Here is a 72089-nt window from a genome sequence, read left to right on the forward strand (position 1 = left end):
AGCCACATGGACACATGGCCAGTACCAAAATTGGCACTGGAAACTATTGCTCAAGGGTCTCTCAACTAGAAAATGTCCCAGAACAGCAATGGTACATTATGGACAGTGAATAAATATGTATCATGTGAAATAAATATTTATTTTTAATGATTTTTCCTGTAAAAGTAACAAACAATAAAAGATTTTGAGAGATGGCAAGTGAATAAAATACTCAGTTGCTAGCTGGGAGTCCTCCTCTAAAAGTCTTGTGAGTGGTAAATACAGAAGCAAAACTATGAGTATCTAACCTAAAATAAAAGTTGCAATAATGAGAACTATTGCTATTTTTCCCTACTTCATACTTAAGTTGCCAACACAGGGCCTGGAAGACAATGAGCACTCAATAGACAGCAGATAACCATTGTCAGTTTTTTAGATATGTGTGTGCATGTTTGTGTGCGTGTGTGTAGCATGTATGTGCCATCACGTATGTGTGGAGGGCATAAAGCAACCTTAGGGTGTCCATCCTCTTTATCCATCTGCTTTGAGACAGGGGCTCCCTTGCTATTTTGTTGCTGTCTGCACCAGATGCCTTGGACTGTGCTGTCACGACCTTCCAGATTTTTCTAGTCCCATTTCCATAGGCAAATCAGGATTACAGGGGCACATGCCACTTTGCACCCAGCTTTATGTGGGGCAGGGAAGAATTCAACTCCAAAGCAGGCTTGCAAGTAAGTGCTTTTAACTGCTGAGCAATCTTCCAGCCCTACTACTTTAAAACTGTGTTGGAAACGGTCTATGGGTCAGGACTCAAGACACAGTGAGAACACAGCAAATGCTATCAAGTGCATGAAAGAATAACAGAGCACAAATTTCACCGCAACTCCACACCAACATGCTCAGATTCTTTCTCTTGATTCAGCTGCAAGGTGTACAAGTGGGCACAGGGGAGCCCGTCTCTCAAGAAAGTGACGTAAGCAACCTGAAGGGCTCCAGAGACCTTACTAAGGTCGTATGTGCAGCTCTATGTTGAGCTCATACTGGAGCCACCTCAGCCAAGCTCTGGACCTATTTGACAGCTAGCTGCTTCCCAGACTGTAAAGTCCAAACTGAAGATCTCAGCAAAAAAAACATTCTGTGGTTAGGGGAAGGATAGAATAGAGGGGTGGAAGGGGCTTAAGGGGGCAGGGGATAGGAAGGGTGGGGAGGGAATTACACCAAAAGTTGAGATAATATGAACCAGCTCAATGAAACCACTCGTTTTGGCCAGGCTTGGTGGTGCATGCCTTTAATCCCAGCACTTGGGAGGCAGAGATAGGATCACTGTGAGTTTGAGGCTACTCTGAGACCACATAGTGAATTTCAGGTCAGCCTATGCTAGAGTAAGACCCTACCTTGAAAACTAACCCCTCAGTTTGGCTAGCATTTTATAAGATATAAACACCAATAAAGGGTGTACGGGGACAGTCTGGACAAAAGGTGGAGTAAGTTTACCTTTAAAACCATGGACTCTGGCCAGTAAATCTCACACCTAGAATTGGGCTGCCCTCCACAGTGAGATGCTGCCTAGGGTGACTGATGATGTCTCCAAAACAGTATGTACCATTGACGAAATACTTGATCACTCACCAGAGCTGAAGATACAACAGGCTATGGTCACAGAACATAGGAATATCATGCTGGAACCCCAAGGGAAGCTAGCTCCCTGCTGGCTAGCCCTCATACTGCTGGAAAGCCCCATGGGATCTGCTACAGGACAACAGTCACCAACAGCATGAATAAGCAGGGGGCCCTTCAGAATATGAAAGAGTATCAACCAACTGGACAAAAAGTACACACTTGTGCAATAGTGGCCAACAGTTACTGGGGAGTAACCAACTGTTCTCTGACTGGACATGGGGCCTGCTCAGTGAGAGAGAACTCATATCTGGTCTGCGAAACCAAGTCAGAATCCATGGTCAGGAAACTCTGACCTCAGAAAGAAGTCTCCACTGCTCTCTGGAGAATAAGCATATGCTTACACACCAAAAAGAAAAAAGAAAAGAAAGAAAGAAAGAAAGAAAGATCTCTCAAATAACTATGCATACCCCTTTAACTCAAGCCGTTCTCACTCTTGGTTGTAGAATCTGTTTTGTTTTACAGCAGGCAGAGAAAACAGAGGAGAACCAAGATTCATTGATAAGATAAGAAGATAGCTGACTGCCCACCACAAGACATGTCACCTCTACCATTTCTGCCAGGCCCCTGGAAAGATTGCAGAGGAAGCAGTGACATGAGTACTGCTCTCACTGCTAGCCTGACAACCAGGTCCAGGGCATGATAACAGACATGGTGATCAATCAAAACCCATCAAAGAAGAAATACAGAGGCCACAGAAAACTCAACACTAAATCAGACTACCAACAGGCCTGTCATAGCTCAGAGAACATTGTGGAAGAGGGAACAGAAAGATTGTAAGAATACAGAAAGGGTAGGAATACCCTGAGGCACAGTCCCTCTACTCCACTATAAGAAGTGACTATGGTCTTCATGACACCACAGCGAAAACTGAGGAAGACCCCCAAGGAAATGGGAGCAGGAACAAGGGTATAAACAGAATAACCTGTCAATATATTTATACATGTGTGTGCATAATTAAATTTAACAAAATACTGTGTGCCTGCAGAACCCATCAAAAATGCTTTCCATAGGAAAGGAACTGATTTTTTGTATGCCTGAAACCTGCTCCTACCCCTTCTGCCAGGCTGCTCGGTGACAATGCCACCCAGAGCGCAGAGAAACTCTCAGGTACCCAGATTTCCATACATGCAAATGAGGAGTAAAAATTGTGTCCTTGATGCACACCTTCTTTCCCTCCTTGCTCTCTCTCACTACTTCTGGGGTCCTCGGTGTCAGGCATCTCCTCTATAAAGAGGTCATGACATGAAACTTGGCAAACACCAAACCACCAACACCAAAAGGAGGTGAAATTTTTTTTATGTTGGCTCAAAATCCATATAATAACATCACAAAACATACTTTATTAGCTAACTTTTAGATGGAGAAACTAAAGCTAAAGAAATTAATAGACAATGGAATTCAAATCTGAACCCAAATTAATTTGGTTCCAAAGACTAGGTTCTTCTAAATGCTATTACTTCCAATGGCAGGAGAGGGATCCCCAGATAGCCCACACTTTGCCACCATAGACTGAATGGAGTTTTGGTTTCTGGATGTGTGCTTATCAGGAGATGGCAGGTTTGCCCCTCCTTCCTCTGTCATCCTTTCCATCTCACAAACTATTCACCTGACTTTGTCATAGAAACATTTTGATCAACCTCCTTGCAGGACTTTGGCTTTTTTATAGCCTCTCTTTTGTAATTCTCTTTCCTGCCCCTGGAAACAGGACAGAAGTCAATTAAAACTGCAAAGAGGCTGGAGAGATAGCTCAAACAGTAATGTGCTAGCCTTGCAGGCACGAGGTATGTAAAAATGTAAAAATACCAGGCATGATAGTGTACACTTGTAATCCCAGCACTGGGGAGGCAGAGGCAGAAGAACCCATGGGGCAGGTCAACCTCATAGGTGAGCTACAGGTCAATGAGAGATTCTGTCTTTTAAAAGGTGGACATGATAGGAATACCCTAGGACCAGAGGTGGAAACCTCTGAGTCAGTTATTGCTCAGGGCAGTCCTTAAGACCCTCAAAACAATCCAGGCTATTGTTAGTGCTCTTAGTTGCCACAAAAACTAGATGGTAAGACCAAATTGCAGAAGACACATGCATTGGTGTAGGACATTGAGAAATTAAACTGGAACTGAGCTAGAAGCTTCTTCACTGATTGCTATCTGTAATAGTTCTAAAAATGCTATGTGGGCATTGACAGAAAAAAAAAAAAAAAGTCATCAATAGTCTTAACCAGCAGTATATCTGCAAGCTATATAACCAGTTAGCCAGGTAAGATGTACCCACTGGTATAAGAGAGGCGTGACTGTTATAGGGGTAACCAACTACTCTCAGATTGGATTTGAGACCCACTCTAAGAGAAGGAGTCCATATGTGCTACTGAAAACCTAGTCAAAAGCCCATGACTAGAAAGGTCATAGGCAGAGAGTAGGTATTGCTCTCTAAATATTTAAGCTTATGCCCATAGATTAATGCTTTGGTCAAAGAAGCTTCTTTTTGCACTTGATAGTGGGTAAATCCTAGGGAGATTCAAAACTTATAAAAGTGCTGAAGAGAAGTAGCTATTGACAGGTGTGGTGGCGCATGCCTTTAATCCTAGCACTCAGGAGGCAGAGGTAGGAGGATCACTATGAGTTTGAGGCCAGCCTGAGACTACTTGTGAATTCCAGGTCAACCTGTGCTAGAGTGAGACCCTACTTCAAAAAAAATATGGGGGGGGGGGTTAGAGAGTTGACTTAGTGGTTAAAGTGATTGCCTACAAAGCCTAATTACCTGAGTTCAGTTCCCCAGTACCCACATAAGGCCAGATGCACAAAGTGGTATATGCATCTGGAGTTCCTTTGTAGTGGCTAGAGGTCCTGGCATGCCCATTCTCTCTCTTTCTCTCTCTCTCATCTTCTCTCTATTACCCTCTGCTTGAAAATAAATAAATGAATAAATAAATAAATCTATTTAGTGTTCCACACTAAAGGAACATGTATATCACCCTCTATTGCAGTCAGGTTCACATTGTTGATAGAAATCACCCAACCAAGAGAAGCTTATGGGAAACAGAGGTCTATTTTGGCTTAGAGGCTTGAGGAGAAGCTTCACGATGGCAGGGGATAACAATGGACATCAGCCCCTGGCCTACATAAAGTAGACAATAGCAACAGGAGAGTGTGCCAAACACTGTCAAGGAGAAACTGGCTATAACACCTATAAGCCCACCCCCAACAATACACTGCCTCCAGGAGGCATTAATTCCCAAATCTCCATCAGCTGGGAATCTAGCATTCAGAACACCTAAGTTTAGGGGAGACATCTGAATGAAACCATGACATTCTGCCTCTGGCCCCCATAAACTGATAACCATCCATGATGTAAAATGCAATGCATTTAGTCCAACTTTAAAAGTTCCCATTTTTTTTTTATCAATTCCAATGATGTTCATACATCCCCATAATCCAAAGTCTTTTAACTGAGCCATAATACCAAAAAATAACCTGAAAAAGCCCATAATGGCACAGAATAAACATTCACACTGCAAAAGATGACACTGAGCATAGTAAAGAAATATTCAACCAATACAAGATTTAAAACAACCAGGGAAAACATCAAACTCTGTATCTTCAAGTCCAAAACCTCTAGCTAGTGACGAATCTCCAAGTTCGATAATTCAACCAGAAACAAGTCTCTGAAGTTCCAATTCCACCCCTCCAGCTAGGCTACTCATGGTGCTAGAAAACTTCATTGGGGCCAGCAGCTCTCCTTAGCAGCCATCTCATGATCCCAGTATCTCCATTGGTTCTCCGCTGCAAAAAATCCACGGTTCATCCTCATGGCCCCATGGGGTCTCCATGCAGGCATCCATCAAACTTGTTTCACACTGTCCATGGTCATTTCCAAAACACAAGACTGTGTTGCAAACTCAATGATCCTCTCTTTCCTGCAATTCTTACACTCCACAATACCAGGTAGGGTGTCAATTTGTTAATCCAGAGGGGAGAAATAAAGCGGCCTTTGATTTGAAGAACGGGACACTTGTTGAGCACTCAGCCCCCTTCAAAAGAGTCTATACCAATAACTGGGGGCTAACTCCACAATGCATGACCCATTTTCATTAACAAGGAGGGTCTAATGGGAAGGGGTAGATCACAGATGAGACTAAATAATGGCACCAAACTGCCTGTATTTACTGAAAAGAAAACTAATAAATTAAATTAAAAAAAAAAGAGTCTATATTCTTCCTGCTACCCCAATGCAGGTCAGCTGGCCCAATCTCAAAGGTTGTACTCTCTCAATTGCAGCTTAACAGGCAGCAGTTTCGGCCTAAACATTTCTTTCCATGCCATAACCCTCTGCTCACACCAGTCTGTTTCTATGCAAAACAACCCTGCACAGTTTCTCAGGACACAAGCATAACAGCAAGCTTTTCACACAAACTGCTAACCCAGTCCAAGCAAAGCTCTTTCTCACCCTCATAAGCCAAACCTCACAGTCCATAGTTCTCACTACATTCAGGTCTTTTAACTCTGACCAGAATAATACATCAAGCTGTACTTGTAGCACTGCAAGATACCTCTTAGGACATGGTTTCAAATCCTTCCACATCCCTATTGAAAATCATCTCCAAAAGACCAAAGCCACACAGTCTAGCAGCAATCCCACTCCTCGGTACCACTTTACTGTTACAGCCAGGTTCACATTGCTGGTAGAAATCACCCACCAAAAGCAGCTTGTGGGAAAAAGAGGTTTATTTTGACTTACAGGCTTGAAGGAAAGCTCCACAATGGCAGGGGAAAATGATCACATGAGCATGGACATCACCCCCAGCCAACATCAGGTGGACAAAAGCAACAGGAGAGTGTGCCAAACACTGGTAAGGGGAAACTGGCTATAACATCCATAAGCCCGCCCCCAATAATACACTGCCTTCAGGAGGTGTTAATTCCCAAATCTCCATCATCTGGAAACCTAGCATTCAGAACACCTAAGTTTATGGGGGACACCTGAATCAAACCAACATACCCTCTCCAAGGTTCAGGAGACATTACTCAAGAAGGGGCAGAAAAAATGTAAGAGTCAGAGGAAGGGGCGAAGTGCTTTAGAATGCTATCTTCTGGGGCCTGGAGAGATGGCTCAGCAGTTAAAGGCACTTCTTTGCAAAGCCTAATAGCCAGGATCTGATTCCCTAGTGCTCTCATAAAGCCAAATCCACAAAGTGGTGCACATATCTGAAGTTTGTTTTGTAGCAAGAGACCCTGGCATGTCCATGTCCATTCTCATACATTCTGTCTCTCTCTCCCCCACCTTGCAAATATTTACTTTTTTTTTTTTTTTGAAAGAATGCTATCTTCTGGACACAATGTGGCCATTACATTCATGACCTCACAGTAACTCTCATTACTTCCACAAGACCCTCAATAGTCCACCATGGATGATGAAGAAGGCCAAAACTTAGTCATCGAAGTGGAAGAGAAACTAGGTGGAAAGAAGAAGCGGTTGCAGTGGAAGAGGATCAGGGGAGCGACATGGGAAAGTAATGGGACAGGATTGTGATGAAAATAAATTGTGAAGCTTTTTGAAAAATATTAATAAAAGATATTTTTAGAAAAAAAGTGGCAGAGCTATGTAAACCTAACACTAGAGTTTTGATACCCCAACCCCACATGAAACAGGACTCAAATAGCACTCATATTTGTAATCCCAAATCATTCATGGCAATAGGAGGCAGAGTCGGGAGTGTCCTAAGCTTGCAGGCCAGCTAGCCTGGAATTAGCAATGGTACAAACAACAACCGAGACCCTATCTCACATAAAGTTGATAAAGAGGACCGATGCCCCAAGATTGCCGTAAGGCCTCCACACATAGACATGATACCCATACACACACACAAGGTAAGCAGTGTCTGAGGAACAATATCCAAGGTTGTCCTCTAGCACATATATACATACATAATACATACATACATACATACATACATACATAGACTCACACACCTGTACACATGCATACACATGTTCATGTTAAAAAAATGCTAAGAACATCAGTTCAAACTCCGGCTCTAGCCCTTAAAACTTTATGAACTTGAAAAAAATATTATCACCTCTGTAATTCCTGATCTTCTGTTAAGCAAGGACTAAGTGATTCTGCTTCTTCAGAGCTTCCACGTTAATTATTTAACCTCCCACACTCTGAAGCTGAGTCTGAGGATAGTACCTGACCACTTTCCTAAGATACTGAGTATGTATGACTGGCTTTCCCTGACTGAGATGGAGCTCAGGTCTTGATCCACTTTGCTCACATTACCAACCACTGCTTTTTCCTAAATGCATTTCAGCATGCCTTTTCTTTGAAGTGGAGCTCATTCCAAAACCTGGTGAGTTCAAAGAGGCCTGGAGCCATGGAGGAACCTAGGCACCACCGAGATCCCAGAAACCCAAGCTTTCCACACACTGGTGTCATTGCATTGATTCTTCCAGGATCTGCCTTCATATCCAAGGCCCTCTGAAGGTCAATGGCAGCCCAAGTCAAGTACAACTCCACCATCCTCACACTACAGGGACAAGCTGAGGCCCAGCATCCCTCCCTGTCCTCACAGCAGAAAATGAAAAGGCATGAACTATGAGATCAGAAAATCCTGGTGGTGGATCCTGTCTCCCCTCCAGCTATCTTGCAATGGGAACTTAGGCTAATTATTTATCATCACTGGTTTATAATTTTGGTGTTTGGTTTATATGTATGAAAAACAACTGTCCCATAATATGTATTAGATATATTTATTTTCCTTCTTATACCTTCATCTTTCTTTTAAGATTATTGTGTATGATCCACATTCTATATAGCAAAATGAAACCAAGATAAAACATGTTAAATAAGAAACATAATTCAGAAATGTCTAGCATATAATAGGAGCTCAGGAAGCATCAGTTGTCAGTGATGTTATGATATAACCCTCATTCTCAGCATCACATACATTTATGAGGCCTATTACACACAGAGAGACCTGTAAAGGCACTTAATAAGCACTCTTTCTAATACTAATACTGTATTCTGACAAGGTACACATTATTGTTCTTTCTTCTGTGGTCATAGACACTGTGGATCAGGAAACAAAGTAATTGGCTGAATGTCACACAGCTTATAGATGGCCAACTCAGAATTGTCCAGTCAGATCTAACCACTGGCCAGTGGTCCTCTAAGACGTAGGTGAGAAACAGAGAGAAAAAGGTGAATAATAGTTTTCCTGCTATCCCACAAGATGCCTATAAAGAATGGGGTCAAGTGTACTAGTTGAAGGCTAGTGCTGCAAGACTGTAGGGGACGGAAGCAAGAAAAGAATGACGAGCATGTGCTGTGGGGACTGGAAGAAGCTTTCGGGACAGAGTGACGGATCTTGAACTAAAATTGTGGAGAACAAAGGACCTTCCAGGATCATGTGCAGGAGAAGACTAGGAAGAGCGGGGAGTGCTAGAGAGTGACAACTGACACTGCATGTCTTGTGGTTTTGGACAGCATGCATCTATGAACTCCTGGAATCTGGACAAGACAGTAAATCAGACACATTTTTATCTCCATAGCACAAAGAAAGAAGGATAGTCATACATATAGTAAATAGTGAAAGCAGAGTTGGTGAATGTCAGCGTGCATCCTTCAACACATCATGTGGAACACTCCTTATCCAGGTCATGTGAAAGAGAAGTGAGAGTCACCTTTACCTGAAATCTTAGAATCTTACTGCATTCTATAAATTTCCTAATCAGTCCACATTGAGGTTCATGACTAGAAAACTGGTGTGGTCTTCTTCCTTGATTCACTATTACAGATCTTTCATTTGCAAGGAGGAAAGAAAGAAAGAGAGAGAGAGAGAATTGCAAACTCAGTTTGGTGCATCTGGCTTTACATGTACACTGGGGATTTGAGCCTTGGCCAAACCGGGGCTTTCAGGCTTTTTGTTTATTTACTTATTTATTTTGTAATTAGCACCTTTAATTAGCAGCCTCACTATGACAGATCTAATGTGCAAGATGTGACTCTGGTCATCCCCTCAATCGACCTGCCTTCATGAATCCCCTGTTCTATCTCTTGTCATGAATGCTGGGACATGACCCATCATTCCAGACATGTTGCCTCCAAGAGATGCTCTAACTGACTCCTGAGCTCACATTAACTATTATGCTATCACCAACTGCACTTAACATAAAGACCGCCTCAAACCTTAATCACAACACAGCAAATGTAGCTAAATTCATGTTTAATTGCTGAGTTTCCTTGTTCCATCTGTAACCCACTGACCAGTCATAAATACTTAACAGTATTTTCTCTCATCACCCTAAAACCACCAATTAAAGGAATCACTGTAAAGTAGAGTAAACATGAATCAAGCTAGCATGAAGCAAATTGTTCTCTAACCCCGATCCTGGCTTTCCTCTAAGTTCCTTAGATTTCCTCTTGTCTTAGTTTTTCCTGCAAAGATCCACTCACCTTGCTAAATTTGAATTATGTGACTAGGCCACAGTCTCCCATCCACTCTGGTATTAGGTGGGGTATATGTTTATAATAAGGGAATCTTTCCATTGGTTCAAATCTGAATGGTCAGGTTGCTCATAATTTCCAGCTCCCCTGTAACCAGTTATGCTTGCTCTGCTCTTCTCCTTTAGCTTAATTTTACGGCCTGTATCTTGGCCCAAAGGCCCACATGTCCATTGCCTTGTCATACTAGTCCCATTAGCATGAAGATTTATTTTCAAAGATGTTACTGCCGCCACACAAAGAAAAATGGCTCTGCTGCAGTAAAAAGATGTTAGCCCTTAAAACATGTGTTAAGTGTAAGGCTCCCTTGGCACCCACTTCAGTGGAGCTTGGAGGAGACTTTTGATGTTACTGGGCCCAGGCCTCACTAGTGGTACTGGAACATACCAGTATCTGTCTCAAAGAAGGAGGAGAATGTCGACATCTGGGTGCTTTATAATCTGTTAGCACTTTTCAACTTTAAATGGTGATTATTTTTATTCTATATGGCTCTGACCACATTTTAAATAGGGAAAGAAGTAATAGAGACCCAAATAAAAGAAATACTATGATTCCAGGTACATTGTTGTAATGCAACCAGTTGGTTGAGATGAGTTTATTCTCTGTCATCTTCCACTCAGATTCTCAAACAGATCTACCTAGTGGCAGCCTCTCCTCTTCTTTCCCACAGTTATGACCCTCATTGGGTCCAAAGTTGTCCCTATTTCAAAGCTCTCTGAGAGGCATCTATTTTCTTCTGATACCTCTGCCAGTCCAGGAGTAGTCACATGCAACTGCCAACCAACACACAAATTTTCCATGAGGTTACAAGGTTTATGCCTGGAGATCCCTAATTTCTGTAGGCCCTTTCTAAAGCCTTGATCTTGGGTCTTTGTCTATAATGCTGTATCCTATTGTGGGATAACCTATGTCCCCTAAATTCATATATTGAAGCCCTGGCACTCAGTACCTCAGAATGTGATTGTTTTTGAACACAAAGTCTTTAAAGAGGGTAAGTTACTAAAAATGAGGTCATTGGGGCAAACTCTAATCCAACCTCACTGGTGTCCTTACAAGAAGAGCTAAAAACAGATACACAGAAGGAAGATGGATATCTTTAAGCCAAAGAGAAGGGTCTTGGGTGAAACCAACCATGCAAACACTGTGATCTTAAATTTTCAGCTGCAGGGCTGTTGTTTAAGCCATTCAGTGTATGGTAGTTTGTGCTAGAAGCCCAAGAGAATTCATGAGCTTTCTCTTTTGGATGTTGATGAAGAATAACAGCATCAGGCTCCACAGAAACTATCCTTTCCAGCCCCACTCTGAGTGCCTGAGGGACTTTATTATTCTCCAACAAGCTAGTGCCTAACAGACATGTAGAATGGAGTGGGGTAGAATGAGAAAGAAGAAGAAAGAGAGGTAAAGATCAGGATAGGTCACCTGAGTGGGAAGGGGGTGTCCCTGAAATGCATGTCAGATCTGCTTCCCTCTTAGTGGACTTAGCTCTACAGCTCTGTCCTGCTCACTTCCCTCAGCCCCGGTTTCCTTGGTGAGCACAGGAAATATTCCATGTGACAGTGCCCAGGCCCTATCGCTACTTCATCAGTGTGTGCTCTTGTTCCTTGGGCCCGTGAAAGGGAGGAACAGGTGCAGCCAGAGGTGGGATTGCATCAAAGTACAAATGTAGAGAACCAAACAATTTATGGAAACGCTTCTGAGATCCCACACACACGGGACAAAAGATCTTGAGGTGTAGAAACTACAGGAAACGCTTCTGAGATCCCACACACACGGGACAAAAGATCTTGAGGTGTAGAAACTACAGGTTCCGTGGTGCCTTGGGTTATGTTTAACCACTGAGAAGAAACAGTAAGCTGTGGAATCACCCATAAACTGTACAAGCAAGAGCTAAGAGTGCAGGTTCAAAGCACCAATTAATTCCTGGAAGGAAACATAAAAGTAGAATTCCATTTGGATGGCATAGTGGCCTAAAAACTTTCACCCTCCCTGTCTCATGGAATGTCCTGACAACTGACAAGATGATGTGATCACAATTACCCACTATGCTAGGTTGATTGTGAAATGTTGCCTTTGGTCCCATGTGTTGGCAGCTGTTGGCAATTTGAGAGGTGGAGACTTCCTGGAGAAGGTATGTCACTTGGGATGGACCTTGATATTTATTAGCCCAGCTTCATGCCCAGTACTTACACTACTTCCACCAAAATTATGTGACAGCTTCCTATCCATGCCATGCTTCCCACCATGATGAAATTTCCCCTGAAGACTATAAGCATGGAATAAACACTGTATTCCTATAAACTGCTTCTGATCAGGAGTTTTATCTCAGAAATACCTACCCTAGATGAGGAAACAGACCCAGGTTCACATGAACGATAGCATTGCTAAGCTTCATCCTACAAATCCAAACTTTGACTTAGAAATACACTTATTTACTTAGCACCTGTGTTTAGTGTTTTTTTTTAATTTTGATTCAATTATTTGATAAAGAAAGAGAGAGAAAGAGGGCCACTTTCCAGTACAGATTAACTCCAAATGCATGCACCATTTTGTGCATCTGGCTTTACGTGGGTACTGAGGTCAAAGCCAGATCAACAAGCTTTGCAAGCAAGTACCTTTAACTGCTGAGCCATCTCTCCGGCCCTGTTCTTACTGTACTTAATGAGAAAAACATAAAATGATATTTTAATCAAAACATTTGCATGGGATTATACTTCTTAATATTCAAATTAAGACCAACTCCTGGAATGGGATTCCTCCTAGGCAGATGAAAACTGAGTCATACTTGCCTCTCTGCATAACACCCATGCCGAGCTTTCCCCCTGATATATGGGATTCTCCTAGATGCAGGCCTGCTCTCGGCTCTGAGTTCTGCCCACCCTCAACTCTGTTTCTGGAAACCTATGCCCCTCCCAAGGCCAGGCTTGGGATCTGACCATACTAGTGTTATTTACTGACTTCAGCCCTGTAGCACCCCACTTTTCTGACTTGGGTCTCCTTCTATTTTAAGCCTTGGTGGCTGTTGCACCTGTGTCACAGCTAAGTCAGCCCCTAACTCACACACACCTCTTTGTCCCACATAAGCAACACTTTCCCCCAATAATGAGAATTAAGGGTAACTGATATTTCTAAGCCCTCCAGTGTGAAGCACATAGGTAGTACTAATACGTGTAACCCCTAGAATTTATATGTTGAAATTCTTACACCAATGTGATAGTACTAGGAGGTAGGGATTAGGTCAAGAGGATAAGGCTCTTATAAGGATTAGTGTCCTTTTCACACAAATTCTCTCACTCTCACTCAGTTTTTCATTTTATTTTATGTATTTAGTTATTTGACAGAGAGAGGGGGAAAGAGACAGATAGAAAGAATGGGTGACCTAGGGCCTCCAGCTGCTGCAAACAAATTATAGATACATGTGCCACCGAGTGTATCTGTCTTACGTGGGTCCTGGAGAATTGAACTTGGGTCCTTTGGCTTTACAGGCAAGCACCTTAACCACTAAGCCATCTCTCCAGACCTCTCACTCTTAATCGGTCATGAACACACACAAAGATAGCAGTCTGCAACCCAGAAGAGGCCTTCACCAAACTAACCCATGCAGACTCCCTGATTTTAGACTTACAGCCTCAAGAACCATAAGAACTAAATTTTTATTGTTGGTAAGTCTTGTTGTCCATGGGACTCAGTGGACTCAGACACTGGTGCTATAGAAAGCTCTTCATTTCCATACCCCCGCCAAATGGTGACAGGTAATCCCTGGGTAAGGTACTACCATCTCCATTACAAAAAAAAAAAAAAAAAAAATGAATAAAGCAAGGTGTGAGGAAGTCAGTAGGAAAGTCTCAGGGTTGGGCATGCAAACCAACCCCATTTGTACCCTGCTGTGTGCACTTCCTCCCCATTAGACATGCAGAAATTGAGAGCCACTCCTACTCCTGAGCAGACCTAGACTGTCTCCCCAGAAGTCTGCCTCAGGACTGGTGTTCTGCATGTATTATGCTCTGCCTTCTGCCTACATGAAGAGGGACCTGATATGGCTCTCAAAATTTGACACTCAGACTCATTAAAAGCTGAGTCTGAGGCTATGCTTGGTTCATTCAGCTCAGCTCATAACCAAAAAGGAAGGGTATAGTCCAGGAGCCTTGTCAGCCACTAGACTGGTCCCAGGAGAAGTCCCTTGATTCTAGAAAGATGGGGGAACCTGAGGACTGGGCACCCCAGTCATGAGCAGAAACAGGTACAGTTGCCCCTGGAGGTGATACAGGAAAAACATTGCTCTGGGTTAAATGACTCGGCCACACAGTGTCCCCTTCTGAGCCTCATGCCATAGAACCCTCAGAGATTTCTAGATCATCTCAGGATACAGAAGATCTCAGTCTTGTATGCTGAGACCTAAAATCCATTCATAAGCCATATGTCTTATAAATGGAGAATATTTATTGGGAAAACAGTATATTCAGTACATATAAAATACATGCAAGTACAGTCCTTTCACAAATTACACATATGATTTCATCTTCTGCATCTATGCCCAAAAGGGACGTGAAGATGCCACTGCCAAGCCCCTAGAAAAGGAAATACCAATCAGTCCCAACAGCCTTATTCAAAGGGAGCCTGACCTAAGTTCCCAAACCTGGACAAAATGAAGTTGAATCACACCTTGCTTCCTAAATGGGGACGCTGAACCCTAGCCAAGGTCTGTTTTGGTTTTTGACTGATGGAGTCACATAGCCCCACCCCAGGGGCCTGGCTCACTTACTCATGGAGCCAAGTCTTGGAAGCTGTTGCATATTTTCAAATCTTTGTGTCTGATGAGCTGTGACAGTGTTTGCCTATGTAGCCCATCGTGCGTGCTTGGGTCTAGCAGTGCTGACACACCATAAACACAGATATCATCTACCCTGAAGGATGCAAGAGCTTGGTTATGGTTGTTATCATGACGGGCTGCAGTTTTCTTTTGTTTTATGAAACCCACAAGATTACTGTTAGGCCTTTCTAACAAGGATACCATGGTGTTAACAACTTTTGAGCAGGGCATCAGAGCTGGGTAGGAGGCCCAGGTCTGTAATTGAACACTCTGTGACTAGGAAAAAATTAGCAGACCTCTCTGAGTTAGCTCTGCACAGCAGAGTAGTCAGTGTTCAGTTCAAGGGTTGGTGAATGCTCCACCATGCTTCCCCAGAACACTGGAAGACCTTGAGACAAAGCATTCAGGAAAGTGATACATGACTCGCCAGTCACTGCAGAAACGCAACATAAACCTTTTTCCTCAAACTTAAACTCAGTGAGAAGCACCTTTGGTCCTCAATAACTATAGTGTAGTGACTGTAGGATGCTACAAGAGGAAAATCTTATGATGCTCAAATGACTTAAAATAAAATAGCATAATATTTGCATAGAGCCCACCTACACACATCCTTATACTTTAAACCATCTCTGGATAACTTACAATATATTATATAATATAAATACCATGTAAATTATTATTATGCTGTATTATTTAGGGAATGAGAACAAAATGTCTATGTTTTTAATTTTTTAATTTGCAAGCACAGTGAGAGAGAAAGAGAGAGAAAAGAGAGACAAACAGAGAGAATAGGCAAAAGAACTCCAGATGCATGTACCATTGTGTACATCTGGCTTTATTTGAGTATTGGGGAATTGAACCAGGGTCACTGGGCTTCACAGGCAAATGCCTTAACCACTGAACCATCTCTCCAGCCTCCACATCCAATTTTTAAAAATATTTTCCAATCTGGGATTAGTTGCATCTGTGCACACAAACTGAACCTACCACACAGAGACAACCATGCTGTGCTAGGCCAGCTGACACAGATGTGCAGATAATAACATACGATGGAGGAAAGTCTCTAGTCCAGTTCTACCTGTAAAAATGTTAGAACCAAATGCACTGACTCCTTTCCAAACACCACATTTTACTAGCTACTGAGAACATAGAACTAAGCAATAAAGTTTTGTGCTGTGGAGAAACTCACAGACCAACCTTTCAGTGAATTACGAGAACACAAGAGCAATGGCTTGAATGCTGTGGAAAATGGAAAGGGCTCCTCAGAGGAGGAACAGCTAAGCTGCACAGTGAAAGACAAGGAGAAATGTGCTACTAAGAAGCAAAGCACTGGGCTGGAGAGATGGCTTAGCGGTTAAGTGCTTGCCTGTGAAGCCTAAGGACCCCGGTTCGAGGCTCGGTTCCCCAGGTCCCACGTTAGCCAGATGCACAAGAGGGCGCACACATCTGGAGTTCGTTTGCAGAGGCTGGAAGCCCTGGCACGCCCATTCTCTCTCTCTCCCTCTATCTGTCTTTCTCTCTGTGTCTGTCGCTCTCAAATAAATAAATAAATAAATAATTTAAAAAAAGAAGCAAAGCACTGAACAAAATACAAAGAGAGGTCCAAGAGGTGGCTCAGTGGGTAAATAACTTGTTCAACAAATGTGAGGACCAGAGTTTGAATCCTTAGCATCCATATAAACATTGGGTGTGGTGGCGTATGCACCTGAAACCCCAGAGCTTGGGCTACTAAGACAGGCAGATCTTCAAACTGGCTAGCTAGAGTGGCTGAATTGGTGAACTCTGTGTTTAATGAGAAACCTTGTTTCAATAATGTTGAGAGCCCTACAGGAAAAACATTTGATGTTGATCCTTGCTTTCCAATGCTCACACACACATGTGCCTGTGAACTTGTACATAATGTGTGCTCACACATATACAAACGCACACACTTTCATACCACACACATACACACAGAGAAATACAAAGAAAGAAGATGGTCCTACAAAAGATGGGGACTCTCTTTCATAGAGCTGGCTTGGAGGGGAGAAGGGAGACACAAAGACATAATGGACAACTTAGCTATGGTTCAGTTTCCTCATTAAAGTGTCAGGTGTTAAAAGGTTAGTCCCCAGATGGGGGCACTATTTTTTTTTTTTTTGAGGTTCTAGAACATTTAGAAGGTTGAGCTTAGCTGGAAGAAGTAGTCACTACTTCTGCTTCCTGTCATGATAAGAAACCTCTTCCTCATGCTCCCAATAGCATGATGTTCTAACTGACTACAGGCCCAGGCCAACATAGCCAAGGACTATGGACCGAAGCATCAGAAACCATGAGCCCATATAAAGCCTTTCTCCCTAAAGTTGTTTCTCTCAGGTATTTTGTCTGACTCACATACCAGTTCTCCTGAAAACTTCAGTCACCTCCAACTTGGTGGGAGAAACAGTGAGCAAGGACAAAAGAGATTTGCAAAAGAAGAGGTAAAATATCATAAATAGTGGAAGGTTGAATGTGAAAAAGGTAGATCAAGAAAAATGACAAAGGCTTTATGCATTCAAGCATGAAGTAGGGGGCTGGAGAGATGGCTTAGTGGTTAAGTGCTTGCCTGTGAAGCCTAAGGACCCTGGTTCGAGGCTCAATTCTCCAGGACCCACGTAAACCAGATGCACAAGGTGGCACATGCATCTGGAGTTGTTTTGCAGTGGCTGGAGGCCCTGGCATGCCCATTCTCTACATATCTGCCTCTTTCTCTCTCTGTCTGTCTGTCACTCTCAAATAAATAAATAAAAACAGAACAAAAGAAGCATGAAGTGGTTGGTACAACCTTCAGTTAGGGAATTCTTCATTTTTGGCAGATGGTAAGGCAATCACTATGCTTGTCAATGTCTCTTGTTTTCTCAGACAAGAAAATAGAAGTACATTCCTCACTGTCCAAATGTGACCCTATCATGATAGGTGGAAGGTCTCCAGGAAACTGCTAAACTATGCTATGGAGAGTCCCTATGAGTACTCTCAAGGTGACATAATCTAAGGCAAAGCTCAAGTCTCAACATTGCAGTGTAATTGTACTGTTCCATTTCTGTGTCCCGACTGGTGGCTTTCTATGGTCTTCCCTGAGCTCTCATTTCCCCAGCAGCAGAGTATGCTTTGGCAGGAGGATGGGTGGCTGGGGCGTTCACGGGCCTCATTCCTTGTGGTGGATGAAGCGTCCTAGTCCTAAACCAGAACCAGCTGTGCAAAACGACTGGGAGGCACACAGTGCCGGAACCACAAAATTCCAGCTTTGCTTTTGGTTTTCTGGCAATAAAAGAATAAAAACTCAGCTCTTATTTCTCCAAATATTTCCTGCTCCAGAGTCCACTCTGCCTCCCTTCAGGTCTCGATTAGCAAATGTGGGTGTTTTGTGGCCCACTCTTTCAGCTGACTTTGGAGGTATTGCTGGCATACACATTAAGGTCATGGTATTGGCTGGGAATAAAATGATATTTTTTTCAAAAAGGACAAACTTCATAAATACCTCCTTGTTACTACACAGGTGTATAGAAGAAACTGATGGAATATTTTTTTTCTATGTTCAGGTCTTGCCAAGACTCAAATATGAAAAACAACATTTTTCTCCATAGAGATTGACTGCTAAGACATTTGAGGTACACCCAGAGCTACAAAACCTTTCTCCCACTGTCTAAAAGCATCCACTAGTGACATGATACTTGGGAGTCACATGTGGTACCTGATGAATTCCATGGTTTGGGTTGACTTTATGGGGTGGGACCCAGTTGATTATAAAGATGAATGAGGGATATCGGAAAATTTCTCTCCTCCACACCACGGGAAGGCTTAAAGATCCAAACAAAACCAGAGCTCACTCAAGTGTCAGTAGATGTAAAATCATGTGGTTTGAGAAGGACAAACGTTTTTAGCTATAAATACCTTCTAGAGTGTTCCAATGTATTGAGCCAAAACACAAATGCTGTGAGGTTTCACCCAACTGAATGGTTCCTTAAATAAACACAATGTGAGGGCAAAAATTACCAACATGTACACGAAAGCAGAGGATGGCTCTAAAGGCAGAAGCTCCTGAAGGAGAGAAAATGTGCCTGGGCCTCTGGTAAGAACTGGTAACTGAGGTGGGCTGGGCAATGAGTGTGTGAAACCCCCTTGAAGACATTCCCTGAGGGCATCTATGCCTGCACTGAGAGGTGAGAAAACCACAACCCCAGACACATTAAGAAACCAGGTCCAGATCTAGCTGGCTCTAAAGCCACTGGGCCTTTGTGCTGGTCATACACCAAATGACATGTTTCTCCATTGGCCAGGGAGCCCCACAAGGTCAAGGACAATGCTATTTGCCTAGGACTCCACAGTACCAGGAGGCATGCTTGCCTGGGAAGCCATTGCTTAAGTTGTCCTAGAATCCCAGAACAAAGCACTAAACATTAGGTGGCATAGTAAAACAGGGGTGCATTGTCTCACAGTTCTGAAAGCTGGAAGTCCAAAACCTAGGTGTCTGTGGAACTGGTTACAACTGGGCTTTCAGAGGGAGAAGCACCCCATGTTCTCTTTACCTTCCAGGAAAGGAATGAAAGTCCTTGCCATTCCTCACCTTGTACATGCATCCTCCACTGTCGGCCTCAGTCGTTACCATCTCCTCTCTTTTAAGGAGAGTAGTCAGCTTGGAGTAGCGTCCTCTGTTATTTAATACAATTTCATCTTTATTTGATAACACCGTAAAGCTCTAAGGGCTATAAACACACTCCCAGGTACCAAAGTAGAGCTTTCACTATCATATTTCAACCTATAACAAACACAATAAACATATTTATTGAATGGTTCAAAGACCTATTGCACCCTTGTAGAGCATTTAAGAAGAGACAATGTTCAAAAGACCCCCATATGCCCTACTCTGCAAATATGACATCCTGAGAACTGCTGTCCTGTCTTAGCCCCACCTCCTGAGACCATTAGCTGGGCCGTTGACCTTCCCCATGCTGGGACTATCTGTGTCCTGATGGAACCAAAATAATTCCTCCCTTCTAAGGTGCCACATGCCACTCCCTTTTCTTCAAAAAGACCCAGGGCAGTTTTATAATTGCATGATGAAAGTGGGATGCTTCCAGAAATTATAACATGAATCTAAAAGCCACCCCTTGACCCATGACTCAGAGAACAGGGATGAATTCTCATTGTCATTTAAACACACACACACACACACACACAACAGGAGCACAAACGAAACCTCATCAATTTCAATGCACAATTGCTAATGTAATCAGCCAATGATACCCCAAAGAAATACCAGCTTTGACTCTTCTATTCTGCCTATAAAATCTTCCGTTTTGTTTTTCTCAATAGCTGCTTTTCAAAGAAGTTGATGACATTTGTAAACATATATATTTATTTCCTACATCCAAGATAACTCTCAATGAACAGGTTTCTAGTGAAATAAAAGAGCTAGCATTAACAAAAAGTGTAACGAGTAGTTAATAAATCGCAAATTGAGGAAACTGTAGAAGTGGCTCAGAAAACAGAAGCCTTTTCAGTGAGCAGAGCTTGCGGGTCCTGTTAAATATCATTTCTGCCGGTGCATGAAGCGCATGAATAATTACAGATTAGAGGGAGAAAGATTACGTGATAACCTTTTTCTGGCATGGACACCACCTCCTATGATTAGGGAGCAGCGCTTCGGAAAGCTGAATGCCCTCTGTAAATGCCAGGTGCTGTGCCATTACTGCCTTTGCTGCTCCTCACAAGGGCAATTACACAGGGGGTATTCTGTCCTCCATGTTATCTCAGCGTTCTGGAAATGCAAGGTTCCCTTTAGTCTACAGTGTGCAGAAACAGGTCCTCCTTTCGAAGGTGCCACATGCCACTCCCTTTTCTCCAAGAAGACCCAGGGCAGTTTTATCACTGTAAATTTTTCTTCAAGGGTCCCTGAGTGGGAGCCCCTTACTTTCAGAAGGCGTGTCTCTCCCCAACTTGCTGAGGGAAGAATAAGAAAATGAGTAGGACTTTCTCAATGCTTACTTTTTGTCTCTTATTTTCCTAATTGTTTGGAACTGGCTGCTTCTCATCTGCTAGGAAGTACCAGAGACAGCAGGTGGGCTGGTCGCAGCGGCCCCACAGTCACCCAGCACATGCTTCCTGTGCCCCTGCAGCCCGGGGGGTAATACACGCGGTGGCGTTTGTTCCCCCGGGGCTCTGTCAGACAGGAGAGCTTCACTCTGAGCACATCGCCTCGCCCGGGTTTTGGTGTCTGTGGTGCTGTCAGCATGTCCTGTCCGAACAAGCAGCAAAGGAAATCGCAGGTCAAAGTTACACTGAGACATACCTCATGTCCACGAGATGACTAGCACCCAAATGTGCATACACACACACACACACACACACACACACACACACACAGAGAGAGATCTTAACTTGACATAACCAGTATGGCAAGTGTGTGGGCAAACTGGGCATTGCTGATAAAAATTAAAATGGTGCAGCCATTGTGGAAAACAGCATGGTAGGCTTTCAAAAAAATATATACAAAATAAATAAATAATACACAATTGTCATATTATTTAGAAATTCCTACTTTAGGCATATGTATGTCCACAGCATGAAATTAAGGACCCAGAAAAATACATGTTGAGCATTATTCTTACTAGCTAAAAAGTGGCAATAGCCCAAGATCCTACCCATGTGTGAATAAACAAAATGCAAGTTGTCCATATGATAGAATACTAGCCAACCTTCAAAAAGAAGGAAATTGTTATCACATGCTACAACTTGAATTCCCCTTAAAAATATGATCCTAGGGGCTAAATAGATGGCACAGAAGTTAAGGCCTGGGTTCGATTCCCCCAGTGCCCATGTAAAGCCAGAAGCACAAAGTGGCACATGAATTTGAAGTTTGTTCACAATGGCAAGAGACCCTGGTGTAAGCACACTCTTCCTCCCTCTCCCCCCACTTTCCTTCCCTCCCTTTCTATGCTTGCAAATAAGTACTAAATAAAAATATTTAAGGGCTGGAGAGATGGCTTAGCTGTTAAGCACTCACCTGTGAAGCCTATGGACCCCGGTTCGAGGCTCAGTTCCCCAGGTCCCACGTTAGCCAGATGCACAAGGGGGCACACGCATCTGGAGTTCGTTTGCAGTGGCTGGAAGCCCTGGTGTGCCCATTCTCTCTCTCTCTCCCTCTATCTGTCTTTCTTTCTGTGTCTGTCGCTCTCAAATAAATAAATAAAATAAAATAAAAAAATATTTAAAATAAGTAAAAGGTATTATCCTGGAGCTGGCTCAGTATTTAAAGGCGCTTGCTTGCAAGCCTGATGGCCTGAGTTTGACCTTCCTCAGCACCCATGTAAAGCGGCAAAGTGGTACATGTCTATAATATCAAGTGCCTATGGCAATGGGGAGGTATAGCCAGAAAAATCCAGATGCTTACAAGTAGCAGCAACAAAAACAATGGGAGAAACCCCCCACCAAAAGGAGATAGGAGAAAAGAAAGATCCCAAGGTTATCCTCTGATCTCCACACTCACACTGTGGCACCAGTGCACCCCCACCTACACGCACCATACACACGCACATGTACACACATACATGCACAATCAAATAAACACACAAAAATTCCCCTAAGTGAATTAAGCAGACTCAAAAGAGCAAATGCGTCATGAGCCCATGGGCATGAAGATTGTAGAAAAGACAATTCCTAGACAGAGAAAGTGGTAGATTGGTGGTGATAACAGATGGAGGGGGACGAAGGGGGACAGAATTGCTGAACAATGATGGAAAGAGTGAAAAGAGAAGGGCAGTGAAGGATGCGTGGCAATGTGGATCATGGTCAAGGGTGCATGGCAGTGTGAATGTACTTAACACCACCAAACAGTACACTGACACAGACTCTACCAAGTAAGAGAGAGAGGATGGCTGCAAACATTTACCAGCACCGATTCTCAAGTAAGCACATGGCTTCAGCAGTGCCATAACCCCACGAGCTCCATCAGCTTGAGAGCAGAGCATTTAAAGGACTGAAGGATGCTTAAAACTCACAGGATTTTAAATCAAAGATAAAGATATTTATATGTCTTTGCAGGTATATAATTAGAGAGAGAGAGAGAGAGAGAGGAGTTGGTCTATTGACCCTCTAGTCAGATAATCCCAATGGCCATATTTTTGTGCGTGTATGTGTGTGTGCATTTGTGAATTTGTGAGTGCATGCAGTTACATGTGCTTGTGTGAGCAGGTTGTGGTCAAAGGTTGATGTTGGGTGTCTTCTTCAGTCACTCTGCACATTACTTTCTTTTCTTGAGACAAAGTCTCTCACTGAACACAGAGCCCACAGATTTCACTAGCCAAGCTAGAGAGCCAGGATCCTGCTATCTCCACCTCCCGAGCTCTAAGACAATAGGCATGCATCACCCTCCCTAATATTTTGCATGGGTTCTGGGGATACAAGTCCAGGTCCTTATGCTTGTGTGGCCAGCACTTTACCCACTGAGCCAGCTCCTCAGGCCCTGCAGTGGTTTTATCGATAGAAGTAAACATAATTTGCACTTTCTCAGCAGTACACAGTGCTACAAACTGAAACCTCTAAACACTCTTCCTTTTCCAGTACCTCTCCCAAAAGGTGTCAGTACTAACAGTTGCCCAATGTATCCTTTAAACACTAATGATAACACATGTTTAGACTAATGTTGCCTAGACACATAAATTTGTACCTACATTTTTAATTTCTTGTATTAAACATTTACCTTTAGATTTTATTTCACCTTTACATTTTAAACTGCATACAATTGGATCCATGTGCTATGCATTTTTCACTGTTGAATCCCTTCCCTTTGAAACTAGTCTCAAGGACTTTTCTACACGAGGGTATATTTGGTGACTGTTTAATATTCCAGGTTAAGGGTGTAGGATGCTTCTGAGCTTGTTTTGCTTTGATTTTTTTTTTTTTTACTATAACAGGTCTTCCAAGAAGTATAACTGCTAAAAAAAAAAATAAGAAACCAATTGATTTATATCTTAATGGACATTGGCAAGTTTCAGGCCACAATGGTATCAGTAGCCTAGTCTCTTACACAGTGGAAGAATGTCTTTTCTCATACTATTACTGGGTCCTGGCACACTCACCAGCAGTATTTTAATGCCCTCCTTTCTCCTGCAGGACAGCAGTGCCTCATTGTTTCATATGACTCTTCCTTAAGATATACTCTGAGCACCATTCGCCATGTTTCACATCTGATCTTTGGCAGTGTTAATTGTCAGATTGATGGGATTTAGAATTACCAGGGAAACAAATCTCTGGACATATCTGTGAGAGACTTTCTAGATTAGGTCAAGTGAGGTTAGAAGGCTCACCCTAACAGAGGGTGGCACCATTCCTTGGGCTACAGAGATCTCCCAGACTGAATACAAGACAGGAACAAAGCCAAACACTAGCATCCATCACTCTCTGCATCCTGACTGTGGGTTGGATGTGACCTGCTCCCTCATGTCCCTGCCTCCATGCCTCTCCTCCATGATGGACTGTGTCCCCTTGAACTATAAGTCAAAATAAAACTTCTTTCCTTAGACCTTTTTGGTGAAGTATTTTATCAGAGTAATGATAAAAGTAACAAATACATCTTTTCCTTCAAATGTCTCATGGATTTTTCTCTGCTTCCTAACCTAGGTAGATTTTCTTATTGCTTTTCACTATCACATTGATAAATTCTAAAAATTAAGGACACCAGCCATCCATTTGTCACATGCACTGAAGACTTTTCCCTGATTATTTGTTTTACTTTGTTTTACCTCTTACTTGCCGAGCACTTTAAAAACATTACAAACTCCATGCATCTGTCGTCTTCCATTATAGATCCCGCATTTCCCTCCTGCTTACAAAGACTTTTCATTCTTCAACTGTAAAAATGAGTGCATATGCACTTACAAGAGAGTTTCTCTGTTCTATTTATGCAAAAGTGTGCCACAGACCATGCCCTCGATGTGTTAATGTTAGATAATTAACAAGAATGGTACAGCCAGCTATTAAGATGGAGAGAAACAATGCCTGAGGTGTGATGGTACACACATGCAACCCAAGCACTTAGAAGATGGGGGTAATAAGATCAAGAGTTCAAGGTCGGGCTGGAGAGATGGCTTAGCGGTTAAGCACTTGCCTGTGAAGCCTAAGGACCCCGGTTCAAGGCTCGGTTCCCCAGGTCCCACGTTAGCCAGATGCACAAGGGGGCACACGCGTCTGGAGTTCGTTTGCAGAGGCTGGAAGCCCTGGCGCGCCCATTCTCTCTCTCTCCCTCTATCTGTCTTTCTCCCTGTGTTTGTCGCTCTCAAATAAATAAATAAATAATGAACAAAAAAAATATTTAAAACAAAAAAAAGAGTTCAAGGTCATTCTCCGCCACAGAGCAAATTCTGGGCCAGTCTTGACTATATGAGATTCTGCTTTTAAAAATAATAAATAATATTCATGTCTGTTAAACATCAACAAAAGTACTAAGTCAATTTAATTGGGAGAAGAAATAGTATTTTCAACAAATTATTCAAAGATAACCAAATAGTTATAAATGTACATTTATAACAACATGTTTTCTAAAAGTGCCAGGGCTAGAGAGATGGTTCATCAGGTAAGAGGACTTCTCACACAAGCACGAGGACAAAGGAGGGGGCTAGGGACTGTCTGTGTTTGATTTTCCAGCATCCACACAAACAACTGGGAGTAGCCATGCACATCTTTAACTCTCATCCTGTGAGAAGCAGAGACTGGAGAAACACTGAGGCTTGCAAAAGAGACAGCTCTGTCTCATGAAAATACGTGGATGAGCAATGGGGATGGGATACTCAGTATTCTCCTCTGGTCCCCACAAGCATGCTCACAGGGTGCACACATCTGTACACATAAACACACACATGCATACACCACACACACCATACCACCATACCTACTACAAGTATACATGCCCAAAACTATCATACTATCACATATATATATGATATTATATATATACCTAAATATAAAATATAAATGCTAATGCTTTTAAAAGAAAACAGAAAAGAAAGGCTTGGTGTGGGGTTAGGCAATGGTTTCTCACATAGACACAAGTGAGAACTATGGATGTAGATCAGAGGTATGGCAATTTCCTAACATGTACAAGGCCCTAGATTGGGTGCTCAGAAGATAGAGAGAGAGAGAGAGAGAGAGAGAGAGAGAGAGAGAGAGAGAAGAGGGAAAACAATTAACAAAAGAAAGCTAACAGATGTTTCAATTCAAGACTAAAATCTTCATTTCTCAAAGAACACCATCACAAAAAGGAACATGCAAGCCACAGAATGAGAGAAGTTACTTACAAATCACATATGTGGACAGAGAATTTGCATCCAGAGTAATATTTTAATATAATTCATATGATGCAACAACAAAAAGAGACAAATAACCCAATTTTAAAACAGCAAAGGGTTGGACTAGACATCTCTCCAAAGAGAACAAACCAATGGCCAGTCAGCACATGAAAAGCACTTGTCATCATGCGTCAACAGGGATTACCAAGGAGACACGACTGTACATCACACCCACGAGAGCAAATAAAACAAAGAAGACAGACAAAACATCAAATAAAACAGCAAAATGAAAACCAAGTTTGGAGAAGGATGTAGAGAAACTGAAACCCTCAATCATTGTCAGTGGCCTACTTATGCTTTTGTGTGTATGTGTCCACGTGTGTGCACAAGTACACACGTGCGTGGGGTGCACACGTGCAGAGGATAACCTAGAGTGTCATTCCTCAGAAATCCCATGTACCTTTTCAGAAACCGGGTCTGTCATTGGTCTGGAGCTCACCAATCAGGCTAGACCAGCAGGCCGATGAGCCCGCAGTTCCTGTCTCTGCCACCCTGGTGCTGCGGCAGCAGGCACGGGACATGTTAGCATCACCTTGACAAACAATCCGGCACTTCCTCAAAATTTTATACATAGAGTCACCATGTGACACAGCAATTCTATACCTCAATATATATCCAAGACAAATGAAATATGCATACGAGAATTTGTAAATGGATGTTTACAGCATCATTATTCATAATAACCAAAAGATGGAAACAACCCAATAAGCTCCTATCAACAAACAAAATGTGGCATCTTCATAAACGGACTATTACTGAGCAATCAAAAGAAATGAGATACTGATTAATGCTACAATGTGGATGAACTCTGAAAGCATTATGTTTGATAAATCAAGCCAGTCACAAAAGACTGCACTGTATCATTCTGCTTATTTGAAATGTACATGGTGGGGAGATTCATGATGATGAAAAGCAGATTTGTGGTTGCCTAGGGCTGAAAGAAGAAAAATCATGCCTAATGAGTATGAGAATCCTCTGAAGAGATAAAATTCCTCTAAGTTGGTCGTGTTTGAACAGTTCCATGAAAATCTTTTTAAAATATCTGAGTTGTATACATTGAAAGAGTAAGTTTTGTGTTATATGAATCTTAATGAAATTATTTTTCAACTATATTTTTAAAGTAGGCAGTGGGCCACAGCTTGCCAAATCCTACATTACTCTTTTAACACATTACACTTTACAATATGTTATAATAAAAGTTAGAAAAATAGAAATTAATAACTGCTAAAAGAGAGTAAGAAGTGGGGAGGATAAGTGAGAAGTTGAGAGAGAAAGATGCAGAGGAGGGTCTGGGAAGATAGTACAGTCAGTAAAGTGCATGAGAACCTGGGTTTGATCCCCAGAACCCACATAAAATTACTGGGCATGGTGGTACAGCTTGCTATTCAAGCACTGGTGAGGCAGAGACAGCAGTCTAGCCTTATTAGACAGGTCCCAAGCCAGTGATGGACATTGTCTGAAAACAAAATGGATAGCATCTAAAAGAATGAAATTCATGGTTGTCTTCTGGCTTTCACACACATGTACCCTTGCACCTGCATGTGCGTGTGGACACACACACACACAAAGGCATGGAGGAAAAGCAATCCACTTGACCTCCCACTGCATACACAGATGTAGAAATAAAGTGCCCTGACATCAAGAAAAAGCATCAAGCTTGAAAGTAAGAAGCTGATGAAGTTTGTTCCAGGGAGTTACAAAGTGACTCAACAGAGAGAATAACACGACAGGCAGCCTTATCTAGGCTGTCCTGGTGCCCTAGATGGTGAGGGCTATAGTCACGTGTCTGGGCTGCTCAGAACATTCTTTGTCTTCTCTCTGAAAGGGCACTGCAGCTGCTATGATCTTGTTTGTTGGGACAAAATGCACGACCAGAAGCATCTGTAGCAGGAAAGGACTTATTTGGGCTTACAGTTTTGAGGGGAAGCTTTATGATGACAAGACAGGCAAGTGAGCATCACATCTTGTCATGTCAGCTTTGAGGAAGCAGCGAGAGCAAGTGAACATCCAATAGGGCTGGGCTCAAACCCCAGAGCTATCCCCAGAGGCATACCTCCACCACTAAGACTCTGCCTCTCGAGGCGCCAGCAACTGAGAATTATGACTTTGATCACAAACCCATAAGACTGTGGGAGCACTTCACATTCAAACCACCACAAATAATGATATCAGTCTTTACAAGGACCAAGTTCAAATACTCGAAAAATCTTAAGATGGTATATAATGTGAATTTTGTTGATAGCAATTTCTTTTTTTCTGTTTTTTGGTGGCTGTACCATGATTGATGGTTTCCTCTGAAAGTTTTAACTTCTTTTTTTGAATGTTTACTTTTTTATTGAAAACTTTTATACTTACAGGCAATAAGCCATGATATTTCCCTCCCCAATTTCCCCTTCACAACTCCACTCTCCATCATATCCCCTCCCTCTCTCCATTAGTCTCTCTTTTATTTTGATGTTGTCTTTTTCTCCTATTATAAAGGTCTTATGAAGGTATTGCTAGGAACTGCTAGGTCTTGGATATCGAGGCCAATTTCTGTCTGGACAGTTGCATTGTAAGGAGTGGTGCCCTTCTGTGGTTGTGTGAAAAGATGGCCCCCAATATATTCAGTTGCTTATTTGTTTGTAGTTTGCATCTGCTGCCACCTGGCTGGAGGCAATGTCACTGGGTGGATCTTAAGGGGTGGTGGTGGGTTTCAGATTTCAATCTAAAGATACACAAAGTGTGCCTAGCTGGAGTTCCTGAAGTGTGTTGTGTGGCTTTTGGCTTTTGAGCTTGTACTTCTCTCTCTCTGCTTGGACCTGTGAGGCATGCCAGCTTCTTCTGCCATTTATGGAACTTCCCCTGGATCTGTAAGCTTCAATAAATATCCCTTCCTCCATAATTGCGTCAGGTCTGAAAGTTCATCTCAGCGAAACTGAAGCTGTGTGCTACACATTCCTTTGGCTCTTACATTCTTTTTGACACCTCTTGCACAATGGACCCTGAGCCTTGGAGGATGTGATACAGATGTTTCAGTGCTGGACCCTCCTCTGTCCCTTTATCTCAGCACTATGTTGCCTTTTGGATCATTCCAGTGGTCACCACCATCTGAAAAGAGAAGCTTCTCTAACCAGAAGTGAGAGTAGCATTAACATATGAATATGAACAGTAAGTATAGTGCTTCTGGAGCACTTTGGTAAGATTAATATATGCATTTAGTCACACAAGAGAAGGATTTATACTCCTAAGGCACATGACCTCCCCTGCCAGAGGCTTTTGATTTACTTCTTTTTTTAATTTTTTGTTTTATGTTTATTTATTTGAAAGTGACAGACAGAGAAAGAGGCAGAGAGAGAGAGAGAATGGGCACGCCTGAGCCTCCAGCCACTGCAAACGAACTCCAGATGCATGTGCCCTCTTGTGCATCTGGCTAACGTGGGTCCTGGGGAATTGAGCCTTGAACCCGGGTCCTAAGGCTTCACAGGCAAGCGCTTAACCACTAAGCCATCTCTCCAGCCCTGATTTACTTCTTAATATGAACTTGCAGAAGCCCATGGCAGAAGAAGAAATTAATATCTATCTTCCAAATAAAAGTTGATAGAATTGTCTAATAGTTTAAAGTTCCCATGTAGACTTTATAATCCTCCCTGGGACATGACTTGTCCCCAGTTTTCTCATTTGTCAAATGAGGCATAAAGTCAGGTGAATTCCACAGCTTCCACCCATACAGTGCAAAGACGGAAGATGCCACATAGAGATCAGAGCTGGAATACACCCAAAGGACAGCTATTGTGACCAGCGAAGCTGTTAAGGTCCTTGCTTTGGTGAGAGGGAGTGGCTGGCTTCCGCTACAGAACAGAGAAAGCAAGCAGAGGGAGTGCACCAGCTATGCTGCAATCCCGAATCATTTAACAACGTCCCCTTTGTTCATTCATCCTGCTGAATGAATCCCAACATTCTCCCCAACAATCTCCTCAACACACACCATGAAGCACTGGGGAAGTTGCCTCAATGCTTCTGGAACTTGAAGGCTCTGCTTTCCCACCTCCTATCCTCATTTTTCTCACTTTCTTTCTTTGGTCAGAGTTTCTTCCCTAAATGCCACCTCTTGTCAAATTTTTCTACTCAGTCCCTGGCCTGGGCCTAGCCCTGGATGTCTGGGTGTCCCTCTGCTTGTTGGTCTTTGGCAAGTACAGTTCCTTCAGGTTCAAACTTTTCCTTCCTTCTTTCTTTCTTCCTTCCTTCCTTCCTTCCTTCTTTCCTTTCTTTCTTTCTTTCTTTCTTTCTTTCTTTCTTTCTTTCTTTTTTTCTTTCTTTCTTTTTTTCTTTCTTTCTTTGAAGCAGAGACAGACAGACAGACAGAATTAGTGTGCAAGGGCTCCAGCCACTATAAACAAACTCTAGATGCATGCACCACTTTATGCATCTGGCTTTACATGAGTCCTGGGGAACTGAACACAGGTTGTTAGGCTTTGCAGGCAAGTGCTTTAACTGCTGAGTCATCTCTCCATGGGATGGGAAACCCAGAGAGAGAAGCAGCCCCAGACCATGTTGAAGTGCATCCCATGCTCACTGCATGAGTGCCTGTGGGCCTTTCCTCTCACACACAGAATGCACAGGTGTGTGCAACTGTCAGGCAAGTAAAATAGCCAGCAGGTAAAAGAAGCTGGGACACCAGCCAGACAAATCTCAGCCTTCTCAAGACCATCCAACATGAAGCTGCAACACAAAAAAATTCCATCAGAGTGTCCAGAGGGGAACTTCCAAGAGCAAGATGCATTACATGCTCTGGACTTGTGTAGCCTCAGAGTATGCTTTGAGGACGCTGGACAGGAGCAGGAGGAAAGAAAGCCTGGGACACGTTCTTCTCACTCCACTTATACTCATTGGGGCCTACTCACTAGTAAACCACACCTGGACCCTCATAAAGAGATGTGCTACTTCTATAGAAATACCATAACATAAGGGCTGGTGAGAGATAGCTCAGTGAGTAAAGCACTTGCTAGCCAAGTGTGAGGACTGAAGCTCAGATCTCCAGTACTCATGTAACAGACAGCAATGCCAGAGTACACTTCTAATCTCAGCAGTGGGGAAGCATAGACAGGCAGATCACAGGCTTGATGGCTAGCTAGTTCACCTGAACTGAGGAGCTCTGGGTTCAATGAGAGACCCTGTTGAAAATGTGTTTTCAATGCTAGAACAAAACACCTGGCCAGAAGTAGCGTATAGAAGGAAAGAATAGATTTCAGGCTTACAGTTGTAAGAGGAACCTTTATCATGGTAGAGAAAGCATGGCAACCAGAGCACATCAAATATCAGGAGACAGAGAGCATTCTGAGTGAGCTAGCTCTGAATATGCAAGTGGGCTGCAACTAATAGGCCCAAAATCTGCCTCTAGCAGTGCACCTCCTCCAGGAAGCATCCACATCCCAAAGCTCCCACCATCCGGGGCCACATAGCAGGCTTAATCATGAATATCTGAGGCTAGGAGGGACATTTGACATTCAAGCCATCACAGAACCTGTCTCAAAAATTAAACTGAAGAGCAACTGAAGTGCATACCCAATGTCAACCTGTGGCCTCCACATGTACACACACACACACATGAGCACCTGTACACTCACACGTGTCCACACCATGTGAACTCACATATGTTCATAATACTTATACAGCATAAATACACAAAAGCAAGTAAATAATATGAAAACAGTATATGATAATATAATGGGGTGCCACTAAGCCTTTTTCTTCTGGGTTCAGCCAGCCACTACATATCTAGTCCTTTTTCACCTTGCTTGTCACAAACAGCAAACACCCATGCATTCTCCACAGACTGAAGCCCTAGTTAGGGTACACTTTCATGTGTACCAAGTCACACCACACTGATCCTGTGGGCAGTGGGGATTACATTGCCATGGCAACTGGATTGCCTCATCCTATCAAAATGAAAATGAATGACTGAGAAAGCAGAGACTCTGGTTCTCAGGAGTCAGCCACCTACTTATGCATGTATCTGGCCCCACAAAGGCCACACTGTACCACAGTAGGCTCATGTGTTGGAACACTTGGTCTCCAGTCTATGGGATTCTCTTGGGAGGACAAGAACCTGTAGGACGTGGGGCCTCATGGAGAAGTGGTTGTCTGAGGATGTGCATTATGGACTACAGCCTAGGCACAACTCATTCCTGAGTCCACCTGCTTCCTGGTCTGCTGAGATGTGAGACAGCAGACACACACTCCTACTATCACAACCAGGTGCCACACCCACTACCTTGCCTTCCCTGCCACGATCAGAAATAAGTCCTTCCTCCCTTAACTTGTTTATTGTCAGGTATTCACACACAGAAACAAGCAAAGAAACTTATCCAATCCCTACTTCTTTTCTGTCACATCTTCGTTTTTAAATCATTATTAATGGATAAAACCACCTGGACTATTGACAGAACTGACAAAATCAATAGAGCCACTAACTTAGACTAGCTGTAGCAGTTGCCTTCTTATTGCCAAGACAAAACACCTGACCAGAGTGACAGGAAAGGATTTTGTTTTGTTTTCAACTTACTGATTTGAGATGTTTCATCATGGTGGAAAAAGCATGGAAGAACAGACAGACAGCACACAGCAGGGAAGAATCAGAGAAAGAGAGAGAGAGATCTGGCTAGCATTGGCCAGCTGGGCTGTTCTATAAAATCCCAAGGCTAAGTCCCAATGACATACCTCCTCAAGCAAGGCTCTACCTCCCAAAGGCTCCACCAGATGAGGAGCAAGTATGAGGCTTAATCACAAACACATGAGGCTATGGAGGACACACCACATTCACACCACCACATTAGCTGAGTAGCTTCTTCTAGGTCAGTAGCCAACATCAGAATCTGTGCCCTAGCTAACATCTGCTACTCCCTGAACCCAAGCTGTGCCTATCCCAGGCAGGTCATTGTTCAGTATGGATCAGGTGCTAGGGTGGAGTTGGAGAACACCACAGACCGTGGGGATAGCACTGCTGCAAACCAGGGCTGCCTGTGTATTTCTTGTGTTTCATCATGTCTTCATTAAGCTTAAGCAGCTGGTTATTGACGTCCTCTATTCATTGACTCACCTTCAATTTACTTATCTCTCTTTTGAGGTCTATCTGGTTTTCTTCAATTAAGTTAAGCCTAGTGATAAAATCTGTGTGCTCTAAGAGATGATTCTGCTCAACTTCATTTATAAGATTGTTGTTTTTTGATGATTTGCTTCCAGTTCAGCAATTTTCTTGGTGAGGGTCACATAGCTCATTGTATTTTCATTTTGAAACCCAATTTCTGTTGTTTTCTGTTTTCACTGGAGGCTTCCATTGTGGGACTATGCATCCTTGGTGAAGATCTCTCAGTTTTCTGACTTTTTGTTTTTTGTTTACTTTTTTTGTGTTGTAGTTTACCCTTCTCAGAGTAAAAGTCTTAGTTTACTAAGGAGGAAGCAAGTATTTGTCCTTGCAGGATCTTCAGAGAGTATTCTGTTTTAAATTTGAACTGGATTGCAGTAGGATGGTGTTTGTAACTGCAGATGTACAGACTGTAGACAAGTGTAACAAGGGTACCTGGGGAACTGGAAGGCAGGGCACTGAGAGCTCAGGCCTACTCACTCTGCTAGCATGCACTCTTCAGTACAGGAGAACCAGTGGTTGTGGAACCAGGAGCCAAGAAATTGGAGAGCCAGGAGCAAAAGGCCAGTTCCCACAGTAGTCCATGTACCCTATGGCTCAGGTGATCTGGGAGTGGGGGACCCCAGGACTGGCCAATCAAGAAGGCAGAGCAAAAGGACTGCTTCTGCCATATGTATTCAGAGTACAGGCTGCCATATGCCAGCAAAAGCAGTACTGGAGCCAGAAAACTGGGAGGTGGAAGGTGGGGAACTAACCAGAAGCTCTGGCCTATTCATGCACTCATGCACCCTCCAGTATAGGGGATCCCCAAAAAGAACATTTTTAATGGATGAATTTATCTTCATTATCAATGACACTATATAATAAGAAAGAAGGCCTGGTATAGTGGTGCACACCTTTAGTCCCAGCACTGAGCATGCAGAGGTAGGAGGATTACTGTGAGTTCATGGTCACCCTGAGATTACATTGTGAATTTCAGGTCAGCCTGGGCTACAATGAGACCCAACCTTGTAAAAACAAAAGAATAATGTTTAAAAAAAGAAGAAGGAAGCAAAAGGGGGCTGTGGAGATGGTTCAGTGTATAAGAGTGGTTATAATGATCATGAGGGCCTGAGACCTCCTGAGTTTGATTCTCTAGCACTCACCTACAAAATCTGAGCAAAGCCATAGGCATCTATGTTCCCAGTCCTGGGTGGTATGGAGAATGGATAAAGGAATCACTGGCGCAGTTCTGGGTTCAATGATAGACTCAGTCTCAGAAATACATGGATGAGCACTAAAGGAGGACACCTGACCTTTTTCTCTGACCTCCACACTTGTGCACATGGGGCACGACCATCTGCACAGGCACATACATATGCCACATATACATCAAAATACACACACACCCCTCAAAGGGAGAGAGAGAAGAGATCTCTATTTTTATTTATTTGAGAGGCAGAGAGGGAAAGAAGAGGGGGAGGGGAGAGAGAGAGAATGGGCATGGCAGGGCCTCTAGCCACTGCAAAGAAATCCAGACACACATGTCACCTTGTGCATCTGGCTTACATGGGTACTGGGAAATTGAACATAGGTCCTTAGGCTTTGCAGGCAAGTGCCTCAACCACCAGGCCATCTCTCCAGCCCAAAATCTCTACCTTAAGTTGAAGTGCTTTTGCTCAAAGACTGATTAACAGAATTGGAGGGGGGAGTTAAGGGTGGGTTAGGTGACTATGGAAAGACTTTAAATGGAGGTCTAAGGTTCAGAACAAAAGTGGAGGCTAGAAGTAGAGAATGAAAAGTTGTTTGTGCAGAGATATAGCATGGCTCAAATCCAGGAGTGAATGTGGCCAGAGAACAGGTAGAGTTCAAGGAGAGGAGAGCCAGAGCTGCACACAGGGAACAGTCTAGAAGACTGCAGCAGCTTCTGGAAGAGAAAGGCTCAGGAAATGCCAGGTGCACCTTACTCTTGTGGGTTCCAGAGCTCTGCCGTGGTATAAGAAAGCTCACTTCTCTCCGCCTGCATAATTGCATCTCACATCTTGTGAATAATACTGATTTTCTCTGAGATAACTCTCTAGGACTCTCGATTTCTCTGCTGGCTGAGATCCAATCTGAATTTGGCATTTCCCAGGGTGTTAACAACCATGTCTGTATTTTGGTTATGTACTTATTAGGAGTTCTCCCAAAATAGCCTCCAGCAACTTCTGATCTATATTTCTGAATGTGGGGCTGCAAATGCTTGCAGCTGAATCTAATTTTCAACACTTCGTTTCTCCTGAGGAGAAGCAGAGTGCAGAGTCACGCTGAGTCCCCCAAAGCCTAGAGAGTCTCCCTTTTCATGTTGTTTCATGGAACCCACACCCTGTGGGACAACTGGATCTGATGGTGGTTGACTATATCAGAAGGCAGACTTTTGTGTCTTGAAATTGCAACATTGGTCCAAACTATCTTGGCAGAGAAAATCCAGGACAGGTGATCTATCATAAAGGAAGAGACTATTGGGGCTGGAGAGATGGCTTAGCAGTTAAGCGACTTGCCTATAAAGTCAAAGGACTCAAGTTTGATTCCTCAGGAACCCACATACACCAGATGCACAAGGTAGCACATACATTTGGAATTGGCAGTAGCTAGAGGCCCTAGCATGCCCATTCTCTCACTCTTGCTATCTACCTCTTTCTCTGCCTCTCTGAAATAAATAAATATTTTTTTTAAAAAGGAAAGAGACTATGAAAGTGGCTCAGTCACTAATGTTTGTCAAACAAGTGTGAAGGCCTAAGTTCAGATTTTCAGCCCTCTTGTACCTCCTGGGCAAGGTGTTACATGCCTACAATCCAGTGCTGGGAGGCCAAGATAGGAGAGTTCCTAGGCTAGCTACTCTAGCTGAATGGGTAAGCTCTAGACTCAGTGAGGACTATCTCAAAAAACAAAGTGGAGAGTACTTGAGGAAGATGCCCAATGTTAACTTGTGTGTGCATGTGTACACCATCAAACAAAGAAATATTGGGCTGGAGAAATGGCTTAATGGTTAAGGCGCTTGCCTGTGAAGCCCATAAACCCAGATTCAATTCTCCAGGACCCACATAAGCCAGGTGCACAAAGGGCACAAACATCTTGTTTGTTTGCAGTGGCTAGAGGCCCTGACATGCCCATTTGCCCATTCTCTCTCTCTCTCTCTCTCTCTCTCTCTCTCTCTCTCTATCTATCTCTATCTCTATCTCTATCTCTCTCTCTTTCTTCAAATAAATAAATAAAACTTTAAAAAATCCTTTTAGAAAAGGGAAAGATTGCCAACCAATAATTACCACAAATTCAAGTCTTCCTAAATGGTATGTTGAAAATATAATCCATTGAGGAAAACCAAACTAAAAGGGGAAGAGTGATATACATGAAAAACTAACAATCAAATATGTGAGGACAATGTGAAATTATAAGATAGAGCTATTTACTTATGCTTCCTTGGAACAAAGGTTCTCCCAAGCATCCCACATCCAGATGTTGTTGAGGCATTTTTACATGTGGTTTTTTTGGTTCTATTTTTGACACTAGAAAGAACGTCTTAGCACCACTGTGTAGGTGAAGGAACTGCAGCATGGGAAAGTAAGTGGCTCTGTTTAGGTCACACAGCTGGGAAGTAACAAGGTCAGGGTTCACACTTAGCATTTCCTGCCTTGAATACCCATTCTTTGCTGGAGAACTTGCATGGAAGAGAACTCACCTCTGGATCCACTCCAAGCATGAAAAATCCATCAAGCAAGGCATACAAATTTGAGATATCTAGACCAAAGAGACCTCCTCACCATCTTACAGAATGGGGATAATGAATTCCCCCAGGATCTTGAAAATCACAAGAAAATCTTTCCAAAAAGTATGAAAATAAGCAAGTGTGCCTTTTTTTTTTTTTGTCATTCATCTATCAGTTGCCTCACTACAAAGCCATATCCTATATTGCTTCTTTCTAGCTTCCTGTCCCAAGTCCACTTTTTTATTGACAATTTCCATAAATAGAAACAATATACCATTATCACAATCCCCTCCTCCCTTGTTCCCCTTCCATTGAATCCATTCTTTCCAGCTAGTCTGTCTTCCATTTTGATGTCATCATGTCTTATATATAGCATCAGCCAGTGTGAGTTCATGAATATCAATTCATGTCTGGAATACAGTATTGTAAGCACTCTTTCCCTTCTTCGGCACTTACATTCTTTCTTCCACCCCTTCCTCAATGGTCTTTGAGCATTGAAGGGTATGATAGAAGTGTCTCACTTAGTGCTAAATGCTCACTTTTGCTTACCAGCACTTTGGAATGTTTTGGGTCACCTCAGTGATCACCCCCATCTGAAAACAGAAACTTCTCAAACCAAAAGTAAGAATAGTATATGAACATAAACGTATGTGTTTAGGGGGCAGTTTTATGGGCATAATTATTTGCATTTTGGCAGACAATAGAAATAGCTTCCCCTTGGACTTATGATCACCCAAGACATAGGCTTTTGTTAAATTTTCAATATGAGGCAGGAATTCCATCCTGTGGAGTGGGCCTCAAGTCCAATCAATCAGAGAGCAGTTGGTTTCCCCCATAACAGACTTGCCACCATTGCACCAGTTAGTACATTAGCCCTGGCTGGCCAGCCATAAAGCTTGAAGGGCCCACTGCTGGTCAACACCACTTATGACTTTTCTCCTCCCAAAGGCTGCATGCATCATAGTTCTTTCCAGCATCCTGACAGCTAGTCCACAGGGAGGGTCTTCAGCTAAGGTTTGCCTGATTTCTCAGTGACCTGCAGCCTAAGCACATGGTGTTTTCAGTAATAGGGTCTTACCATCTAGTTCTGGTGGCAGACCCAGAGCCTTGGCAATAGCCTATAATGTTGGGGGGTGGGAACCAGGAGCCTCCCTGGCTAACAACTCTCTTGGAAGGTATACAATCCCTGGTGCTGAATTTTTTTGAATAGCCATCTATGGCTCTGGGCTCAACATGATCCACCTTCATGAGATATTTCTGCCCAAACTCTTTCTTTTGTAACATATATATTATTAGCTCCAAGACCATTTTCATAGAAAATTGCATCATTTCTGATTTATCTTAATAAAACAAATCCATCCTACATTAATGCTGGCCTCCCCTGCCAGACTTCTTCAATAAGTTAGGTTGCCATTGCTTAGCTCACATTTACCAGGAAAGTCAGCTTCTTGGTAGAGCTGAAAATTGCACAATTCATGCCAATGTAGCCAAGATAAACAAGCATGATTATATAAGTGCCCCAGGAACCCCAAAGTTGCATGGTCAGTGGGAGAAGGCTGAATCGGCAGTCCTGGGAGCACACAGGGCGGCACACGTGGTGTCCATGAGCTAGTCGTGTCTGTTGGAAAGCAAGCCTGGGTGCAATTCATAACAAGTATTGTGCCCGAGAGGCTGTGATGGTCCCATTTGTGCTACATTTTAGTGTCTAATGAATTAAAGCTATAGCATCCCAGTGGACAGTTTTTCCCCCCCTCTGATAAATGACCAGAAAAGTGAATAATATCCAGGCTCACCCAGCTGTTCTCAGGATTAATTGGAAGGTTGGCCTGCTTAAGCCTCCCATATTTCTTTGGTAAGAAAAAAAATCATAAAATCATGTGACCTTCATATCTGGTTCATGACTAGAAACAAATCTTCCTTCGCTGCTATTTCCAAGAAGGTTCGTGGGAAAATAAAATGGATATCAGGTTTACCAGGCAGTAAACTGTGTGAACAATGAATGTGGTTAGGCAGCCCTAGCAAGAAGTACACATGCCAACCTGGATTTGGATTCAGAAGTTGGCACATGTCAGCTTGTCACTTCTTCCCTGAAATATCTCACAAGTCATCGGGGCATGGTCTCTGTGAAAGGACCGAGAGGACAAAACTAGAGAGAAGAGGAACTGAAGAAAACTTATGTAGGGAAGCGGAGTAAAAAGGAGCCACTAAGTCTATTCTACTGATCAGAAGTGGAAATACTGAGGCAAGGAAGGGACATGACTTCCCTAAAGCCATTTGTGGTAGTTTAAATAGATGCCCCCCAATATATTCAGTGTTTTATTATAGTTTTTAATTTTTATCTGCAGCAATCTGGCTGAAGGAGGTGTCACTGGGTGGATCTTAGGGTCCAGCCCTAAGGTGTGGATTTGAAATTCCATTCTAAAGATATGCAAAGTGTTCCTAGTTCCACCTGGAGTTCCTGAAGTGTGCTGTGCAGTTTTGTGTTTTGGCTTATGGCTTGTGGCTTCTCTCTCTCTCTCTACTTGGACCTGTGAAGGCAGGCCAGCTTCTTCTGCCATTATGGAACTTCCCCTGGATCTGTAAGCTTTAATAAATCCCTTCTTCCATAACTGTGCTTGGTCTGGAAGTTCATCTTAGGGACCTGAAGCTGTCTGCTATACCATCCATTGTTTGAAGGGATGATCCTGTTCCTGTACCCTTCCCTATCCTTCTGTCCTCCCTCTCCATCTCCCTCTCCCAGACACGGGGAGCAAATGCACACACAAGATGCATGTGTATTTTTGCAGTCCGGTTTGCATTGCTATTAGAAATCACCCAACCAAGAGCAGCTTCTGGGAAAAAAAGATTTATTTTGGCTTACAGGCTCGAGGGGAAGCTCCACGATGGCAGGGGAAAACAATGGCATGAGCAGAGGGTGGACATCACCCCTTGGCCATCATAAGGTGGACCACAGCAACAGGAGGGTGTGCCAGACACTGGCATGGGGAAACTGGCTTTAATACCCATAAGCTGGCCCCCAACAATACACTCCCTCCAGGAGGCATTAATTCCCAAATCTCCATCAGCTGGGAACCTAGCATTCAGAACACCTAAGTTTATGGGGGACACCTGAATCAAACCACCACATGTATGAAAGGAACATGTGTTTGCAGAAAGAGACACAGTGTTGAGTGGAGTCCGCACTGGCATTCTGACTGATCACTCTTGACCTTTCATGGCCTTGCATCTTTTCAGGACTTTTAATATGTTTAAAAGCACAAAACCCTGTTATTTCAACATTGTGTTATCTAAACCCAAAACTAGGACCATTCTATTAATTAAGTTGTGTCTTCCCCACCCATTTTTCTATCTTATTGCCTACCCCAGATAACCAGTATACCAACTCAGGTGCTCATCACCATATGTATTCATGTATATAAGTAGCAATATATCATTCAGTTTTCTTAATTTTCAGCATCACAGAATGTGATACTTTATGTTGATTGTGAACTTAACATGACTAGAATCATCTGTGATCATCTGTGAGGAATAAGCTAGATTATGTTAGCTTCTGGGAAAAGAGTCAACTTAACTGTAGGTGGGACAATTCCACGGGCCGGGGTCCTGGGCTGTGTAACAAGGAGAGAGCGGCTGGGCAGCAGCCTTCGTCACTCTCTGCTTCCTCACTGTAGGCTGAATGTGAGCAGCCGCTTCATGCTCCTGTCGCTATGCCTTCCCTGCCTCGGCAGACTATAACCTCAAACAGCCAAGATAAATAATTCCTCCTTTAAACTGATTTTTGTCATGTACTTTTTCCAAACAAGTAACTGAGACATGGAATTTTACCATTCACTAAGCACAAGCCTTGTGTTTTCAATTCACAACAATATTATTTCCTCAGATGATGATTAAAGTCCACTCATGGTCACTGTTATATGACATTCAATTGTATGACAACGTACAGTTTACTAGTCCACTCAGTTTTCAGTGTAAATGTATACATATCACATATACATAATATATGTCATATATATGGCTTAATTTGTTTTTAATTTTATTTTTGATTATTTTTATTTATTTATTTTAAAGTGACAGAGAAAAAAAGCAGAGAGAGAGAGAGAATGTGTGCACCAGGGCCTCCTTCCCCTGCAAACAAACTCCAGATGTTTGCACCCCCTTTTGCATCTGTCTAATGTGGGTCCTGGGGAACCAAGCCTTGAACTGGGGTCCTTAGGCTTCACAGGCAAGCTCTTAACTGCTAAGCCATCTCTCCAGCCCTATATGGGTAGATTTATTGCTATGATTATTCTTACACATATCACCTGGCATGCATTAATGACTGTATCCATTCTATACTTACAAAGAACTTTCTGGGTGCTAATGAATGTAAATGATTAAATTTGTGAAAACATCACAAATTGCTTCTCAAAATGATGATAGAAGTTTACATTTTTATAACAAAATAGATGCTGCATGCTTGCATTACATCCTTCCAAACTACAGAATTATTAAACATTTGAAGTTTGTCCATGCAAATGGATGTAAAATGGCATCTCACTGAGGTGCCAGCTTCCCTCATCCATGTGTTTATTTATCACATGAGTCTTATTTTCTGTGACAGGACTGCTTGAACCTTCACATATATTTATCGATTAGGTTGTTTGTATTGATTTGAGGATTCTGTCAGTTATCTATGTTATATTTATCTTCTACTCTTCAGCTTATCTTGTCACTTTCTTTACATTTCCTTGGAGTAAAACTACTTAATTTTAATACAGTATAACCTGTCAGTCTTTAATTCATGTTGCTATATTTAATCTTTACTTCTCAAAAACACTTCCAGTCCTGAATCACATTTTATAGTTTACATTTCTTGGCATATTTGGATCTCATAATCTTGGTAAGAATGGGTTTACCACTTTCCCACTATCCACCTTTAACAGATGAAGAGTCCAAGTCTCAAGGGTAAATTATTTACCCATAGCAGCGGTGTGGACACTACAGCCCAGACCCATGGTCCTCAGTGCTGATATGGTCTCGTAGACCCTCACTGCCTCTCCTTGCTCTGCCTTGGAAGTGTCACCAGAGACCCGCAGCATACTCCAGGAATCCCATTGCATCACATACATGGTGCTGAGACCTGCAGACAGTCTAAAAGAAAGACATCATCTCTGTCCTCAAAAGCTTTGTGTTGCAAAGGGAGTTCTCTCAGAACACTCCCCAATCCCCAAGTCAAAGCCTCTGGCAGGTATACGATCCCAAACATCTCCCAAGAGGTGGCATTTATCTCATTCAAAACCCTTAAGTACTGCTTCTTTTTTCTATTAGTTATGTACACAGTGTCTATACAGCCATGTTGGTACCATCATTAGACTCCTCCCTGTTCTCCCTCCTCTGAAAGGACCCTCCTAGTTGGGGATTGTGGGTCGTGCATTGTGAGGGTAGCCATCAGTTATGGAGAAGAGGCAATGTCTCTGTGCATAATGTGGCTCTAACAATCTTTCTGCCCCTCTTCCATGCATTTTCCTGAGCTATGTTAGGTTTGTTTTAGGTCTACTTCAGTGATGAGGTATTGGGAGCTTCTGTGTCTCTGGATATCTAGTTTGGGCAGAGAACTAGACAGAGTTCTCAGAGGAAGAAATGCAAATGGCAAACACACATAAGAAAATGTTCATCATCCCCAATCAGGGAAATTCAAATTAAAACAGGGATTTTCAGCTCTTGGTGAGACTCCGCCTCACCCCAGTAAGGATATCAAACATTAAAAAGCCAAATGAAAAGAAATGCTGGTGAGGATGTGAAGCAATAGGAACCCTCATTCACTGTTGGTGGGAATGTAAGATGGTACAACCACTAAAACAATATGGTGACTCTTAAAAAGATTGGCTATAGAGTCATCAACAGACCCAGTTATTCCCTTACTGGGTATTTACCTCAAAAGCTCCATGCCTCAGTTCAGAGAGATTTGCTCAACCAAGTTTATAGCTACTCAATTCATAACAGCCAAGAGCTGGAATCAACCCAGATGTCCATCATTAGACGAATGGATAACCAAGATGTAGTATATCTGCATGATGGTATTCTACACAGCAGCAAGAAAAAATGACACAATGAAATTTGAAGAAAAATGATCAAACTTGGAACAGATCATTCTTAGTGAACTCACCCAATGACAGAGTTGTGGTTTGTTCTAAATCTAGCCGCACTGATAGAAAAGCACAGCATATTCTAAATCCAGTTTTTTTTTTTCTCCATAGGGTTCTGGAAACTTGAAGGGGGTGTGGATCAAAGTGATACCAAGCTGTGCCAAGAATGTTCTGTTTACTTCCCTGGACCCTGCCTATCACAGGCTGTGACAACACGACCCACCCTAGCCCCTGATTCCTTTGTTGCTGCTGAATCTCTCTTGATTTTTGTTCCCTTCTTGAAAGAGAGGAAGATGTTGTAGTACACTTCCTGTGATCACCAAGAGCTGAAAATCCCTGCATCAGCAGGAATCTAGTAGGAAGTTTTCCCTGCCCCACCCCATGCCAACCTGCCTGGAAATGAGGAATAGTTAGAAAAGATCATTTCTAAGAGTTTGTTTTGATCATAAATAATAAAGACTTCTTATGTGGAAATGAAGTGTGGTCTCCGAGGGAAAGCATCCAGACACACCCAACCTGACAGTATAAAGCTGAGGATCTTCATGCATTCGTGGGTTTCAAAATGTGTCTATGCTCATGATCTCAGACCTTCACCTAGCCCAGAAACCTGAACAGGGTAAAAAGAACTAAGTGACTTGTTGAGATCAGGGCCAAGGATGTAGGAGCTGGAAGTAGAGGTAGGGACTTGGCAGAGATCACGAAATCACATAAAAATTCACATAATATTATCACAGAGACCAATACAGGAAATGGCAGATTGGCATCATCAGGGGGGATTATTGACCCACCAATTAAAATGTAGCAAAAGTGGGGGGGAGTGGGTAGGCATGGTGGTTCATGCCTGCCTTTAATCCTAGCAGTAGGGAGGCAGAGGTAGGAGGATTGCCATGAGTTTGAGGCCACCCTGAAACTACACCTGGGCTACAGAAAGACTCTACCTCAAAAAAAGTAGCAATTTTTATATATATATATATATATATAAATAAATATTTATTATATATATAAATATTTATATATAATATATATTATATAAATAAATATATATATATATATATATATATATATATGCTAGAGAATAATAACTAATGCATATAACATACTTTTCTACGGCCTACAAGTTGATTTTACAGAACATTTTCAGAAGTCCAACTATTGCATAAGCTCTGGCCACAACTATGCATTTACAATCAAGTATCTGTGTTCAGTAATATCACAGTAGACAAACAGGGCTTCTTACTCCAGGAGAACTGTTTTCTTTCTAATACTGCATCAAAATTGGACCACACTGCTGGTCAGAGGAAGTATTTAGAACATTCGGACAGAAGCCAGTCACCGAAAGCCAGAATAACCAGGTGTATGATTTTTGAGATGTGATTTATAGTCACAGATAAAGCAGGGGAGAGACAGATAAAGAGGACATAGGAAACTGAGATTTAAGTCCCAACTTATCACTGTGACTTGGGAATACAGAGCCAAGACACAGAACTATTGTAAGGGATACTTAAAATATTGAATGCCTGAGACACAGCAGAAAGCTAATATTGTGAGGCCTTACTATTTACATAAGGGAGTGTACTGGTCTGCTAGAGCTGCTGTAACAACAATGTGTTATGTACTGACCGCATACCAAAGCTCTGCTGGGGGCCAGATGCAGCATGAATTTTCTCCAAGTTAACATAGATGAGAAGGCAAAACTTGCTGTGATATTTTCCTGTTGTGAACTGAATTGTGTTATCTTCCAAAATTCCTACATTCTTAACCCTGCATGTGACTATTTGGATCCACAGCTTTGGAGAGGCAATTAAGATCATAGGTCTCTATTCCAACATGCCTGGTGTTCTTGTAAGAAGAGATCTGGAGCTAATGAGATGATGGCTCAGTGATAAAATGCTTGACACAAGCATGAGGCCCTGAGAAGACCTGAGTTCACCTGATTCTCCAGGACCCATGGGAACAGATGGTCACACATGTCTGTAACCCCAGTCCTTTGAGGAGCAGACACCAGGAATTGGTGGGTTTCATGGCAGCTTTGGATTCAGTCAGAGACTCTGTCTCAGGGAAATACTCAGACAAGTGATAGAGGAAAGACATCTTAGTGGTCTCTGCATGCATATGAGTGCATCTGCACATATGCAGGCATACACCACACACATAGGCACACACACATGCTCACACAAAAAGAGATTATGGACTGGGGAGATGGCTTAGCAGGTAAGGCACTTGCCTGCAAAGCCAAAGGACCCAGGTTTAATTGACCAGAACCCATATAAGGCAGATGCACAAGATGGTGCCTGCTTCTGGAGTTTCTTTGCAGTACAGTGTTACTCTCTCCCCCCACCCCATCTATCTCTAATAAATAAAAATAAAATAAAATAAACTTAAAATGAGATTTGTATTCAGATATTTGCTTACAGTGAAAAGATCACATCTGGACATTGCATCCATCTGCCAGCCTATGAGAAGAACCTTAGAAACTAACTCTCCTGGCACCTTTATCATGACTTCCAGCCTCAGAAATGAGAGAAAAGAAAATTTCTCATTGTTTTACACTATCTACTTTATTACTTTATTATGAGAACCTAAGAGGAAAAAGACACATCTTCTCTAAGAAGACTGACAAAAAAGTAAATTAAATCTTCACTTACTTGTGAATTTAAAGTTGTCTCTCTAAAATGTATCAACATATGAAGAAGAAGTGCACAGGATTTGTGAGCATGTGTGTTGTGCATGTTTCTCTAAGCATGTGTCTGTGTATGTATGCGTCTAGAGTAGTGCTGAAAGCTAAAGGAGTTGCAAATGTCTCTAATTTTTACCCTTTTTGTTTTTTAGGATGGTCAATTTATTTGTTTATTCTTTTAAAATATTTTTTCATATACTCATTGTACATGGTACCATGTCACATGAGGACATTGTCATACAAGTATTTATCATACATTGAACATATCCCACCCCAGACCGTGTATCCTCTCTTTCTCCCTTGTGCCCCCATTAGCCCCCTTTGTTCCCCTAGATAGTCTCACTTCTACTTTTTTGTCATAAATATAAATATACTATTTGATATATCTATATAAGGTCTAGAATCCATAACTGAGAGAAAACAGATGTTTTCCTTTCTGAGACTGGCTGGATTCACTTACTATGACTTTCTCGGGATGCGTCCACTTTCCTGCAAACAGCCCAGCTTGACTCTTCTTTACAGCTAACAAAAGCCCACCGTGTACACATTTCACATTTTCTTGATTTATCCCTCTGTTTTTGAACACCTGTGTTGGTTCTAGAACTTAGCTGCTGTGAATAGTGCCACAATACAGATTGATGCACAAATATTTCTGTGAGGTGTTAGTCATTTGTCTAAATACCCATGAGAAGCATGGTACAGCTGGGTCACATGATAGGTCTCTTTCTAGTTTTTTTACAAACCTCCATACTAACAGTTTTACTGTTTTTAATTTTTATTTATTTATTTGCAAGCAGAGAGAGAAGAGAGACAGACAGAGAGAATGGGCATGCCAGGGCCTCCAACCACTGCAAATGAACTCCAGATTCATCTCCACTTTGTGCTTCTGGCTTTGCGTGAGTACTAGAGAATTGAATCTAGGTTGTTAGACTTTGCAGGCAAGTGCTTTAATTGCTAAGCCATCTCTCCAGCCATTCTAATTTTTTGTCATCTCTAGCCATTCTAATTTTTGAAAAACATTCCTTAAGAGGACTATCCATGTACTAGAATCATATTTTTCTAGCTTTATCTTGTCCTTTTCTTCATCACATTACCAGTGTTTGGGAATTAACACCCCCACTTTTACTTATAAGGGGGACAAAACATTCTGTGACATGCACAAGCCCAGGGCACTGGCATGGGATATAGTTGAGTCTTCACTGCAGGCCTGCCAACCTCCAAAGGCTGTTCACACCTGGACTGTGTTCTTGCCTTGCTAATTGTATTAGTCAGATAGTTCTGGTGCCCTCATGGGCTGAGTTTTGGTGAGGGGGGGCATGTCATGGCAGGAGTGCCTGAAAGCAAAAGAACACTCACATCTGCAGTAGGAGAGAAAGTGAGAGCATGTGCACACACACACACACACACACGAGTGTGTGTGTGTGTCTGGGGGGGGGGACCTATATTATCCCTTTAAGGTCACATCCCCATGATCTAAAGACCTCCCACAATGGCCTTACTACCTCCCAATAATACCATGCTGCAGTCTAAAGCTTTAATATGTGAGCCTTCAAGTGGAACATTCAATAGAAAACCAAAGAAATGAAATAAGAGTTATAAACTGCCATGCCTGGTGGGGTAGGCCTACAAATCAGCTACTCAGGAGGCTAAATCAGGAAACCCATGAATTCATGGTCTGTCTGAGCTACAAAGTGATTTCAAAGCCAGCCCAGATAACTAGGTGAGACCCTGTCATAAATATTTTTTATTAGTTTTCTATTCAGCAAATACAGGCAGTTTGGTACCATTATTAGGCTCATCCGTGACCTACCCACTCCCCATTGGCCCCTCCTTGTTGAGGTATATGGGTCATGCATTGTGGAGTTAGCCCACAGTTATTGGTACGATAAATGTCTCTGCATATCATGACCCAACATGTGGCTCTGACATTCTTTCCGCCCCCTCTTCCACAAAATTTCCCTGAGCCATGTTGGGTTCATTTTTGGTCTGCTTCAGTGATGAGGTGTTGGGGGCCTCCAGGGCTCTGGCTCTCTGATTTGGTAGGAGTTGATTTTTCTCTGTGTTGGTCTCCTTCCCCCTTGTGCTGGTATCCGGTTCATCAGGAAAACAGCACCCTTGCTTGTTTCACCAATTTTCCTTAGTTTCAGCTGGGGCCCTTTTGAGGTATGATGGGGTGGCTCTCTCCTTAGGATCTGCATCTATCTGAAAAAGAGAAGCAGATTATCCAGTGGAGAGTAAGTTAGCACCAGGACAAATGAGATAACCCTTACTTTTTTTTAGAGAGAGAGAGTTTAATATGTGTAGGCCCTCTTGTAGCCCATGATTGATGGTAGCTTAATATTGGAGAGTGGGCTTATGTTTAGATATGGTTCTGACTTGTTTCCCAGCTCCAGCTATGGGTCCAGTACCACTGAGGGAATCAGTTAGCCAAATCAAGAGCAATTGGTTCCCCCACCATGGCTGTGTGCCACTATTGCACTTGTGTGAGCATCCCAACAGGTTATTTGCTGCTAAGTAGGTTGGACCATGAGTTGCTTGGACAGATATTGGTCGTTTCCCCCAATCACCCATGTAGCACCTTCTGGCACTAGACACGCTGACTGTCTGGGGACTGACTCTCTCCTGGCTTCCAGCCATGCTGTTCCATTTTACATGTCAGCTGCATATGGTGTCTTCAGCAATAGGGTCTTACCACTAATCTTTGGTGGGGTCATCAAGTACTCTGACAGAAATCTGTCATTCTTTTAGGAAACCTTGTAGGTTTCTCTGATCAAAGCTCATTGTGGGTGATAGCCCCATGCTGGTGCTGGGAGTTACAGGTCAGTGCCCCCTAAGAAAATGAGGAAAAAGATAATTAATATACAAGAGTTAGATAGGAGAGAGAGTGGGGGAGAGGGAGAGGGAGGGAGGGAGTATGTAGAAGATTTAGGTTAGACTTGATCCTACCCTCTCCAGTGTCTTGTGGTTCAGGTGTTTCCTGTAAGGGCCTGGTGAAGGTTCAGCCATTTGGTTTGCCTTCTAGGAAGTAGAATTTTATGGTACCATTGCCTTTGGGTCTATATTAGTGCTTCCTACCCCTTCTATGCCCTCCTTTCCCTTCCAGTGTCTAGTCCCTGAGATACTTGCTGGGTATGTAAGGTATCTTGGGTAGATTCAGGTTAGGTGCTGTAGATGAGTGAGACTATGTGGCGATTTTTATTCTGTGACTGGGTAAGTTCACTGAGAATGATCTGTTCCAGGTTCAACCATTTTTCCTCAAATTTCTTGGTGTCATTGTTTCTTACTGCTGTATAGAATTCCATTGTGTAGATATACCACATCTTTGTTATCCATTCTTCTAGTGATGGACATCTTGATTCCAGCTCTTAGCTATTACAAATTGAGCTGCTACAAACATGGTTGAGCAAATCTCTCTGGCCTGTGGTTTGAAGGATTTAGGGTAGATGCCCAATAAGGGAATAACTGGGTGTGTCTCCATATTGCTTTCCAAAGTGGCTGTACCACCCTACATTCCCACCAACAGAGGATGAGTGTTCCTACTGCTCCACATCCGCGCTAGCATTTATTTTCATTTGATTTTTTGATGTTTGCTATCCTTATTGGGGTAAGGTGGAATCTCATAGTTGTTTTAATTTGCATTTTTCTGATGATTAGGGATGATGAACATTTTCATAAGTGTGTGTTTGCCCTTTGTATTTCTTTCTCTGTGAACTGCCTGTTCAGCACTTTGCCCCATTTTGTGAGTGGGGTGTTTGACTTCTTACTGTTTAGATTTTTGAGTTATTTGTAGATTCTAGAGATTAGGCCTCTATCAGTTGGATATCCCGCAAATATTTTCTCCCATTCTGTGGGTAATCTATTCATAAATTTTTTTAAAAAATGGACTGTAGATATGACTTAGTAGTAGAGCTCTTGCCTGGCATTCACAAGGCTCTGGGTTTCATCAGCAACACCACAAAAGGAAGAGGAGAAAGATGAGAAGAAGGACAGACCAGTAGGAGGGAGGAAAAGGAGCAGGAAAGGGTAGGGAAGAGAATATGAGCAGAGTACAATATGTAAGCATGAAAATGTCACAATGAAATCCATTATTTTTTGCACCAACTAAAAGATTTAAATAAAGAAAAGAAAACATGGACTGGACAGATGGCTTCGCAGTAAGGCACTTGCCTACAAAGCCTAAGGACCCAAGTTTGATTCCCCAATACCCATATAAGCCAATTACAAAAGGTAGAGCATGTATCTGGGGTCTATTTGGTGTGTCTCGAGGCCCTGGTATGCCCATTTTCTCTACACACCTCTTTCTTTCTTTCTCTCTCTCTCTTTCTCTAATAAATAAAAATAAAATGAAACAAGAAAAAATTACAAACTCTGAAGGCCTACAATGTGTTTAAGAGTATACCAAAAGATCTATGTGGTTAATTTCAATTTGTATGTTTCATGAATATTTGAACATCATTCTGTCTACACATACTCTTTGAGGTAAGTTCATTGCTATCCCAAGTTTTGGAGGAAGACATGTCAGATGCAGAAGAGATGAGGTTTCGCCTTGGTTCATGCTCATCTTCCATCAGTGAGCAGCATGCCACAGAGGAGCTGTGCCCTCCACCCAACGGGGTCCAGTGGGATCGTGGTATGTGCTTTGCTCCCAACGGAGGAGGAAGCGCCCACCAGCTCCTCACACACTTCCCCTTCCTTGTGTTTTATTGTTCTATCTTCAACTGATAACAACATTGACATCTAACTGTTGGGATACTTTTCTCAGAGGAGAGAGATGCTAAAATGCATTCTTCCCTCAACATAAAGTTTACCTACCCCTGTCAAAGTTTTTATCATTTCAATTTTTTTTAGAGATCATCTTTGCAGTGGAAAAATCTCCCAATAGATATGTACAGTCAGACATCAACCAAATGACCCTTCATTACATGCTCTTTCTGATATGCCAAGAAAGGCTCCTCACACAAAGCAAGAAGGCAAAGGTCAGCCATTCAGCATGGCTTTTGGATGCAATCGAGAGACATTGTGAACCCAGGAGGCTGCTGTTGTGTGACCTGCCATACTGATTTAGTGTAAATATCTGTTTGAAATTTATTTATTGGCTGAGAGATGGCTCAGAGGTCAAAGGCACTTGCTTACAAAGCCTGGCAGCCCAGGGTTTGCTTCCCCAGGACCTATATAAAGCCAGATGCACAAAGTGGCACATGCATCTAGAGTTTAAAGGCCCTGGTACATCCATACTCTCTCTCCCTCTACCTCTCTCTCTCAAATAAATAAATAGAAATTTTTTTTTTTAAATATGGGCTGGAGAGATGTCTTAGTGGTTAAGGAGCTTGCCTACAAAGCCAAAAGATCCAAGTTTGACTCCCCAGGACCCACATAAGCCAGATGCGCAAGGTGGTGCATGTGTCTGGAGTTTGTCTGCAGTGACTAGTGGCCCTGACACACCCATTCTCTCTCTCTGCCTCTTTCTCTTTCTCAGATAAATAAATAAAAATAAAATATTTTTAAATAAATAAAATACATGGTTTTTTTTATTTATTTGCAGGGAGAGAGAGAGAGTGTGCATGTATGAGTGTGCCTGGACCTCTTGCCACTGTAGACAAACTCCAGATGCATGCAACTACTTTGTGCATCTGGCTTTACATATATAATAGGAAATCTAACCAGGGTTAGCAGGCTTTGCAAACAAATGACTTTAACCACTAAGACATCTCCCCAGACCTAAAGTAAGTAGTTTTGATCAGAAGAACCCTAGAATATCATTAAAAATATTCTATGATAAATACACAAACTAGTAATCATCATTAATTATCATCATCAAGTAATTACCATTGTTTATAACTATATATGATATGCTTTAAAAAGTTCTGCATGTGTGTGTGTGTTCATGTATGATGTGTGTGTCTTAGTGCCAGTGCATGCAGCCCACAGTGCACATGTGGAGGTCAGAGGACAACCTTGTGCATTGGACCTTGAGTTCCTCCTTGTTTGCAAAGGCATCTGTGTGTAATGATTCTCATGTTCTCCTCCTACCTTGTGTAAGGCAGGGTTTCTTATCATTTACCAAAGCTGGCCCACAGATTTTAGAGATCTTCCTGCCTCTGCCTCTCATCTCACTCTGGGAGCACTGGTTTACAGGCATGTGCAACATTCCATTCAGTTTCATGTGGTTTCTATGGTTCCAAACTTCAATCCTCACACTTACACAAGTGCTTTACGCAGAGCCATCTCTGCAACACTGCATATGATATACTTTTACACAGCAAGCAAACAACGGCTTGTTTGTACCAGCATCAGCACAAGTAGGTAGAGTGTGTCGCACTACAGGCTGTGACTGTGAGGTCACTAGACCTCTAATCTTATAGGACACTATCAGCCATGTAGTCCATCATCCATTGGTAGAAATTTCATCTGTGGCGTGTGACTTTATAATCAGCCTCGGAATTTTCCAGGGTGGTGGAGGCTCTTGTGAGCCATGCCTGTCTTAATCTCCCCTTTTCCTAACGGGTCCTGGAAGCAGCGCTGCCTGGATGACCTCTACTGTGTTGTCCTAATGGAATGTGGACACAGAGTTGGCACAGGTTCGACTTTGGCCTTGTCTTATTTAGAGTTATAACATTCCTAGGGACTTAAATCTCATCCTCGGTTGCTTGGAATCCAGGCTTTTGTTGGATTATTGAGGGGACACAGTGAATTTATCCTCATAAAAGCTGAACTCAGCAAATGGCTAAGCCAAAGCCAGCCTGCCCCAAGGCTCAAAGTGAATCTTTCAGCTCATTACACTTGCAAGACTGTGAGCCATCAGCCTTTAGATTTATGTAACCCAAGTTATATACAGTAGAAACCATGTGTTTGTTATATAAAGAACATTCACGTGCATTGGTTAAACTAGGACAGGTAAATCAGTCATAGAAAACCAGGACAAAGAGGCTCCCAACAGCTTTAAATATATTTTGTTTAAATTCATAACAAGGAGATAATTTTTCTTCTGTCCTCTGCAACAACAACAGACATTTATCAAGTGCCCACAAGATGCCAGACACTCCCACGGCATGGCTCCACAGATGAAGCAAAGAGTGTTGGAGTGAGGTTAAACTGTGCTTGGCACATGACATTCAGCAAGTTTTTCCAGCCTCAGTTTACTCATCTACAAAACAGTTTAGCCATGCCTGCCTTAAATGAGTCACGTTTGCTAAGTGTCTGGCACCAAGAAAGTGCTCAGCAAATACAGCTCCCTCACCTGCTGCCCTTAGCTGGTCTTGTTTCATCCTCCCAGCTAGCCAAGGCATGCGGCACGATTATAATCCCAGAGAGCAGCTGAAGAGATAACTAGGCCGCCAACATGACAGTGAGGCCAACGGACCTCACTGCAACTCATCGGGCAGGTCTCAAGCCTGCGAGGCACAGGCCATCCGATTTGCGGTTTGTGCAGGTCTTTTTGGGCTTCTCTGCTTTTCCTCCTGGCTGTGTTCCAGCTGGCCTTTTCCCACATACTAATTAGCGCCTCAGCCACAGTTCAGCAGGGGAAATCCAAGCTGGGGAGCCTCCTTGCAGCCGAACTTTGCGGTTTAAGAGTTTCAGTAGACAGATTTGGTAAAAGAAGAGATAGCCTGTAAGCAATGGTGTATTTTCACTTGTCTGTTGAAACTGGTTCTTTGTTTTTTTCCATTCCAGAGGGTTGAACCAAGGGCCCCTCATATGCTAGGCAAGTGCTCAACCATGGAGCTATACCCCAACCCTCATTTGTGCCAGTTTCACTAAGCTATCCAGGCTGGCCTTCAGACTGAAATCTGGAGACTAGTTAATTCTCTGTGACCCTGGCCTCCCATTAGCTGGTCACTGAAAAGGGAACATCACATTTAAGTGGCCTGATCTTCAGAGACTTCAAAAATCCTTTCTAGGGGCTGGAGAGATGGCTTAGCGGTTAAGCGCTTGCCTGTGAAGCCTAAGGACCCCGGTTCGAGGCTCGGTTCCCCAGGTCCCACGTTAGCCAGATGCACAAGGGGGCGCACGCATCTGGAGTTCGTTTGCAGAGGCTGGAAGCCCTGGCGCGCCCATTCTCTCTCTCTCCCTCTATCTGTCTTTCTCTGTGTCTGTCGCTCTCAATTAAATAAAAATTAAAAAAAAAACAATCCTTTCTAGGCTGAGCTTTAGGTGAGAATGATTGGCAAAATGATACCAGAATTCCTTAGCTATTGACCATGGTTGGCACTGCTTGAACTAGCTATCTGCCGTGGAAGGATGTGCAATAAATATCCTTCCTCAGTGCCAAGTAGGAGCATCTGCAGTTTGTATCTCAAAAGGTGAAAACTGCAAACAGATTAGCTCCTTCCCTTGGAGCAGTAGGTAGGGTCAAGTAAGTTCATATTAGCCTACAAAAAGAATCTGCCAGGGTGGGAAGTCACCATCTTAAAGTACAGTTTAGAAATTCTTTTGCAGTGGAGACTTGAAACAAGTCACTGGAGAGAAACATGTTTCAAAACTCACTGTATCACTACCATTCAATGCAACCTACATTCACTCTTTTCAACTCTTATATAACATCTTAAATAATAAAAGCAATTAGGTTAGCAAAAACCATAACAATGCCCAGTCTTGCAAAGATATGGAAAAAAAAAGCACTCTCCCCATAGCATTCTAGAAAACAACTAGGCAAAATGAATCAAATCTAAAACACTACTTACTTTGGGTCTAATCATTGGACCTCTCTCTCTCTTTTTCTGTGTGTGGTTTATGTGGATGTCTACATATGGACATAACATGTGACACAGCATGTGTGCTGAGACAATTTCAGGGAACTAGCCCTCACCTTCCACCTTGTTTGAGGTCTCTCTTTTAAAAATATTTTATTTATTATTTGCAAGGACAGAAAGAGTGAGGAAGGAAGAGTGATAATGGGTATGTCAGAGCCTCCTGCCTCTACAAACAAACTCCAGATGCATACCTTACTCTGTGTATCTGACTTTATGTGAACACTGGGAAATTGAACCCAGGGTGTCAGACTTTGCAAGAAGTGCCTTAACCCCTGTGTCATCTCTCTAGCTCTCTCTTATTTTTTTTTTTTTTATTACTACCAATACCGGACTAGCAGACCAGGAGCTTCGGGATTCTTCTGGCTCCATATCCATTGCCATAGGTGCTTTGAGATTGCACACACATGCACTACTTGGGTCCAGATTCATGTGGGTTCTGGGAATTCAAACTCTATCATCAGGCTTATGCAATAAGAGTTTTTAACCACTGAGCCACTACCCCAGTTTTTAATAGTTGCATTTCTTAAAGTCTGATATTACCAAAAATTTAAAAATTCAAATACCTTTCTTATTATTTTTAAGTAAATAATGGTCACATCAAGAATAGCAATTTTGAGCTGGGCATGGTGGCACACACCTTTAATCCCAGCATTTGGGAGGCAGAGGTAGGAGGATCGCCATGAGTTTGAGGCCACTCTGAGACTACATAGTGAATTCCAGGTCACCCTGGGCTAAAGAGAAACCCTACCTTGAAAAACCAAAAAAAAAAAAAAAAACATAGCAATTTCCCTCCTGTGTACAGAGTGGGACCTTAGATGCGGTGAATACGTTCAGTGTTGATGACTATTGACCATAACTACCATGAGTATTACCATCACAGCCACTGCCCATCTTAGACGGTGGCACAGAATTAGACAGGGAGCGTTCTAGGACACCAGAGGGAAAGGATGTGGGCAAAATCATTTATAATCACGGTCCCAGGCACAGACAGCCCTAGAACCCCTTCCTAGATTTCGTCTAGGCACCTGGCTTCTACTCTGACCCTATAGGATAATGTCAGGTCACCAAGGGTGAAATCACGCCAGGCTTCACGATGTCTCAGCAAAAGCCAGGCCCCTGCTGCCTTAGGAAGCTGATTTGAAAGAGTTCATTTGCATAACATGAGTGAGACTTTTGTCTTGAGCCCGGGTTTCCTCCTCTGGAGTTTACAGCTCTCATGGGTGAATGAGGACAGAGGCATTCTTTGAGTGGCAAACCCCTTCCGCACCCGCTGGGGTACATCTGATCCTAAAGTTTTAAGACACAATCATAAGGTACTGTTTGGTCTTATCATGGGCATCAGATTAAGTATAATTTCCTAATTTTATGGAAATGAAAGATATGACTTTTGTTTGTCTTGCTATGCAGTCCAGGTGAGCTCCAAATTTATGACCCTCCTGAGTCACCTCCTGAATGTTGTAGTGACAGGCTTCTGCCTTAGATGACACTTTTTTCAATTTTGTGTGCATGTGTGTGTGTTCATATGTGTGAGTGTGGGCATGCACATGTCATGGCACATACATGGAAGTCAGAGGAATGTTGGGCTCCAGTCCTTCCCATGTTTGCAGCAAGGGCTCTCATTGCTCTTGTTCTACGCCAATATGTTGACCAGGATCGCTGGCCCTGGAATTTCTGAGCAATTCACCTGTCTGCCTCTCTTCTCATCCAAGGCACACGGAATTACAGGCCCTAGTGCTCAGCGTCCAGGTTCACATAGGATCTGGGGATCTGAACTCAGGTATTCATTCTGGTTCGCCATGTTCCCGGCCCAGGTGTTGCTTGTATAATGAGAAGCAGATGATGCTTACATATGCTCTTAACGTGGCTGCTGGAATGCCGCAAGTCTATACATGGCCCCAGACTGCAGCAAACTCACCCTGCAACAGCTGTCATCAGTGACCATCCTCAGTGACCCTAGCAGTGCCCTGCCATGATTTGCAAGGCTGCAAGTCACTCTTTCTAGGAATTGCTGATTCTTCTTCTTCTGAGATGTGGAAACAGCAACCAACCACCATTCTAATCAGTTCCATCTTTTTCTGGGCCTATCACAGTCAATAATCTGAACTGAGGCAAGAACAAAAGACTACTTTTGTATTCCAAATTTACATGCTCAAATCCTAATCTTTGCCAAAATATGCTTTTTAATGGAAAAGAACTCAGTTTGTAGCCCAGGAATGCCATTCAAACCCAGAAGTTCAAAGTAATGTATGATTTTCCAAGTTCTACTAATTTTTTCCCCAAACAAACAAAGATATCTCATTCTAAATTGTTTCCACTCAACTTTGAGACATGCCTGCTAAGTTTCTCAAACAACATATTTTATGTGTTTTTAGGTTCTGAGAAATGCCAGGAAACCAATCCAGGGAATGAAAATGTTCATTGATCTGGTGAGTAAGGGGGAATAAATAATGACTTTCCAGACCTTCCAGCAAATAAAAACTCCTCCAAACCTTTTCAGGCATCAGTTTAATAGCTAACAGCCATCAAGACAGATGTCACTATTTTTACAGCCTCAACTGTCATGGATGAGCAAGGACTTGAGCAGATCTGAGGGAAGTCACAAGCTAGCAGATTCCATGGCTTAATCAACGAGTAGCTTGTCAGTAGAGATGTCCCTGAATAAAATCTTGAGCTGGAGAGATTGGCTCAATCGTTAAAGGTGCTGGCTTAGCCTGATGATGGCCTGGGTTCAATTCCCCAATACCCATGTAAACCCAGATTCACACAATAGTGCATATATCTGGAGTTTGTTTGCAAGGACAAGAGACCCTGGTATAGCCACATTCTCTCTTTCTCTCTCTCTCTCTCTCTTTCTCTCTCTCCCCTTGCAAATGAATAAATAAAATAAAATAAATTAATTTTAAAAAATCCCAGGTCATGGATATCCAGGCCATTTTGTGTCTGGGGGGAGCACGTTGTAAGGAATCCTACCCTTCCTTTGGCTCTTACATTCTTTCTGCCACCTCTTCCACATTAGACCCTGAGCCTTGGAATGTGTGATAGAGATATTACAATACAGAGCACTCCTTCAAGACCATCATAAGAGGAGGAAAAGATCATGACATCAAAATAAAAGAGAGACTGATTGAGATGGGGAAGGGATATGATGGAAAATGGAGTTTCAAAGGGGAAACTGGAGGGAGGGAGGGAGGGTATTATCATGGGATATTTTTTATAATCATGGAAGTTGTTAATAAAAAAGTTGAAAAAAAGAAACAAAGAAACCATTACCAAAAAAAAAAAAAAATCTCAGAGCTGGAGAGATAGCTCAGTCAATAAAAATGCTTGCCTGGCAAGTATGGGGACCCTAAGTCACTCTCCAGAGCCCACATAAAAATCTAGGTAGTGGGCTGGGTACCCATGTAAGCCAGATGCACATGGTGGTACATGCATCTGGAGTTCGTTTGTGCACCATTCTTTCTCTCTCTTTACATCTTCCTCCTCCTCTCAAAGAAATAAATAAAAATAAAATACTTAAAAACAGATAAATAAAAATATTTTTAAAATGCTGGGCAAAGTAATTTCAGAGCTTGGAAGACGGAGACAAGGTAGATCCTTGGAGCTCACTGGCTAGACACTGCAGCCTAGTTGGTGAGACCAGGACAGTACAAGATTCGGTCCCAAAAATGTGGAAGAAGCCTGAGGAATAGTACCTGACGTTTGTGTACATGTCTATCCACACACATATAAACATTCATGCACACATGCACATAACCACATACACACCTTTGATGTGAGAGGTAAAGGGTCCTGAGGAGTGTGGCATCTCATGGTACTACTATTTACTCACGGCAGAGAGGAACACCGCCCTCTCAGGGTCATACAGCAAGTCCATTCTAGTAAGAATGGTATGGTGGATTGAATCAGAAGTCCCCCACAAATTCATGTGCTCTGAATGATTGGTTCCCAGATGTTGGCAACTGAGGAGGTGGAGACTTGCTAAAAGAGGCATATCACTGAGAGAAGATCTTAAAGTTTATTAACCCCTAACTTGCCAGTGTTAGCTTGCTCACACTTGGATGATATTTTCTATCCTGCTGTGGCAAGGAGATGATGTCCAGTCTCTGCTCTACTATCATGAAGCTTCCCCTCAAGACTGTAAGCCAAAATAAACTGTTTCTTCCCATTAGCTGCTTTTGGCCAGGTGTTTGGTCCCAGCAACACAAAAGTAACTAACAGAAAATTGCTTAAGAGGACTGGGGTCATGGCTGCCTGAAATTTGACTGCTTGGCTTTTGGCCTTTTGGAACTGATTTGCAAGGGAGGAATGTGGAAGAATGTGAAACCTTGGCCTAAGAGACACTTTGTAGTGTTATAAGCAGATTTTGATGGATCATTCTTGTTAGAGTTTGAGACCTAAATGCAGAAAGAATTCTGAACTATGAGTTTGGGCTTATGAGGGGAAGAAAGAGCTTTGTCTGGACAGGGCTAGAGTAGATTTTGTGAGAGAGAATGTGAGCAGGGTTGAGTTTGGAAGAAATGGACTGCCACGAGCAGATGGAAATGGCATAGAAAATAAGTTTTGGGCTGGACACTATTGTCCACTTCAGCTTCAATTGTTTGAGAGATTACCATTTAAATTATCACAGTTGTTCTGCACTGAGGCTCAATTCCTTAGATCCATAGCAGAGGGACACCACCAATAACAAGCAAACACCAATAGCCAGAGCTCAGAATGGCTCTGAATCCACCTTAGGATTGGACTAAAAGATCTGCCCCAGTGACACTTCCAACAGGCTGCTGGAGGCCTAAGCAGGAAGCTTAATCTTCATCAAAAATTCTCGAGTCTATGAGGCCATACATTCAAACAACCACATGATCCTATTCCAACTCTTTCTTGGATCTTATCACAGAAACACCTACAGACTTTCTCAATATGTAGAACGCAGTTTCTATTTTGCCTTTGGGCTTTCTTTTAGGGAGAAAACAGTAAGCATCTTGGGCCATAAATCCCTTCTGTGAAACTTTGGAAAACACTCTGGCAGGGAAAAAAGTTTTACGTTCCAAAGGAGCCCTCAAAACATGTCTCTCTATACCTTGTACAGACATTTTGTCCCCTCTGTTTATATGGGCCTCATGGACATGAGCCTTAACACGGCCACTCTCATAGAATCACCATCTGCCAAGGGGCATCAGCCATCCAGGCACTGCTTTTACTACTTCCTCCCTCAAAATCTCAGCAATTCTGGATCCCTAGAGTCATACCAGCTGAGTCTGCTTCCTAGTCTAGCCTTTAATATGGGGTGTCAGGGCTGGAGAGATGGCTTAACAGTTAAGGTGCTTGCCTGTGAAGCCTAAGGACCCTGGTTCAATTCCCCAGTACCCACAGAAGCCAAGATGCACAAGGTGTCACATATGTCTGGAGTTCATTTACAGTGGCTAGAGGCCCTGGTGCATCCATTCTCTCTCTTAATCTCTCTCTGTCTCTCTGCCTCTCTCTCTGTCTTTGTGTGTGTGTGTTTATCTGTCTTCAAATAAATAAATAAAATAAAAAATACTTTAAATATGGAATGTCATTGTCAGATACTTTATGACTACATTTTGTTAGAGAGGCTTAATTCTGTTGGGCCCTGAAAGGCCCGGGCATGAGGCCTAGTGGAACTTCCTGAGCCTAGCTAAAGTTTGGTGACCTGTCTCTGGCCAGCTAGGACTCAGCAAGATGCCTAATGGCTTCTGGCCTGCTACTTCCATGCAGGAGTTGAAATTATCATTTCAATAGTTACAGTTTACTATTGGCCCTTACCTCTCCACCCCCTTCCCCCCCATCCTAAAATCCCCACCTTCATCCCCAACATTATATAGGCAACTGCTCATAGCAATAAAGCGAGTTCCTGTGAGTTCCTGCTTCCACAAGACTCCCGACTCAGTGTGGTTTTTCTCCGGTGGCCAGGAGAGGTCTGAGAAGTCTGATGCTCATCTTCCTCCTTAACCCTTGGGAGGAACCAGCAGGCCTGGTCCTTCCACAGCGCTACCTGCCCCCACCGGCGGAGCCCAGATTCATTCCTTCCACCACTCCCTAAATGAGAGACCACAGTTAGAGTGAAGTATCTTTGAGATAGCATCTTAGGCAAGATCCATCTTGAGGCCATAGTCCAACGGTATCCTGAAGATAGCTAAAAACCAAAAAGGAAATTTTCCAGTCAATGGTATGAATAACTAAATGTTTTTGAGTGGCTCCACCCTAATCTGTTAATTTAACAAGCAAGAACACAGTACTGATGGTATGTTCATCTTGGTAATTAGAAGCAAAGGTCCATAAGAAACAGTGTGTCTGAATGAGACATCTTTGCCATGGCTTCCAAGGCTCAGGGTACTTCGAGGGAGAGGCAGTGGCAAGAATTGTAAGAGCCAGAGGATGGCAGCAGCGCTGTCATTTAGATACAAAGTGGCCATTGCATTCATAAGCTCACAGCGACTGTCATTACCTGCACAACAGTGGGCTTATCAATATTTCATCATGGATGGTGGAGGGCACACAAAAGACATCAAAGTAGGAGAGGGAGCAATTGAAAAGAAGAAAGGGTTCACTAGAAAGGGAACAGGGAGTGGGAATGGGAGGATTGTACTCAAAATATACTATGTACATGTATGAAAATTATCAAGGAAAAGCTTTTAAAAATAGAAGCAGTGTGTCCCCCGCCTCTCCCCAATCCATGGAGATACCATGTGTCAATGCCGGTTGTGGATTAACATGTAATGGGTGCGGCAGCATGAAGTGCAAGATGTGCACATATCCTACAGATCTTTAGAGAGGAGCAGGAATGCTCATGGGCCACCCGTACCCAAGGGACTGGTGTGGGCAAAACCTCCATGGTCAGAGTAGACCTCTTTGTGTTTTAACTGTAGCCCCACAATTAGGCAAAATACTGCAGTCATGCCCTGAATATGCAAACCACACAGGGAAAATCTATTTTTAAAGAAATTTATATTTCATATTGTTGTGGTTCACCTCCGAATTAACTATTTTGGCATCCATACTACGCAGTTGGTTTATAGAGAGGACACCAAGATATCTAAGTATACACCACTCTTGGCTAACCCATGCCCAGAAAGCTGGCCTACTATAGTGGATTAAGTTTTCATCAAATATAAGTGGAAAAATGCATTTCCCACCATTACAGATCATTCCACTCCCGGTCCAGTGCTCCAATCACCACTACCAAACATACCAGAGCTTCCCTGTACCCAGAATGCAGGCTATGGAGATTCTGAGCTGAGAGAGCAGGAACTCTGTGAGGAGACAAAGCAGAATTTGGATGAAGGAAGCATTCCAAAAGGAGTTGGCATTTCTTCATCTTACATTGGAATCAAGTTCACACAACTACTGTTACTGTTGCAGGGAAGAAAATCATCTAAGTGTGGTGGCCACATGTTCACATTCCTACAACAATACTTCCTAAGTCACCAAAAAGTCCTAGAAACCATAGTTCCTTAATGTTTGTATTTAATCCACCTCCCACACTCTCTTTGCATCTCTTTAAAAGTGCGTATGGTGTGTGTGTGTGTGTACACGCACATGCACATCTGTACGGATGTGGTTACATCATACTACAATGCATATATGGAGCTCAGATAATAACCTCGCTGTCAGAACTCACCTTCCACATTATTTGAAGCAGGTTCTCTTGTTCGCCACAGCATACTCCAAGCTAGCTGTCCATGGACTTCAGGGATTCTCCCACTACACCTCCCACCTCAATGTAGGAGCCCTGGGATCTACCTACCACATGTAGCTTGATGAGCTTCTGAGGATTCACACTACCACTGGGCAATCTTGCCACCCTGCCATTGTATCATAATGTCCCCATTGTTCTCTCTCAGAAAATATATTGCCTGGCTGGAGAGATGGCTTAGCAGTTAAGTGCTTGCTGGTGAAGCCTAAGGACCCTGGTTCAAGGCTTAATTCCCCAGGACCCACATTAGCCAAATGCACAAGGAGGCTCATGTGTCTGGAGTTCGTTTGCAGAGGCTGGAGGCCCTGGTGTGCCCATTCTCTCTCTCTCTCTCCTTCTCTCTCCCTCCCATTCCCCCCCCGCCTCTTTCTCTCTCTGTCACTCTCAAATAAATAAATAAATAAAAGCTTTAAATATATATATATGTATATATATATATATATATATATATATATATATATATTTATTGCCAATTTTCTCTGAAAAGATGAGGAGATTTGAGTGATGTTGAATGGGAAGCCCCTCAGAGTGCCAACAAGATGTGGATCTAAAAGCTAGCTGCATTCTACCCCTGGACACTCCTCAAGCTCACATAAGAGGTAAGAAGGCCAAGCCCTCTGGCACTCTTCCTGCTTGCTGCAGGATGCCTGCCACTTCCTACTTTGTTGCTTCATGGTTAGGATTCTTTCAAGGAGGTAATAGAAGGGGGATTTAGCAAGCAATATTTGCCACCTCTATGCCACAGTCAGTATTTCATACATATAAGCCTTATATTTAAGCATCTTAATTGTAAAGTAGAAGCAGACATCTCCATGCCATGGACAAGAATGCTGATGATAAAAATATCCTTAGCAACAACCCTGCAGTTGGAGTCCAGGCATGCTGGGTTCATAAATGAATGTCCATACCCTTCACACACACAAACTTGGTATCTTTGCAAAATCCAAATTTGGAAAATGTCTGGAGGATATTTTATTCATTTATTTTATTTTATTTTTTATTTATTTATTTTATTTTATTCATTTCTCAGATGAGCAAACTGAGGCCCACTGGGTGTTAGAGACCATGGCTACACTCTGGAGTTATTCATTGACTACACCACAAATGAGAACTATGTGTTTGGAACCCAACCCAGGGCCCTTTGTTCTGTACCCGGTGAGTTCATCCTCCACAGAAAACCATTCAGCAGAAGTGCTGCTCGGCTCCAATCCACCAAAGGCCAAGAGATAAAAAAATAAAGATCTGTGGGTATCCAATAAAATGCACCAGAAGTGATCAGAGGGACATGGTAAAGTCATAGATGAAAAGTGTTTGAATTAAACTGCACACAAGAGGCCAGAGTAGAGTTGGAAAGGTCTTCATGCAGTTCTTTTCCCTGATTTCCAAGAAAACGTTCACTAAACCAGGAGGCTGTAAGAACACAGATGCTGAGCCTGGGGAGATGGATCTGTAGTTAAAGACTCTTGCTTGCAAAGCCTACTGGCTCTGGTTCAATTCCCCAACCAACCATGTAAAGCTGGATGGTCATTCATTTGCAGCAGCAAGAAACCTTGGTATGTCCCAGCTCCATCCCTCCCACATGCACACAAATAAATATTTAACAAAAGAATACAATGCTACTGCTATAAGTGACCAAGTACCGCTCCTCCAAAGGTAGCCTCACCAGCCTACACACACACACACACACACACACACACACACTTCTATAAGTTTGGCAAAACACAAACCCAACCCTGCTCAGGGTCAAGCAAGACCAACCAGGGACCCCAAATCCACTTGATTTACACCTTTGGGTCTTTGGGTCTAGTGTCTTCCTGACTCCAACCCCGACCCACCTAGCACCTCCATAGCTCCTAGCACATTGGTGGTCTGGGGCATGTGGTCTGGGTTACATGGCATGGAACTTTCCTACTATCCCAAAAGGGTTTAAGAAGAGACACCTCCCATAGTTTCCCATAATTTAAGCCTGTTTCTCTGGCTTTGGGATCCCATCATGTTCTCCATGGCATACTAATCTCTCCTCACAAATAAATCTGTCTAAGCATCTCTCAATCAAACAGAATCCTTCTTTTGAAATTTTATATGAGCCAATTCAATGGTTTCCTGATGAAATAGTGGAATGGATAACTTAGAATTTAAAAGTGATGTCATCCTGAAGAATTCTATCCAAGAGACAATATTATGAGCCAGTAATGATTTTCTTCCTTTTAAATGACTAAGCTACTGATCTCTTTCATATAATCAATAGGAAATTCATTTTAAAAACTTGTTTATCAAAGCACCTAAGGAGAAAATACACATATCAGAAGAACTATTAAGAAATTGATTGAAACACAATAATGAATGACAAAAGTAAGTTCCTTGCAAATGATGGAAATATTTGAACATGGAAAAGGTCCATAAAGTTTTTTCCTCCCCTCAGCTAGATAACATGGTAGACTGCAGGTAGTGCAAAGGGTATGTTTTTTATTTAAACATATTTTCAAATGAAGTGTATTGAGAGGAATGCTACTAGTCATTAATTAGCAAATAAGTGTTAGAAAGTAAGAATGGCCTTTGGAGTCTGTCTGTTTTGGCAGCAGGGCATTTGCCTGTAATGCGATCAGTACTAAATCAGTGGATCAGGCTTGCTCCAGATGAGCCAAGAGGCTTTTATAATGCTTCTCTCTCCACAGGCAAACCACAGTCAGAACTAGGTCACAGATGTCATTCGAAAATAATGGCTAACATCTGCATAACCCAGTTATGGCTTGGAGACTGGATTCACATCCATTATCTCATTGAATTCATGCAAAACTTCATAAGGCAGACATTATTTGTTCATTGGGGCCCAAGTTTGAATGGTATGGCCAAGGGCATCCAATGAGACAGCAACAAAACAGGGAGCCTGAAATTTTCCTTCACCCTTCTGCCCAGCAAGCATTCTTTCAGCAACACCTTACAGCTATGGCCAAACACCTGCAAGTTCAAAGTTCCCTGGCACCCAGGTAGCCAGGATGTACAAAAGTTCTAGCTTGAGGTGCTTGGCTTGTTCAGTTTGTTGTTGATGGGAGTGCTTGAAAGTACCCTCCTCCAGGAGAGTAAGAAAAAATTCAAATAACGCACTTGGCAACACAGTCGCACCCCTGCTTGCTACACAGCTATGCTGAAGTAAAATACTTTTCAGAACTTTTGTGTGTGTGTGATCATTCCCAGCAGGCTCCTGAAGTTAAGACATTTAGTCATCAAAAAAGTTCTGTTCAATAGATCAAAATTGGCTGTGAATTTAGTAAACTTTCAAAGGTAACGCCAGGTAGATTTTTTCTGGTTATCCAGAAAAGCAAATTACTGAGACGTTTTGTTCCAGGGCGACAGCATCAGCAGCACGCGGAGATGATCTTCAAGTCTATTGACAAATACTGGCAAAGTTCTCTTTCACACTTTCACTGTTATTTCCTTTCTCTGGGGATGATAACGGCAGCCAGGAAATGAGATGTCAACAAGGAATTTTCAGTATTTTTTTATATGAATCTGTGCTTCAGTGTTGGAGCCCAGGCATGTGAGGCTCAAAATTGGGAAAGAGAGCTTTGCCAGGCTGGATTCTTCGTGGAGGGAGTGGGGGAGGTCAAGACACCTAAAGGGGAGATCTGAGGTCAGCCAACCACGGATGGTTTGGCTCCAGCAATGTCTAACAGCAAACCTTCAAGGAGAGTCTGAAGTCTGCACCAGAGATGAAAACGCCATGAGGAAACTGTTAGAATCCAAAGCAGACTTTTATTTCCAAGAATTTCTACCCTTAAGATCACAGTATAATGGTGGGTTTTTTGTTTTGTTTTGTTTTTGTTTGTTTGGGTCTTTTTTTTTTTTTTTTTTTTTTTTTTTTTGCAGGGAAAGATACTCTTACTAAACTCAAACATTTGAAATATGATCCCCAGAAGCAAACACTTGTCAGGCCATTAAGGAAGTAAGCTGAGAGAATGTGGTTTTGCATTTTAAAATATTAGAATGGTGGTCTGAGGATACGGGTCACTGATAATTCATTTGTCTAGTGAGCACAAGGTCCTTGGTTTGATTCCCAGCAACACACATACACACACAAAGATCTGAGGTAACAAAAAAACATAATTAAAGTTGGCCCTAAGCAATATCATTTTTTAATAACAAAATAAGTCAAGTAGCAAAGATTAGTCCTCTTAAGAATCATAAAACAGCATAGCTAATTTTCCCCCCAATAGATTCTGAATTGACTGCATGACTTTAAAAAGGCTGTCATAATGAAATACTACACACTAGGCTTCTTAAAGAATAGAAACATTTCTTAAGTCTGGGGATGGAAGTTTAAGATGAAGGGCTGGTTCTGCTGAGGCCTCTTCCTTTGGTCTGCAGATGGCTCCTTTCTGCCTGTTCCCTGCAAGCAGAGAAAAGGGGAAGATGCAGAGTAGTGCCTGAATCGACAATGGCCAGGGACAACATCCTAAGCTACTGATTCAACCCCTCCAGTCTCTGCACAAATTAATTTGTATTATGAAATTGGGTGAAAGAGGCCACTACAGTCCAAGGCCAGGGGACACACAAATATACCACTACCCATGGTAGTTACTTTCTCATTGCTGGGACAAAACACCTGACCAAAAACATCTTATGGATGAAAAGACTCTATTTCAGCACTTGAGGGGAAGTTGTATCATGCCAGGGACAGCACAACAAGAGCAGACTGCAGCACATCACGTCTTGTCACATAAGCTTGGAGGAAGCAGCAAGAAATGAGCTAGCAGGGGCTGGGGAGGTGGTCCAGTGGTGAAAGGTACTTGGTTGCAAAACCTGCCTGGGTTGGCCAAGGTTTGACTCCCCAGTATCCAAGTCAAGCCAGAAGCACAAAGTGCACATGTGTCTGGGATTTGTTTGTAGTAGCAAACGGCCTTCTCATGCCCCCTTATCTCTTTCTCTCCTCATAAATAAATAAAAATACTTTAAAAAAAAAAGAATGAACTAGTTAGCATTTTCAAGGGGGTCTATATCATAAAATTCCAGGACCAACTCCAGCGATATACCTCCAGCAACACTCTATCTTGCAAAGGCTCCACAACTACCTTCCCAAATTCACATCAGCTGGCGATGAAGTATTTAAAACACCTAAGTCTAAGGGAACATTTCATTCAAACCACCATACAAACTAATTGCACTCAGAGTATACCCTTGGTTTCAGATTATAAAGATTTACTTTCCCATGTGAGCCATGCAAGGATTTGGGCTATGGTGGCAGTGGTGCCATTCACCTTTTATTTATTTTTTACTTACTTATTTTTTGGTGAGTGTGTTTAGTATGTTTAGCCTGTACATGTACATGTGTCAGTCAGAGGAGGTTGCATTTTGTGTCCTCTGTCATGTTTCTGCCTTATTTTCCTGAGACAGAATCTCTTACTACAACTGGAGCTTGTGAGCCAATCCCCTCCTGTAAGACTGGCTGACTAATGAGCTCCCAGGATCCTTCACCCCACTCAGTGCTGGGGTTACAAGTATGCATGGCCATTCTTGTTTTTTTAGTGTGATGGCTGAATATTAAATACAGGTCTTCATGCTTACATAGCAAAAGTTCATACCCAGTAAGCAAATCTCTCCAGCCTCTCATTTTAATTAAGCATACTAGCAAGGTGTGGGGTTTACATTAACATCCTGAGCTCAGTTAATATGTGTCTACCCCAAGAGGTGGAGATTGCTTAGTGGATTAATCCTGTAACAAGGCTGAAGGTCTGACTTTGACTATGAAAAATTCTCAATACTTACCACTTTGGCTACAATAGTAAAGTTTACTTTGACCTGACATATATAATCCTATTTGAAATTTCAAGTATATCACATTGGTTGTAAATCTCTTTCCCAATATTTCCTTGTTTAGAAAGCTCTGAGTTGTCCTTCAAACCCTGATAAAAATGTTCCCAGGCCAGAATTAACCACTTCCCCTTTGGTAGTCCCACACCATTATCTACATTTCTTTGTTCATGTATGGAGCTTCAGTTTATATGCTTGTCTCTGAGGCCAGTTGAGGACTGTGATAAGATCTTATTTCTTATCTAGAGTGCCTTCAAGATAGCAGGTGGCCAGTAAACAATGATGAAGCAATACACAAGATAGTGTAAAACCTAATGGTTTGTTCTTACTTATTGCAATCCATCATTTAAATCAATTTGAAGCGATATTAGAAGTAAGCCTCATTTTCTATAATAAATACTGATTATTGGAACTTTCCCAAAATACAAAATTGGAAAAAGGAGGAAAAACAGACTTTCACAAGAGGGAAAAAGTACAAATTTTGAAATTGGGTGTACTTGGACCTTATAGCCCCATACTCAATTATGTTACATACTGTTGCATTTCTATTGCTATGAAATAAGAAATGGGTTGCCAGACATTCAATACAAAAACATCAATAAAGGAGACAGCAAAGCCCAGGTACATAGGGACTCACTCATAGGAGCTCAAGATCTCAATCTTTCTGTCTTCTGGTCCCATGAAAGCATTTCCCTGGAAGTTGCAACTTCACAATTCTCTTTCCACAAAGATAAGAGCTCTCCATGGCCTACAGAAATATTGTTCATTCAGTCAACTACCCAATTGCCAAGACCTTCCTTTGTCTGAATGCTCCAAAGAAGAAGGATAGGAGAAATTGGCAGGTGACAAGCAGCAGCAGGAGCAGCAGCATTTTAACAAAGATCTTAGAGTCGGAAGTAGTTGGATTCCCCACGCAAAGGAATCTTCCCCAAAAGCTGAGATGTAATAATGGCACAGATGCTGTTGGGTTAGTCAGAAATGAAGAAAACATCACAATGTGACTAGATTACATGTGTGATGTGGAGGGACTGTGATGGCTGGGAATAACATAGGGTTAAAGAATGATTCAACTCTCAAGGCCACAGAAGACATTCCTGTCACCTTGGTCATGCTTACAATAATAAAACCAGTTATAGCTGCTCTGGACACACTTAGAGATGGGGAGGGGCACACAGTGAAAAGCAAGGAAAACTTCCAAGACCATTTCCTTCTAGAGGATATTCTTTGACATCCAAGTTGGCAAGGTTGAACAAGAGCAATCTGTGAAGTCTGCTGTCTGTGACATGGATGAACTCTCCCCACTTCTTGAATGCTTCAAGATGTATCTTTATAGCAGCAAATGAAAATGAAGATTAATGGGTGGAGGGAGCCACAGCCAAGTCTCCCCTGGACTGAAACCATGCTGTGGAGCCTGGAGGAGAGCAGGAGCTGGGCGAGGCTGACTGCTGCAAAAGCTGTCTCAGTAGCAGTGCAAAGAACTACCTCCCCTGGGTCATGACTGCTCCCCTCCCCAGTCCCGGAGGAAGATACGCATTTCCTAGGTTAGAATCGAAGTCTTCATTCCAAGATCATGGACATCCCTGTCCAAGTTTGCTTCTTCTCACACCCAAGGAAATGAGGAAAGACGAAATGGGTGAGATCTAAGAGTAAGCTCCTTCACACTCTAGTGGCAGCTTCATGTGTCCACACTGATTGGGTCCACCTTCTCCATGAAAAGCCACTTGAAGATAGAAGGGTGGACAGCTACAGATGGGGTAACAAGGGTATATGGAGAGAGCAAGCTTGGAATCAAACAACACTGGCTTTAGATCCTGGTTATACCGTTGATGACTCTGGCCTTAAGGAAGTAAGTTAACCTTTCTGCACCTTCAACTCCTATGTTGTTAGCCCCACGTTACCATTCTCACAGGGCTGCAGTACAGATTAGGTGGATAACACATTCAAAGGTGCAAAGCCCAGGCATATGGTAGATGCCTGCCAACTGTTACTTTCCTTCCTTTCCAAATTACCTTTTTAAAATTTCTGAATGTATTCACACCGAGAAGTGCTGTAAGGAAGGGCGCCTCAATTATAGTTGACAGAGAATACGAAACATATGGGAGAAAGATATTGATCCTGAGTTGCCAAAGTTATTTTTATGGAAGGAAAAAATTCAGACTCACTCGAGAGCCACACTGCGCTCTTAGCTGCAGGTGTGCCTGCAGAGTCCTCAGCGCTACTGAGCTGAATGCACTCATTACGGCACAAATGGAAGTCAGGAGAGACTTCATTCAGGTTGGAGCTGAGAGTGCCACCATCCCCTGTGGTATCACTCTATCGGGGATGTAGCAACACATTTGAAAATGTCAGATGGAGGAGAGGAAGTTTTCTTTCTGGGATTGGAACACCTGCAGTGAGAAAATCTAACAGAAAGGTGATGGCACAGGAATAAAAAAAAAAAAAAGACAGAGAGAGAGAGAGAGAGAAGAATTATCATTCTTTATGTATAATGTAGTCACGCACCACTGAGTAAAACAACAGGTCTTTCTTCAACTATTTTTTGCCTGATGGATATTGTTTAATGGCCTCTAACAAGACTTCACTATATATATGCACTGAAATGGTAAAGCTGCTGGGCTATGTACAGATAGAGCCTCCCACTTAATATAGCAAAACTCCATCTGCTTAGAAGTGGTGGGTAGGGGACAGTGATATAAGCATGTCAGTGTTTTGTGGGGACCAAGTGATGGGAGAAGGGAGAGTAGCACTAGGTACCTGGCATAATATTTAACATACAGAAACATTATTATTACTACTACTATTATTATTATTATTTGTACATATGTATATGTCTGCATGTGTGTATAATGTGTGTGTATACAGGCGCAAATGTATCACAGCACATGTGTGAAAGTCAGGGAATGACATCAGGTTGTCGGTCTACTTTTTCCACCTTATTTTAGACAGGATCTTCTGTGTTTTTGCCACTTTAAAGACCAATCCTTCAAGATTCTATTACTCTGTCACCCATTGTCATATAAACACTGTGACCCACTGTATATCCAGTAATCCTCGAGGGTAGACTTGCAGAGCAAGTGTCTGTAAACCACTGAGCCCTCTCCCTAGCCCTGATGGAGATACCATATCACTTGAACTTCACAACTTCTTTGTGAGATAAGAATGACCGTCTTGTTCTAGAGGTAAGAAAACTGAGGTCAATAAAATGAAAATAAATGCAAGGGTCGGATCTTACTTGTAAACCTCTCTATCTACTGAGCAGAGCCTGCTGCACTGTGCCATGCTGCTGCCAGAACCTCACCTGGGCTCTCATCTAACCTCGGCCACCTTACTCCATGGCTGAAGAGTCTCTATCCCAGGAGAACAAAAATCTATTGCCCCAGTTCCAACAGCAAACTCACCCTGAAGGTCGATGGAGAACCGAGCCTCACTGAACACCAGAGAAATTCCTCCATGCTCCCCAGTGACAAGGACCATTGGACATGGATCTGCTTTTTGCCAATGACCTCCAGCTTGTCCAGTGTCCACTTACCCACATGGTTCCCACATTGAAGCCCTGCATCTGATACTAGAGTGTAGCTTATCATCCCTATTTCAAAATTAGCTCAACTCCCTCCCTCAGCTGTCACCCCAGCCCCGTGCCTCCACTACCATCTCTTGTCTTATCATTATAGCTTTTTAATAGGTCTCCCTGATATCTTCAGTGTTCTGTTACCCACACTACAGAGGTAAGAGCATTTCCTTGCACTTTCAACAAGGATTGGGGGTATCTGTTACATCCCAGGCACTGTTTAAAATGAGAATTAATCAATAATTACAAATTATAATAAGCTATGATCCCTAGCCTCA

Source organism: Jaculus jaculus, chromosome 5 (assembly GCF_020740685.1).
Source record: "Jaculus jaculus isolate mJacJac1 chromosome 5, mJacJac1.mat.Y.cur, whole genome shotgun sequence".
NCBI classification, from domain to species: domain Eukaryota; kingdom Metazoa; phylum Chordata; class Mammalia; order Rodentia; family Dipodidae; genus Jaculus; species Jaculus jaculus.